A 51839-nucleotide genomic window follows, 5' to 3' on the forward strand; every position below is an offset into this window, starting at 1 on the left:
GGGAAGGAAGAAACAAAGTAACAAAGAAAGGGAAAGGAGGGAAGGAAGAAACAAAGTAACAAAGAAAGGAAAGGAGAGAGAGAAACCTGATTTCATTCTGAGCCATCTGCTTTCTGCTTTCCAGGTGGGAGGAAACGCCTCCCAGGTCCCTTGAGGACAATTGTCCTTCTGGCACCTCATCCTCCAGGTTCCACCACCCCTCCCTGCCTGTCTCCTGTGATGGAGCAGTGATCCAGATGGGGGAGGCAGTTAAAGCACACCGAGTAAGCAGAAAGCCCAGGGTTCCCTCCATGACACTGCCGGTGGCTCCAGCTTTCAGCACTATAAACCAGTGAAAGGCTCCAGAAAGCAAGACTGGGCAGTAGCCCAAGCCTAGGGTGCCCTGCAGGCCTCCGGGCTGGGCAGGCAGTGTTCACTCATCCAGGCCATGGTACAGGGCAGGTGCTCATTTACTCTGCTAGGAGTCTCTCTCTGAGCAGAGGTGGTATTGTCAATTTTATCACACTGACAGAGATGTGGAGATGGGTGAACACCGGACAGCAAAGGAACTGGTCAGGCACTGAGCTATCAGGCGGCAGAGAGAAGGCTGGAACACACACCGACCTCTGGGCTGGGTTATTTGGGAGGGGGTTATGTGTCTGTTCTTAGAACAAGGCCCCAAGCTCCCTGGGTGGCTCTCCTAACACTACTGACCATTCCAGCCTTGGCTCAGCACATGTGGGAGAAACCTGTACTTGTCTAGCCTCTGGTATGACCCATCTGGGGTGATCTGACAGGATCCTTGCTCTCTCTGTGTGTCAGAAGGGCCACCCTGCCCGAGTGCACCAAGGCATAGCTGTCTACAGAGTTGTGCCTCAGACCACAGTGCACTAGGATGAGAATATTCATCGGTAGGTAATATAAGCAGGTGACACAATTACTCCGTGAGCTGCCACCATAGAGAACGTTGACAGAGCTGGCACAGTTGACAGGGGTTGCTCTGTGCACTATAGATGCCCACCAGATGCCAGGAGTGCCAGACACTCACAAATGCATCCAGACCTCTGGTTCACTTTGTTATTATTGCATGCATATGTGATGCTTGGGTGCGGTGTGGATCTCCCAGGATGTGCACTGAGGTCAGAGGATAACTTTGTGGATTCAGTTCTCTCCTTCCACCTTTATGTGGCTTCCAGGGGTCAAGCTTGGGTCACCAGGCTCACCAGGCACCTTTACCTAATGAACCATCTCACCAGCAGGTTATCACTATGTAGCCCAAGCTAACACGTAAACCGCCATCTTCCTGCCTCGGTTTCCCAAGTGTTGGGGTCGGTCACGGGCATGTGCTACCACATTAGCTGCCGGTCACTTTCTATGACAAGCAAAGAGAGATTGAGACAAGAGGGAATGGCAGACACAGAGCTATGACCTTACACTCCACAAGTTTTGTTTTGTTTTGTTTTGTTTGTTTGTTTTTTGAGACAGGGTTTCTCTGTGTAGCCCTGGCTGTCCTGGAACTCACTTTATAGACCAGGCTGGCCTCGAACTCAGAAATCCGCCTGCCTCTGCCTCCCGAGTGCTGGGATTAAAGGCGTGTGCCACCACGCCCGGCCACTCCACAAGTTTTAATGGAGTTCTCGCCCCATGCCTGAGTTATCCTCAATGCCAGCGACAGGGTCCTTGACATGAAACCCAGTCTCAAAATAATAAACAACTGGGTGCCGAATCTGCAGTAGGGCACAGGTGATGTTCTAGAAGAGAGTCTGGAAAACTCTTAGTGATGAGGAGATGTGACATGGCAGAGACCTGTGTGGACGAAAGTATCAACTTGATTCAGGCAGTGGGAGGGAGATGTGAAGGAGCCCAGAGCAGGCTGATGCTCCTGTCTCTACTTCCCAGGTTTCCCTGTGCAAGTCGGAACCTGTTGAGGAGGCTCGTGTCTGTAACAAGGTGACTGGGGTGGAACTGTGAGAGCAGAGATCACCACTCTGGCCCTGAGCAGTGGCAACTTTTTTCTATATTGTAGACCTGGGCAGAGAAAGCAGGGAATCTGACACGGCAGAGAGCAAGCGCCTCGCTCTGGAGAGTGACCTGAGCATCTCCACCTGTCGAGCTGAAACAGCTGGGGAATGTTCTGGAATGTTCCTTAACGGACGGTTGCAGAGATCACAGGAGGAGGAGAAGGAGGGAGGGGTGGGGAGGAGAAATGGACCAGAACACTTGCTGATCCAGCAGATCCATGTTTAAACCCCACACCCAGCTCTCCGTGCCTCAGGCTCCTCCTCTTCTGTAGTATGCTTCCCCTCTGCCACTAAACAGTGATTTGGGGTGTCGCGCGTGACACCCCAAATCAAGCGGAAGTCCCGCCTCTTCACGTTGCCAGGCAGCCATGACAGGGGAGGCTCTTGCTGTCCTCATCCAATGGAGATCTGACTCCTCAGCTTCAACTCAGAGGCACAGAGGACCCCTCAGGCAGCTGGGGGCAGGCACCTGCAGGCTGTCAGTGAAGGTAGGGGCTGAAGTTCACATGGCTGCCAACTTTTGGGCTTTGATGGCATTGTCAAGTTGACTCTGGGCACAGCATCCACAGGCCAGGTCTGAAACCCCCAGAGTTAGGGAAGTTAGGGAGTTAGGGTGAGCTCTACCCTCCACCTGAGGCCCCTGGCACTGTGGCTGCCCTGACATCTGGCTCACCGACCTGCTCCCAGCAGGAATTTCATTTCCCTCTCAGCGGCACTCAGCCCCCCACACTCTCAGCCCAGCTCCCAGGCAGGGGCTGTCAGGACCCTCCTGCAGCATCTGCTCAGGATCTCATAAAAGCAGGAGAGCAATCCCAGGCTCTCCAAGTCAGACAGGATGGGGGCGGGGCTAAGGGGGCGGGGCTCCAGACACCCCAAAGAAAACAACATCCAGGCTAGCTAGGCTTTCATGCAGTGCCATGGAAACGGGCCCAGGGAATCAGGCAGCTGAAGAGAATGTTCTAGAATCTGTGAAAGGCCTGGCAGGATTATGTGGGACCCAGAGACAAAGCTGGGTATATCTGTCTCGAGCTTTATAGGGCTCCGGCAACCTGGAGCCCCACTGTCCCCTCACCCCTTGTTCTGGCTAAATGGAACAGTGTGGGAACACTGGCTGCCTGATCCCCACACCCTCCCCACTGGTCTAAACAATTCAGGGGTGTTTGGGAGAAATGCCAATCACTTAAATATCCCAGGTTGGGGTTATCTTGAAAGTTAGGAGAGACCAGGTGGTGGTGGTGCACGCCTTTAATTCCAGCACTGACAAAGCAGAGGCAGATGGATCTCTGGGTTGGAGACCAGCCTGTGAGGCCAGGCTACAGAGTGAATGCTGGAACAGCCAGAGTTGTACAGAGAAATCCTGGGGTGTGTGTGTGTGTGTGTGTGTGTGTGTGAGAGAGAGAGAGAGAGAGAGAGAGAGACTGAGAGAGAGAGAAACACGGGGAGGGGAGGAAAGAAGGAAAAGAGAAGGAGAGAGGGAAAAACACGGGAGGGAGAGCAGGAGGGAAGGAGGAAAGACAGACAGGAGACCTAGGTACACACAGTCACAGGAGCGTGCAATGGGGAGGAGGGATAGCCACCTGTCTTAGGGTTTTGCTTTTGTGAACAGACACCATGACCAAGGCAACTCTTATAAGGACAACATTTAATTGGGGCTGACTTACAGTTTTTGTGGTTCAGTTCCTTATCATCAAGGTGGGAGCATGGCAGCTTCCAGGCAAGCATAGTGCAGGAGGAGCTGAGGGTTCTACATCTTCATGTAAAGGCTGCTAGCAAAGTACTTAAGCTTCCAGGCAGCTAGGACTAGGGTCTTAAAGCCACACCCACAGTGACACACCTACTCCAACAAGGCCACACCTCATAATAGTACCACTCCCTGGGCCAAGTGTATACAAGCCATCACACCATCCCAACGAAACACAGTCATTTCTCTCATCTGCATCTTCTCAGACCAACTGCTCTTCATTAGTGTAAACACTTGTTCCCACACTGAGCCCCTCCCCCATGGTGCTCAGGTGCTCGCCAAGGACCCTTTGAAGGGGAAGAGAAAGAAGAAAATACCTCATTCCCCGTGCAAGTATCTCAAGCATGGAACAGTTTGATTCTGGTATTGGTAGGTGGAAGAAATAAAGGACTGCTTGGGGAGCCCGCTCCAGGCTCAGCTGTGAAATGATCCCTCACCCTGGACTCCAGGGAGCATAGAACAGAGGAATGGAGATTGATGGAGCAGCCTCAGGCACTGACGGGGGTCCAGGGGTTGATGCCACACCCTGATACTGCACCCTTTTACAACACCTAGACCCGGGCAAAGCTGAGACACCACACAGCATCCTGACAGACAGTGGTGAGGGCTTCTGCCTCCCTCTTGGCTTCCGGGCTCACGAGAAGGCAGGGACCTGGACCAACCAAATCTGCACCCAGATCCGAGAGCAGTTGTGTGATTCCATTTTGACAGTGATGGTGGTTCTGCTTAGGTTTTGTGGTTGTTGGAGGTGAACCCAGAGCTTTGCAGACACCAAGCAAGCGTTCTCCCACTGAGCTACATCCCAGCCCAGGACGATCCTCAGCACCCAAGGAGCCACAAGGAGTAAAGAGCAGAAGGTGGAAAACAAAGTTAGGAATTGCAAAGACCTCTGGGAGACGTGGACAGCTGGGGGATGGGCAAGAGCCACCAGATCCCAGGACACCTTCTTAGTCCCTGTAACAAGGAAGGCCTAACACCCCACATCCAGGTTCCTTAGGTAACCTCTGCTGTTCCTTACACAGCCCATGGTGAGGGTAAGCTTTTCTATTTTGACCTCATCATAGTTAGATAACTGCAGGTACTTTGTACCACAGGCTGGTCGTGAACCCCCTGATCCTTCTACCTCAGCCTCCCAAGGGAGAATGCAGAGGTCAGCCACTGAACCCAGTTTGCAAATCACAACCTTAATAGCTGTCCTGCAGTGAGTGACCACAATTTGCCGTGCACTGAGCTGAATCCCCCATTTGTGACCCACCAACCACGTGCTGTGTGTTCCTTAGCAATCTTTACGATGAAGACTGTCAGTATATTATTTTTTAAAGTCATAAGGACCAAGCGTGGTGTTACACACCTTTAATCCCAGCACCAGAGAGGCAGAGGCAGATGTATCTCTGTGAGTTGGAGGCTAGCCTGGTGTACATGGAGAGTGTACTGGCTGGTTTTGTGTGTCAACTTGACACAGCTGGAGTTATCACAGAGAAAGGAGCTTCAGTTGAGGAAATGCCTCCATGAGATCCAACTGTAAGGCATTTTCTCAATTAGTGATCAAGGGGGAAAGGCCCCTTGTGGGTGGGACCATCCCTGGGCTGGTAGTCTTGGGTTCTATAAGAGAGTTGGCTGAGCAAGCCAGGGGAGGCAAGCCAGTAAAGAACATCCCTCCATAGCCTCTGTATCAGCTCCTGCTCCCTGACCTGTCTGAGTTCCAGTCCTGACTTCCTTTGGTGATGAACAGTAGCATGGAAGTATAAGCCGAATAAACCCTTTCCTCCCCAACTTGCTTCTTGGTCATGATGTTTGTGCAGGAATAGAAACCCTGACTAAGACAGAGAGTCCCAGGCTAGCCTGGGCTGTACAGTAAGAGGCTATCTCAAAAGGAAGGGGAGGGGGAGTGAAACTGAGGCCCAAAGAGGTTTGTGATTGAAGGTGGCTGTACAATGTGGGGTTCACAAAGAGGAAATTAAGACAGCCTAAGAGGATGGTGGCCCCAGTGCCAGCTGAATCTGGGCTGTGCCAGGGGTGGGGGTGGGGTGCTGCTCCCTGGAGGATGCTTTGCCTTCATCCCTGAAGCTGTCTAAGAGATAGTCCCGGGGTTGTCATGGCAACCCTCATCTGGGCTGTTTACAACAAGTGTGACTAACTGGTTCTGACTCTATAAACTGTTGTGGCTTGAGAAAGTAAATTCCATCAGTTATTCAACAATGCCACGGCCAGCCAGAGGCGAAGGCAAAAGGAGCTGAAGAAAGGATGCCAGGGAGATGGGGTGGGGGAGGGGAGCACACCCATCCCCTCACAGGCAGCCTACCCATCCCCTCACAGACAACCTACCCATCCCCTCACAGACAGCCTACCCATCCCCTCACAGGCAGCCTACCCATCCCCTCACAGGCAGCCTATCTTTTTTTTTTTTAAAGATTTTATTTTATTTATTATATGTAAGTACACTGTAGCTGTTTTCAGACACCCCGGTAGAGGGCATCAGATCTCATTACGGATGGTTGTGAGCTACCATGTGGTTGCTGGGATTTGAACTCAAGACCTTCAGAAGAGCAGTCAGTGCTCTTAACCGCTGAGCCATCTCTCCAGCCCAGGCAGCCTGTCTTAGTTCCAGTTCTTATTTCTATGATAAACACCATGACCAAAAGCAATTCGGGGGGTGGGGAAGGGACTGCAGATTACAGCCGGTAGCCCATCATCTACAGAACTCGTCGGAACCCAGAGGCAGGAGCTGATGCAGAGGCCCTAGAGGAGTGCTGCTTCCTGGCTTGCTCCTCATAGATGGCTCAGCCTGCTGTTTTGTATTGCTCAGAACCACCTGGCTAGACATGGCACTGTCTACAGTGAGCTGGGCCCTCCCACGTCAAGCATCAGGGAAAATGCCCCCTCAGACTTACCTACAGATCAACCCTACAGAAACAACTTCTCAACGATTCCTTTTAGCTGTGTGTGGTGGAGCATGCCTTTGATCTCAGCACTTGAGAGACAAAGGCAGGTAGATCTCTGTAAGTTCGAGGCCAGCCTGGTCTACAGAGTAAGTCCAGGACAGCCAGGCACAGCTGTTACTCAGAGAAACCCTCTCTAGAAAAAAAAAAAATGCATCTTCCCAGATGGTCCTAGCTGTGTCAAGGTAACATAAAAGCTAGGCAGCATACAGCCTTGACTGGGTTTTAGCCCTAGACACACTGCAGTGATGTAAGCCCAGGGTGATTGATCTTCAGGTGTGCTAAAAGCTGAGAACTAATCGGAGAAGTCTCTCTGATTCAAATTTTGAAGAGGGAGTTTCTGGGTACTGTTATACAAACTGTACACTACACAATCTGGGGATTTGGTTGTGTTAAGAGCACTGGTTGCTCTTGCAGAGGACCCAGGTTCAATTCCCAGCGCCCACATGGTATCTCACAGCTGTCTGTAGCTCCAGAGGAATCTGACACCCTCTACTGGCCTCCATGAGTATTACATGCACAGGTGCATGCATGGGGGGAGGGTTGGGGTCTGCATGACTAGTGGTCAAAAGACAACCTACAGGAGTGGGTTTGGTGCCTTCCTTCTACCCTGTGAGTCCCGGGGATCGAACTCTGGTTGCCAGGCTAGAGAGCAAGTACCTTTACCTGGGGTCATCTCCCCAGCCCTCCAAACAACTACAAGTAAGATAAAATATGGGTGGGAGTGATCAAGGAAACACATCTCAATATTGATTTCCAGAGTCTACACACACACACACACACACACGCATACGCACACATACACATAATTGTAATTGTAATTGTAAGCATGTACACACACAGGCGCACACACACAAGCATACAGGTACATGCACACACACATGACCAAACATGGTCACAATTTGAAGACATGAGAGTTCACAGTGTATTAAAGAGTCTAGAGGGCTATACCCCTAAATGTGATGATAATGGTGTCCCTTGGAAGGCAGCATATGAATGTTTTGTCGTCTTTGTTTTTGTGGGACTTTTATTGTACTTATAGTTTTTCCTTCATTTGTTGCTTTGTTTTGCTTTGCTTTGCTTTGCTGAGACAAGGTCTCACTATTCAGTCCTGGCTGTCCTGGAACCCATTATGTAGACCAGGCTGACCCCAAACTCTAAAGAAATCCACCTGCCTCTGCCACCTCAACACTAGGATTAAAGGTATGTGCCAGCCAAGCCTGGCCACCTCCATGCTTTTAGCGTGCCAAGCTAAAAACATTTTAAAGAAAAATTAAGTCCATTTAAAAAATGTCTCTAGCCGGGCGTGGTGGCGCACGCCTTTAATCCCAGCACTCTGGAGGCAGAGGCAGGCGGATTTCTGAGTTTGAGGCCAGCCTGGTCTACAAAGTGAGTTCCAGGACAGCCAGGGCTATACAGAGAAACCCTGTCTCGGGAAAAAAACAAAAAAAAACAAAAAACAAAAAAACCCAAAACAAACAAACAAAAAAAAGTCTCTAAAATGGACCCCAAGTTTCTTTTCCAGCCTGAAGTGGGATAGGCTGGCTATGAGCCAAGGCTGGACTTCACACTGGGTCAGTGGGGCCTTGGGGCTGCATTGGGAATTGTAGGCTACCCTAGCCCCATGCCCCCTCCCCCACCCGCAGTGGGCAGATTCGGTAGTAGGATGGAGCATGGAGTCTGCCTTACAATTCTGTCTCCAGGTGTGGCTCTTTCTGCTCTTACTAAGCAAATGACCATTAAAGGACCCAAGACTCACCTTGCAGGGGTGGGGGTGGGGCTACAGGGCTGGCTGGCGTCTGTCCCCACAGGTCCAAGACCCTTCTCAAGAGATCCACTCTGAAAGTAAAGCCGAATTGCAAGCCACCTGCCTCTGTGTGCTCCCCCACCTAGGTAGCACCCACTCCAAGCTGTGAACAAAAGTCTCAGAAAGACTTTGCACATTCAGTGGAACCTTCCACAAAGCCGGATAACTGCTGTGCCCTTCAGCGGCTGCAGAGAGGTTGAAAGGTTGGAAGTCCAGAGCCTAATTTCAATTTATCTTGGACTCTCTTTAGCCTCCTAAACAGCTATTCCCTCCCTCTCTGTCGGAGGTACCATCCTGTGACTAACAGATAAAATCTTTCGGAATCTGTTAATAAAGCCATGTTCCCACTAACTAAATGGCTAAGCGTCTCGGCCAGCACCGAGACCTCCCTTTGCTGTAACTGTCTTGCCTGGTTAATTTCCTTTGCCCTCTGGCTGTGGAATCTTCGTGAAACTGATTCCAGGTTCCAATATGGAATTTGGAGTAACCAAAACCTGTGTTTCCTCGGCCATGGTCACTCCAGACTAAACATCTCCTATCTCCTTGGAGGTGAGAGCTGGATTTTCTCATTGAGAGGACTGAGTGGTTATCGGTGGTCACCAGGCTCTGACTTGCTGGAGGCTGGAGGAAGCAGAGGCATGGAGAAGCGTTCAGTTTGGCAGCCAGCACCCAGGCCAAAGCAGGCTGCTGGGGACAGCAGGATGTGCAGGGCTCTGGAGGAGGCACCAGGCCTGGAGGCCATCAGGACAGTTCAGGAAGCTCCTGTGTACAGACTTACCATCTCCATCAGTGGTTCTTAACCTTCCGGATGCTGCAGCCCTTTAATGCAGTTCCTCACGCCGTGGTGACCCTCCAACCAGAAAATTATTTTGTTGCTACTTTGTAACTGTAATTCCCCCCACCCCCACCCCAAGACAGGGTTTCTCTGTGTAGTCCTCGCTGTCCTAGAACTCACCCTGTAGACCAGGCTGGCCTCAAACTCAGAACTCCACCTGCTTCTGCCTCCCAAGTGCTGGGATTAAAAGCGTGCACCACCACTGCCCAGCCCAAACTGCCATTTTTGCTACTGTCATGAATTGTAAGGTAGAGATCTGATGCGCAACCCCGAGGAGTTGCGACTCACAACTAAAAGCTGAGCACAACTTTTTAGATCTTGTAGACCAACAAAGCCAGCCTCGTGGGAATGGCAGGAGGCTTCAGACTCAAGTTGGAACAATTTCTTTCAGTCTGTTTTTGTTTTTGAACAGTCCTGGGTTTCAAACTCTCGGTGCACACCAGGCAACAGCTCTGTCACCAACCTCACCTTCAGCCCAAGCCAGTCCCCCTGTTGTCCCCACTGTACCCCTGCCAGTTGCCCGCACCCATGCAAGTCACCCTGTTCTCCAGCTCCCTGCTGGCTTTTCCTCCAGGTGGACTTTGAACCAAGTCACCTGTTGAAGGCACTGTGGATCCTGCAGGCTGCTGGGGGCCCCCGGGGTAACATTTGTTTGGAAAAGCACAATTAGAGACTGGAGAGATGGCTCAGCTCATTAAGCGCTGGTTGTACTGGCTGCCTGGGCCTGAGCGCAGATCCCCAGTACCTGCACCCATAGTGTAAAAACTCCAGCAGGGTACATGTCTAAATCCTAGTGTTCGGGAGGCACAGAGGGTGGATTTGCAGGCCGCTCTGGACAGCACAAGGTTCGGTGAGAGAGCCTGTCACAGAGAGTCAGGAGGGGAGCCAGGGAGATAGCTCAGAGGCAAAGGTGCTGGTTCTACGAGCCTGGTGACTTGAGGGGTAGCCACAGAAGAGAGCACACTCCACAGCGATGTCCTCTGACCTCCATGTAAGTGCCTCAGCATCGGTGTCTGCACGCCCATCACCCCCTCGATCCACGCAGACACAAGAGAACTAGATTTAATTTCATGTCATTTAAAATAATGTGGCGATTAGCTAAGGAAGATACTCAGCATTGTCCTTTGGTCTGTACACACACGTGTATATGCTACACACTCACCCTCTTAGACATACACACAGATCTACACACACATGCACAGACACACACACACACACACACACACACGTGTATATGCTACACACTCACCCTCTTAGACATACACACAGATATACACACACACATGCACAGATACACACATGCACAGATACACACACACGTGTATATGCTACACACTCACCCTCTTAGACATACACACAGATATACACACACACATGCACAGATACACACATGCAGATACACACACACACTCGTGTATATGCTACATACTCACCCTCTTAAACATACACACAGATATGCACACACACATGCACAGATACACACATGCACAGATACACACACACACACGTGTATATACTACACACTCACCCTCTTAAACATACACACAGATATACACACACACATGCACAGATACACACATGCACAGATACACACACACACGTGTATACACTACACACTCACCCCCTTTAGACATACACACACAGGTACACACACAGATACACACACAGACACACACAGACACACACAGACACACACAGACACAGACACACACAGACACACACACACACTCGGTGCATACACACCTAGATCTTGTTACTACTACTGTGCCTGAATGGTACTGACTCTCTTGGGGTGCCCACCTTTGTGTAGGAGGACTTCTGGGAAGATTCACTGTGTGCCTCCCCCGTGTGTGCCACCATGGCTTGGCACGTCACCAAGGGTGACATCAGCCATGGGAACTTCTGGGGATGAGCCAAGGAGCAAAGAAACACATTAGCATCTGCTTGCGTGGGTTTGCCAGAACCCTTTCCCCTCTTTCCCAGGGACCTCCTTCCTCTCTTGATCACCAACCCCTGCCTGCAGGCGACACCCCCAGCCAGTCCCGACACAGGGCAGGAAGGGCTCCTCGGGCTCTGCAGGCCCAGTGCTCTGTCCTCAGACCCTCTGTGAACTTCACTTCTCAAGTCCCACACCGAGCAGCCACTATCTGCCACCTGCGAGCTGAGCACAGCCACCTCAGCTGCAGGGCTCCCTCACATTACCTCAGCTCCCTGGGGACCACTGAGAAGGAATCAGGGGGCTTGGCTTAGACCCCTGGTGAAGAGGGGCAGGCTTGGTGGTCGGTGGACAAGACAGCTGCCTTCCTGAGGTGGGGCTGGGGGTAGAGGCAGCCAGAAAACAACCAGGAAGTTCCCGGCTCTACCTGGCACAGCGCTGCCCTGGTCTGAGAGCTGGTGTCTGTGTGGCCTGGTAGTGCAGCAGGACCAGACCTGGCCTCTCCCCAGACTCCTGCTTGTGCAAGGACAGTCCGGGCACAGGGACACAGTCCCAACCTGGAGAGGCTGGGGTGGGCAATGGGAAGGAAGGTTTAAACTGAAGGTTCACCACAGCAGCAGAGTGTGTACTGTCTCCTGAGGCCCCAGGGTCTCCTTAGCCTGTGGCTGACTCCTCTTCACTCTTTTCTTTCTTCTCTCTTGTCTGGGCCCAAATCTCCCTTTGACACTACCATGTTCCTTAATCCATCTTATATTCAATTACATCCCTAAAGACGCTTTTTCCAATGGAAGTCCACCATCTGGGTTTGGAACATATCTTATGGGACCTACTGTCCAGGCCCCTTCTTAGCCCACTTCACAGGGTCCGGGTAATATTCTAGAATTGTGGCCCATCCGTGGGCTTAGGGAAGTAGCTCAGTTGGTAGAAAGCTGGGTGTGGTGGTGTGTCGTAGCACTCAAGAAGTTGAGGCAGGAGAATAAGGAATGTAGGGTCAGCTATGTGTTGACTTCAAGGCCAGCCTGGGCTACCTAAGACTTTTGTTTAGTTCAGATATTCTACTTAGCACCTCCTCTTCCTTAACTGGTCACCGGAGCTAACCTTGCTCTGCCTCCATTTTAATCTTTTCTGCGGTTCTCTAGGAATGGGGAACAAGGAGATTAAGTCAGGCTAAATCCAGGACATCTACCCTCAGGGAAGAGGCCTTTTCCCCAGTCTGGATGGCGCCCTGGGACCTAGGGTGGAACTCCCCACCCCCCATCTAGCCCCAGATAACCCCTGGAGTATAAGCAATGCCAGGAGGGCTGGGTGTAGTTGTGAAACAGATAAGTCCCCCAGAGACCAATCAACAGTAGAACAAATATACACACCATAGTCACAGAGGAGCTTCCTCTCTCGGCTCTCCTTCCTTCCCCACCCCATCCCAACCCACCCTTCATAAGGCCTCCAGCAAGGGCAGGATAGAGTGGAGGGCAGGGAAGGCTTGCAGAGGTAACCAGGTCTCCCCCCTTTTTTTGAGGCATGTGGGGGTGTGGGGGTGTCTCATGTAGCCCAGGCTAGCCTTGTGAACTCACTATGTAACAAAGGATGACTCTGACCTTCTGACCCGACCCCCATCTCCTCTCAGGTGCTGGGATTTCCATCATGCCCAGTTTGTGCTGCCCATTCTGCGGAGAGGGAGTCAACACTCAGAGAGACTAACCTGCCTGAAGACACACAGCTATAAACAGAAGAGCGGGCAGTACCAGCCACAACTGAGTTTGTTGTGTAGGAGTCACCTCTGGTTTTGTGCCACCCAGCAGCACAGTCATGGCCTTGTGACAGGGGAGGAGGGATCAGTCTCTGATTTTGTTTTTTATAAAATGAAGATAAATGTCTACTTCTGTGTTTAAGACTTAAAATCTAAGCCAGGGGTGGTAGCACATACCTGTAATCCCAATATGGTCAGGAGGCTGTGCGGGGGTGGGGGGTGCAACAAATTTGAGGCCAGTCTAGGCTACAGCGAGGCCCTGTCTCACTAGAAACAAAACAAAAGGCTGTGCATCTCAGACCTGTGAGCCTAGCTGCTTGGGAGGAGGCAGGAGGAGGACAACTTCAAGGCTTCCCTGGGCCATAGAGAGAGTTCAGGGTTAACCTGGATCATCTGGGCTAGAGTTACAAGCAATTGTGAGCTGCCCAGTGTGGGTACTGTAAACTGAACCTGGATCCCCTGGAAGAGTAGGGGCAGTGAATTAAAAGGCTACTGAGAGCCAGGCAGTGATGGCACATGCCTTTAATCCCAGCACTTGGGAGGCAGAGAGGCAGACGGAGTTCTGAGTTCGAGGCCAGCCTGATCTACAGAGTGGGTTCCAGGACAGCCAGGGTTATATAGAGAAACCCTGTCTTGAAAAACCAGAAAGGGCTACTGAGATAGGACAAGGTGGTACACATCTGTAACTTCACCATTTGAAAGATGGCCATATGAGAATTAGGAACTCAAGGCCAAAGCCATTCTCCTATATCAAATGTTTGAGGATAGCCTGAGCTACCCGAGGCTTCTGAAGAAGCCCTGACCTCACACACCCAGGGTCCAGAAGCACCTTCACTGAGCGCGGACAAGCACACACGAAGCAGACAACCCAACTCATTTTTCTTGAAAAACACATTTACTTCTGTAAACTGTCGGAATGCCAGAGATGGTCCTCACAGCCCAGCCCGGTGCAGCATTCTTCCCCAGAGTAATAAGAGCGAGGAGGGAGGGAAAGAACCATCTTCGTGTGCTCTCGAGGAGCCAAGCCCGCCTCAGCTGTCTTCAAAAGCAAACAAAGCCATCTTTGGAATTTGCAGACTAAGACTCCAACCGTCGCTGCCTTCCAGGCGCCCTGAGGCCTGTGCCAGCCTCCCTGTCTGCAGGGGACCTTTCCATCCTTGTCACCCTGGAGGCCCTGAGGTTGACCCTGAACTCCCCCCCACAGCCAGACTCAGACCTCTCTGGCTTCAGAAAGGCTTCGCCAAAAGGGTAGTTTAGACCACGTGGCAGAGCCACACTGCCAGGCAAGATTTAAGGCAAATTTGTCACTTCACACTCGGTCCACGCCAGACCTAAACCTGTTACTGCCAAGCAGTGTCTACCAGAGGGACACCTCAGGCCACTCTGAACAGGACAGGGGTGAGGCCTGGGGCCACATCTATGGGCTCTGAGGAGCATGCGTGCGCGTGGGAGCTCATGAAGGCTGTAGGGTGTGCACAGCTCCTGGCATTGGTGGCCCGCGTAGGGCTAGCAGGAAACAGCCAGGTCAAGCTGGGGTGGCACCTGGCCAGGCCTCAGCAACTCAAGGCCAGGGTAGCTTAGACCAGGCAGGCCACGGTGATGGCAGGGATAAATGCCAGGTCAAGGGCCAGCGACAGAGAGGCTTCTGGGATCGGATGGTATGCATGACCCTGGCACCAAAATGACTTTTCTTTAAAACAAAAAGGGGGGGCGGGTCTCAAAGAATGATGCTTGGTGAGCTTGAGAGGGGCCACAGGGGGGAGAGGGAGGGAGAGGATTGGACACACTGGTGGCGCTGGTGCCTCTCATGGCTTCTCCTCCCTGGTGGGCTGGTGACGTGAGGCGGCAGTCTCCTCCTTGGCGGAGCAGGCAGATGGCTCTGGGCTGTGGGGCTGCAGCTACTCTGACTGAGCGTCGTAATTGGCCCCCCCAGCCTTCTTCAGCTCGCTCCTGATGAAGTCTTCCTCTAGCTCCTTCCGGTCGCTGATCACAAACTCCTTTGCAAAATTCTGCAAGAACAAAGAAGAGCTCAGAGTCTCTGTGGGGGGGTGGGGTGGTCCAGGGTTGCCCAGGCAACGCAGCAGGAAGCCCTGGCACCCCAGACACTCCTAGTAGATTGCAATGGAAAAAATGCCAATAGAGCCTGTGCCAAAAGCCCGGATCGCAGGGTAGAGATGCCACGGCCTCCAGTCCACGGGCTGGACTGGAGCGCGACCCCTGGACTGTCTTCCCTTGGCTGTGTTACCTTGGGCAAGTCCCTTTCCACTGTCAAATTCAACTGGGAAAACCTGCGGGTGAAGGTGTGAGGCAGGAAAGCAGATGGGAGTTGGCCAGCGTTAACCCCAGAAGAGGGGCAGAGTGGAGGAGGAGCTACACCTGCTAGCACAGACCTGCAATCCCAGCACACAGGAGGCTAAGGCAGTGGGAGAAAACTACCGTGATCCGAAGACCACCTTGAACTGCACAGTAAGACCCTATCTCGTAAGATTACAGGAGGGAGCACACAGAAGGAAGGAGGCTCTGGCTGGTGGCTACACTTTTCACCCCTGTTACTGCCATACCTGGGGTTGGGAGAAGCTGGCTCTCACAGGCCGGCTCAGCCATTATTAGGCCAGAGTTACCAGTCGGTGCCCTAGCCTTCCCAACCTGGTTGAGTTTTAGGCAGCTGTGCAGGGAATTAGTGGCATTCATTCCACAAACTCGCCCAGCTATAGTTGGGAAACACACCACTACTGTAGTCACTTCTTAGGACTGAGGCTTTGATCAGATGACCCCAGGGCCTGGCCCACGTGAGAATTTGAAGCAGGAGGCATCTTATCAGGCAACACTGAACCGTGAGAATTACGTCATTTTATATGCGGATTATGAGGCACAATAAAAACCAAGAAAATCTCAAGGGAAGACAAAGAAAGCTGCAGGAAGCACATGAGTCCAAAGGTTGGGAAATTATCCACATAAAAGAGCCGAGGGTGGCATACCTACCTGTAAAGCCAGCACTGCGGAGGTGGAGGCAGGAGGCGTGGGAGTTCATAGCCAGCCTCAGATAATAGAAGTTCAAGGCCAACAAAAGCCTGTATGGTAAGAGGTACACACACACACACACACACCACAGGCATGCTCCTCAACACTGCACATCATACTCCCACACGTGCATCAGTACTAGGGGAAGGAGCTCAGGTCCTAGCCTTAGGCAAACATCTACCACTGAGCAACATCCCCAGGCCTATGACACCATAATCGCTACACACACACACACACACACACACACACACACACACACACACTGCGCTGTGGTACCCAGGCCAAGCTACAGCATCAAAATATGCAAAACTGCAACTATGACCCTAGGGCCGGACACTGAAAGCTCTGCCTGAGAGAAATGAAATCACCCGGGCACAGACACACATGCCCAGACTTCACAGCTGCGTGATTCACCCCAAACAGCCGAGCACCCCAGGTAGCTAGCCACCAGATGAGATGAGGCGGTAAAGCGTACCCTCGACGCATGGACGTTCCAAATGGTGACGCATTAATTAGTCATCAGTGAAATTCTAATGCCCGGTGCAACATGGGCGAACGGATCCCTGAACATGGGCAAAAACAGACAGACATGAAGAGCCACCCACTGTCTGGTTCCTCTGACAGGAAATGTCCAAAAAAGGCAAATCCACAGAGAAAGCAGACCAGAGGTGACCAGGGGTGGGAGACAAAACAGGAAACGACAGATGTCATCTAAAACTCATCGTGGTAAAACTGCACAGTTCTTGGAGGTGACTGCAAGCCAGCAAGGGTCAGAAGGGCAGCTCTCTCTGCCCCACACCAGCCCAATGGCAGCTTTTCAGATTCCAAAAGACACCAGGAACTGGTGGCATATGCCTTTAGGCCCAGCACTCAGGAGGCAAAGGCAGGTGGCTCTCTGGGATTCGAGGCCAGCCTGGTCTACAGAGCGAGTTCCAGGACAGCCAGGGCTACACAAGAAACCCTGACTTGAAAAACCAAAAAATAAAAATCCTCAAAGACAATCAAGAATATTTTTCTTTTACAAACAAGACAGAGTCTGAAGACCACAATGCCTGCCCAAGGTCACAGACCTGGGACTACAGCCTCAGCCCAGGAGTGTGGTTCAGTTCAGTGCTTACCTTAGCAGGCAGGAGGATCCGGGTTCAAGCCCCAGCACTGTCCTCACCCCCAACTACTATATGCAGATATCAAGAAAGGGGAGCAAAATGCTTTGGAACTAGGGAGGGGTGGTTAAAGTGCTTAATTTTACATTAAATGGATTTTACATCAATAAAAACCAAAATCAGCAAAGTCGCCATAGCACCAGAAAGATCAAGTTCTTGGCTTCCTAGATACCACGAGCAAGGCCACCAAGACATGGCAGGATATGGAGGAGGGGTTAATATTTGCCAAGAGAGGCAAGCCTCACACAATCTGACTGAATCCACCCTCGATACATTAGCCTTTTACCAGGTTAAGATAAGGCCCTGGGGGCAGAGCTGAGACAGCCTTATGCAGCCCCAAATTCAAAGACCCTTCCCAGCAGCCCCAGGGCCAGCACTGCTAAGTTTATGCATGTGACCCAGACCATGGAAGGCAGTGGACCCCAGGTCTGGAAAGAGAATAGAGAGCAGACTTGTGTCTCAACTCCCAGGCCAGCGGCATGGGGGAGGGGCGCGGGTGCCCCAGCAAGGAAGTCAATGGGGCAAGAAGCCTAAGAGGAAGTTCAAAGTCCTCTGCTTGTTTGACAGCCTTATATGGCAATGTAAAGAAGAAACTGAAGTCTGGGTCAGGAACAAGAGTTTAGGAAGACAAGATAAGGACGAAGAAATCTAAAGGGAAGTTCTAAGGGCTGGGTGCAGCTATAGCTAAAACCACAAGAGCTGTGCCGTGGTCACACTACAACCAGGCAGTGTGGGATGCAAGCCCAGACTGACTGCTCACGAGTCTGAAGCCAGTTTGTGTTACATAGCAAAACTCTGTCTCAACAAACAAACAGGGGCTGTGCACGTGGCTCAGCTGGCGGAGGGCATGCCTAGAGTGCACAGAGCCCTGGGTTCAAGCCCCAGCACTTCATAAACCAGGCATGTTGGCGCAGGCCTGTAATCCCAGAGAGAAGAGGATCAGAAATTCGAGACTGGGTGGGGAGATGGCTCAGAAGGTAAAGGCACTCATCTCGAAGCCTGATGATCTCAGATCCCCGCCCCGCCCCGTCCCCCCATGAAAGGAGAGGCCAGCCCCTGCACGCTGTCCAGACTCCACATGCTGCTGTGGTGTGCACAAATCCCCACACAAAGTTAGTACATGTGACTCCGTCTCAAATAGGAGCTCAGACTAGTGAATGGTACAGAGCAAGAAATGTAAATAGGCAAAATCGTCTATACTCTACCAGAGATACACCACGTACGTGCACACATTCACTGTCCCAAACTATAAAAAAAAATACCTCGAACCTTGAGGCACATTTAAAATCAAATCGCCATGAAGCGAATGCTTCCAAGTCTCCAAAGTTGACAGAACAGCCACGTGGGGTCAGCCACACTGAACATTCTCTCTCTGCTGCCACAGAAGACAACTTTGTCTGCAGATACGTTTTTATGGTTGCTGCCTGCAGAGGCCAGAGATGGGTCCTCCGGGACTATTACTGTGGGAGAGCAGTGTGGGGATGCGGATCACATGTTCCCCCCCCCCCCCCACACACACACACAAGTCATGATCTTCCACTCCTGCTGTTCTGGGGAACCTCAAAGTTAGAAGGCAGAATCAAGAGTCCCTCATTTTGGGTTGAATGGTTTTCCCTCCAAGTGACCAAGGCAGGCAGCTAGCATTTCTGAGGCCACTGGAGCCCAAGCCATACTGTGGTACCGAGACAGAGCCTGGGTCTTCGCTACGGGCTGATGTCTCTCATCAACAATCAGTCAGACTGCGGCCTTGCTCGCCACGAGCCTGGCTCGGGGCTGATGAACCTGGCTCTGTTCTCCTCACCCCACAAGAGACCACACTGCCCAGCTGAAGTCAGGGGTGTGTGCAGACTCACATCCCCCCAGCAGGAATCTGGTAAACCCTAAGAAATCACTCCTACCCCTTGGACCACAGTGAGGAAGGACTCTGACACTTCACGTGGTTGGACCAACAGCAGTCACTCCCAGTCTTTAGCTAACAGCCATCCCCACACCCTACCCGACTCCAGGAACCTTCTGGATCTCTCCATACCTATGATTCAGCCCTTCCCCATACATCTTTCTAAAAGAGTTTACCAGTTTCCATCCAAGCTCATTGATGGTCTCAAGTGACCTATGGACAGCCCTGGAGACAACGGTGAGGGTCCTCTTTCCTGCTATTCCAAGGGCAGTCCCTTCCCATCTGGGGAATTGGAAGAGGCAGCTCTGGCAGTCAAACAGGCCACCGCCCCAACAAGAAGCCTGACACAAGTGGTATGCGCTTCCCATCTAGGGTGTGAATTCTACTAACCGTCCCAAAATGCATGGCTTGGGCAAGCACTATGCTGGCTAATTTTATGTCAACTTGACACAAGCTAGAGTCGTCTGAGAGGAGGGAACCTCAATTGAGAAAGTTAAGATCGGACTATAGGGACACCCAGAGGACATTTCCTTAGTGTTTGACAGGAGAGGGCTCAACCCATCGTGTATGATACAAGCCCCTGGGTTCTATAAGAAACGAGCTGAGCAAGCCACGAGGAACATGCCAAACAGCAGCACCCCTCCATGGGCTCAATACCTGCTCCCGCCTCCAGGTTCCTGTCCAGTTTGACTTCCTGTCCTGTCTTCCTTCAGTGATGAGCTACAATGTGGAAGAGTAAGACAAACAAACCCACTCCTCCTCAACTTGATTTTTTAAAAAATAATTATTTATTTTATGTGAGTACACTGTAGCTGTCTTCAGACACACCAGAAGAGGGCATCAGATCTCATTACAGATGGTTGTGAGCCACCATGTGCTTGCTGGGAATTGAACTCGGAACCTCTGGAAGAGCAGTCAGTGTGCTTAACCGCTGAGCCATCTCTCCAGCCTTCAACTTGACTTTTTTGTTGTTGTTTTTTGGTTTTTCGAGACAGGGTTTCCCTGTATAGCCCTGGCTGTCCTGGAACTCACTTTGTAGACCAGACTGGCCTCGAACTCAGAAATCTGCCTGCCTCTGCCTCCCAAGAGCTGGGATTAAAGGCGTGGGACACCACCGCCGGCTTCAACTTGACTTTAGATCATGGTGTTCCATCACAGTAATGGAAACCCCAAGGCAAGTACCAACCTCGAGACTTATTTGAAGCGATCCCTTGCCCTCCACCTCCACTTCTACTGAGCAGTCAGCTTCAGACCTAAGGGCACCACTGGAGAGTTCCCAGCACCACAGGGGAGATGCCTTCCAGGTAGGTAAGTAAAAGGGGCAGAAACCAAGCAACATTGGCGGCCTGACCCAGGAGCAACAACAAGATCAGAAAGAGCAAGGAGCTTTTCATCTGTATCCCTGTGCCAACAGGCCACCTCCCGTCACACTCACCCCTACATGCACATGAGCACGCATGCATGTGTGAGTGTGTGTGTGTGTGTGTGCGTGTGTGTGTGCACGCACATACCCCCACACCCCCTCACGTGCACACAGAAGCACAGACACATCATGCAGGCATGCATACGCATGTGCACGCACGCACGCACACACCTACCCATACACACATGAGCCTGTTTGCAGGGCTAGATTAAGATACGTATAAATATTCTCTTATCCTTGACTTTAAATTGTTTCTTCCCCTTTTCAGACAGGTCCTCATAAAACCCAGGCTGGCTTTAAACCTGCTGGTAGCCAAGGATGACCCTAAACTTCTGATCTTCCACTTCTCTGGTGCTGTGATTAGGTGTCCGCTACAAAGCCTGGCTTACATGGTGCTGGGAGCCCCCTGAGATCTATCCCCAAACCCGAGCTCTCTTCTGAAGGCTCCCCGAATGCATGGCTTAAACCCAGTTTTCTTGCTAAAACTGGCTGGGAATGGGGTTTAGTCTAAGTTGCCCCATGCTCTCCAGCAGCCTGGCCCTCCAGAGCTTCTGTTCCTCCTCTGCAAACAGGAACAGAAACAGCCCCACATGCTGAGGCTGTAATGAGGGCTTTGGAGCATGCAAAGAGCCTGCACACTTGCTGGGTGTGCCCAGCACTGGGCAAGTGTTGACTGGTCCTCAGCTGATTTGTAAGTGATGGGAGCTTTCCCTTCAGCCTCAAGACTGCAGGGAAGCTTAGGGTTCAATGTCCGGGGCCCTTTCCTCATCCCCAGTGTTCATTTGCAAAGAGGGGCAGCCCCAGGGCTCCCTGGGTAAACATGGAAGATGCTGGCTATATCCACGTACACAGCGGCAACATCCAAAGCTGGGCTGGAGGAGAACCAGAGAGGAGAAAACCTTTCAGAGAAGAGAGGTGGCTTCCTCTACACCAGAGACAAGAGGAGCAACGCCCCTCACTGCGCCCCCAAACCTGCACTGGCTTAACACTCACTATGTCAATCACTAGCCTATACTCTACACCAAGAGGCCAAATTCAGTGCTGTGGCTCTCTCTAAGAGACAAGGAGCAGAGACCCTGAAAGCAGCATTCACCAGCTCTCCAGTCCTGCTCCCCAGTCCTATGAAAGAGGAGAGGGAGGGATAAGGGTCCTCTAGACAGATCCACATCAGTCATCCAAGGGTCCTGCCTAAGTTCCACCATGGGCACCAGAATCCATGGGCAACCAACACAGGATCACAGCATGGTTCCATGTTAAGGCTCCGTGCTTGCTTTGGGCTCATCTGGCACCCAGGAAACTGTCCTCCGTGCTGGGTGTAGACTCTCTCCCACACACATGAGCTAAGGCACAGTGGACAAGACACCCGCTGGTAACAATCAAATGCCTTTCCCCAAGTGGAATTCCCCACGAATTCTAAGCCAAAGACCTCTGAGTGCTGAATAAAAGCAATCAGCACCCAGCAGCCGTTCTTGCCAGGAAAAAGGGCAGCTTTGCAGGAGGCTGAGCAGAAAGAAACAGACGTGCCTGGCTAGCCCTCCCACCCCCTCTGTGACCTCCTACACCTATTCAGTGTATGAAAACCCGACCAGCAAGGTATAATTTACTCAAAAAGACCAGGTTCTTAAAGCAGGCATGACTCATCGAACTAGGATGAAGGAAACAAACGGATAGGCAGGCCAAGTGGTTGATACATTCGGATACAAAGGTGCAAGTCACCTTCCTACTCGGGGAGAAAACCAAGGGCACACACAGGCTGGCACATCGTGACGTACCAGGAACAGAATGCAAGCAGACAGATGTCCCAAGAACCTGCTGCGAGCCAGCCCTGAGCAGCTGATCCCATACTGTTCCTTTTCACATAGGGGAAAGTGCTTGGGACCGGCTCTTCCACCTCCTAAACATTCGCCAAAGCCTTGACCCCGCCTGACCTGACCTGACCTGACCCGACCTGACCTCTGACTCTATCTAGTTCTGCGCCACTCTCTGCGCTGATGTCCATGGCAGACATCACAAATCAATCATCGCACCTCTGTCAAGATTCAACCTTAGAATCCTTAACCCAGAGCTCCAAGCAGCCCCTACCTATGGGTCAGCTGACAGGTCAGAGGTCAAATCCAGGCTGGATCCTTAACTCCTGCCTAATCAAAGCTGCCTGTGGCTGGGGAACTAGCCACACAAGGGAACGCCCACCCTTCGTGTAGGAGACCTTAGGTTTAATCTCCAGAAAGAGAAAGAGAAAAAAAAATAGGCATAGAATTTCTTGTTCCTAGCCACATGCATGTTTGGGAGTTCCCTCCAAAGAATCAGTAAACAGAATTGTTTTAAAATGACAACATTTAGCCTCAAAGATGTTCCCTCTCAGCAAATACCAGGATGTGTCCATAATTCAACAAAAAATCGAATACGTAAGTAAACAGGGGCTTGCTTAATTGGTAGAGTGCTTGCCTAGTATACACAAAGTCCTGGGTTCCACCCCAGCACTGCATAAACAGGGCTCAGCGGTGCACACCTATCATCTGGACACTTAGGGGTTTTAGGCAGGGATTTCAGGGGTTCAAGGTCACCTCAGCTACATATGATAAGTTCGAGACACACCTGGGCAACATGAGACCCTCTCAAAAGGAAGGAACTAGGTATCTACAGGAGCACACTCACCCTATACGGCATCTCATTTCTCATTTCTCTGCTTCCGTGTGTTAGACTGGCATCCCATTGCTCAGGTGAGGAAACAGAGTGAGGGACCCAAGACATGATGATCTGTGTGAGCTCCTAACCAATGGGAGGCTGAGGTCTACACGAGAAAGACTGCACACGACCAGCATTAGACTCATGTCTGTGGTGGGCTCTCACCAAATAGTGCCCAGCTGCTGTGACCATGGGCCACACAAACTGTGTGTGGTGTAGGTTTGCTCTGAAAGGGACTGATTAGAGACAAATCATCAGAAGACAGAAGAATGGAGAGGTGCCAGAAAAGGGCAAAGCCCCCCAGAACATGCCCGGGGTACCTGGGCCATCATAAGGAGGTCTCACACCTTCAGTCTGGCACAGAGCGGGTGTTCCACGGTTCTGTGCTGGGCCTGGCTGCTAGGTACCTCGAAAGCATCACACCCAGACAGGCAGGCTGGCCATGGGCTGCGAGTGGGTCTGGAGTCTGGTGAGGGACAACAAGCCACAGCTAGCCACAGAATAGCCAGATGGTTGAAGCAGCTTGGTTTATGTGGGGCCTCTCCCCGAGCAAAGCCAGCCTCTCTCCCTGGCTTAAAGCCTTCCCAGGCTCCCCTCTATGTTCTAGATGAAACCCCATCTTCAAAACAGTCTCCCTTGGGCAAGTAAGATGGCTCAGCAGGCACAGGAGCTTGCTGCTACCTGTAACTGGATTTTGACCCCAAACCCCAGTAAAGAATGAGACCCCATGACATTGTTCTCTGACCTCCACATGCACGTCCCCCACACACATTGTTCATATGTACATAATATTTTTAACTCAATAATAAATAAACACACACACATATATATGCATATATATGTGTGTATATATGTATGTATATATATATATGTGTGAGTGTAAATATATGTGTGTATGTGTGTATATATATATATATATATATATATATATATATATATAGGCATGTGAGTTAGAGCATTTTGCAAGGCCTGCCTGATCTGCTCTGACACGAGGCAGCTTGCCATGGCACCGGGTAGTCTCCCCTGCTGTTCACCACATTGTCCTCAGAAGCCTGCAGAGGCACCAGAACAAAGAGCGGGTGTGCTCTCTCGGGCACAACAGTGTGGCAGGGCAACCTCGGCCAGGAGAGCTGTCTGCTCAGCACATTCCCCAACTTGGGGAAGTGTCCTTAGAACAGCTCACCTCCCTGCAGCTCTGTGGTTGGTTGGTGGAGAAGGGGGCATCTGTCTGGTTTTCCCAGCCGTGGACAGGGCTCAGCTCTGAACACAGACCTTTCTGACTCCCAGTTCCAGGCGGGCCTCAATCCCTAATCCTCCTACCTCCACACTCAAGTGTTAGGGTTACAGGCATGTACCCCACCTGCCCAGGAATCCCAGCTCCTCATTTGAGCGACCCCCAGCACACCTCACCTCTCAGGAGGGCTCTGAACTGGAACCTCATTGTAGCCGCAAATCATAACACCCACTCCTGCCCCAAAATGGTGGTTGGTGGTCTTTTACGGAACTGGCTACCACAGAGATGGCAGGCCTTTCTCTTCTGGGGTCCTGGCCTTGATGGATCACCAAAGCCTGGAGATTCCTTCTGCTGGGCAGAGGGTGGCCAAATCCAGAGAGAAACAGAGCCAGGAGAGGACAGGAAGCAGACCGGAGCCTGGACCCAGCCATGAGTCCCTCGTGTCCTCACCGTGCTCTGGAGCCTGCAAATCCACAGCCAGGAACTAGAATTCCCACCGTGAAGGCTGCACCAGAGAACGCAGTCCCTGAGTCACCCCTACTCATGGATCTGCTTGGCCACCACAGCCAGTGCTAGGCTCACAGAAAGCCCTGACCGGGGACTGCAGTTTGGTGGCAGAGTGCATGCCTGAGGCCCTGGGTTGGAGCCTCAGCAAAGCAAAATCACAAGCGTGTAATAAGCAACTAGATGAATGGTCTAGCCAAGGCTGGTGGCTCACTTGATAGCGCTCAAAAAATAGAGGCAGGAGAAGCACCCTAAGTTTTAAGGTCGGGCTGGGCTACCCTATCTCAACAAAGTTATATTAGAGTAAAATAATGGGGGAGGAGGGGACGACAGCCAATGGCTCAGTGGGCAAAGGTGCTGATGGTGCAAGCCTGGTGACTTGAATTTGTCCCTGGAAGCCAAAGAAAAATGGAAGGAGAGAAGTGGCTTTATAATGTTATCCATGTGTTCTCGGTGATGTACACACACACACACACACACACACACCCCACAATACACATGCACACGAGACAGAATTAAATAAAAACCTACTTTAAATCCAATTAAGCTGACTACCGGGCTCGTAAGCCCTGGAACTCCTCCTAGGGTTTCTACAGAGGCCACCAGATAGGGTGGAGTCCAGAAGAGGACATCAGATCCCCTGGAGCTGCAGCTGCAGAGGGCTGCGAACTGCCATGTGGGTGCCGGGAAGCGCACAAGGCTCTCTGGAGATGTAGCCAATGCTCCTGACCACTGAACCATCTCTCCTGCCCCATCTTTTCTCTTTGCCCATGTCACTTGCCCCTGGGCAACAGCCAGACTGAAAAGGGCTGGCCACACCTACCCTGGTCACCTGAACAGCCATTTGGATAAGCTAAAGAGAAGGGCTCTGGCTTCTAGACTTTGGGAACTCCTGCACACTCACCTTGCTGACTGCAATGAATTCAGATTTTCCTTTTTTTTTTTTTTTTTTTTTTTTTGGTTTTTCAAGACAGGGTTTCTCTGTGTAGCCCTGGCTGTCCTGGAACTCACTTTGTAGACCAGGCTGGNGCTGTCCTGGAACTCACTTTGTAGACCAGGCTGGCCTCGAACTCAGAAATCCGCCTGCCTCTGCCTCCCGAGTGCTGGGATTAAAGGCGTGTGCCTTTCTTGAGGTGGCCCCTCACCCAAACCAGCAAACCAACAACCTCACTGTCTGTGGTGCTGTCTGTTGGCGTTACTACTATCGTGCTTAAGTTACCAAACTGTGACAGGACACCCCTGATGTGTACCCTACCACAGGAACTGGGAAAGGTCACATCCTCTCCCCTACATCCCCGTGGCCACTTGTGGGACCCCTCCACAATGGGACAGGCAGTAGGCTCCATTCTGGTCACCTTGTCTGTGAGCTGCTGGCTGTGCAAAGCCGACGTCCAGCTGCTATGTTCTGTGGTGTAACAGTCAAGATGGCAGAGCTCTGGCCCTGGCCAGCTCCCTGAACAGTGTTAAGATTCTCCAAAGTCCACCCCACAGCCCCCCACACACGCCCACTGCAACTGGATGGTGACCCTTGGTGACACGCAGCAGCGCACATTACCTGGACCACCTCCTTCACCAGCGTCTTGTCGGTCCCCGTCTTGGCACGCTGCAGTCCGCTCACGTCCTCCCCGATCCATGTGATGAGGGCAAACTTGGATCTTTTGCTCATGGCATCGCCGGTGGTGAAGCGCACAAAGGCGAACAGCCGGACATCATCTGTGGCCAAGACAGGGAGAACATGGCACTCGATAAGGACTCCCTGACACCATGTCCCTGGGAGAGCCCATGAGCCACAGGTGTGCCCAGAAAGAAGGCAGATACAAGTGTGTCCCCGGTATACAATGAAATACAGGGTGTTGTACGATACCTCTGGCCACCACTAGACACCACTTAGAGCATCCTCAAGGTCTGACGAGCCAACTCTACATACTTTCGGCTGTCCCCCAGGGGCAGAACTACCCATCCCCTGGGCAGCCAGTGGCAGTGGGACATTCATGAAGGCCATGGTACATGTTCAGAGGTCAGAGGACAGTTTTGCAAAGTCTATTCTCTTTTTTCACCATGTTGGTACCAGGGATTGAACTCTGGTTGTTGGGCCTGGTGGCAAGCCCCCTTCCCCACTGAACTCTCTTGCCAGCCCAAGCGCTTTGTACTCGCACAACAGGATTGTAGAGATATTCTACATTTTAAAATTTTTTTTCTTCAAAATCTAAATGTTATGACAGTTAGGAACTTATAAAAATGTCACTGGTTAAAAAAAAAAAAAAAAAGCACACTCGGGCATGCGCGCACACATATCGTTTTAAAGGACACAACTGCGCAACCATCGCCATAGCCTAATTCTAGAACATTCTCATCATCCAAAAAGGAAACACGGACCCAAGAGCAGCTGCTTCCAGGATCAGGCAGCCCCCGGCAACCGGCAGCCTGCCTCTGTCTCTGGATTCACCGAGATCCCTGATTTAGATAGTTACATGGGTAATATGACATGATGTCACATGTGCCCTGTGGGGACGGAGTTCGTAAGTCACTGTGTTCTCAGGGGTCATCTGTGTACTGTACACCTGTGTGTGGGTAAAAGTGCACACGCATGTGTGTAGTGGCCTGCGGACAACCCCGAGTGCTATCTACTTTGTTTTTTTGAGACAGGGTCTCTCACTGGCCTGAAACCCACCAGGTATGCTAGGCTGGCCAGTCAGGAAGCCCTAAGTATTTTCCTGTCTCTGTCTCCCCAGGGCTTCCAAAATGGTAGCTCCATACTTCTATCGTTATCCGTGAGGAGGAGACATTCAAGCCTTGGTGGCCTACCAGATAGAAACGTCTATCTGAAATTACTGTCCTAGCTCAGGGTTACCAGGTGCTGCTATGTGGCCTGGGCCTAACTTGAACTCTTGAAGATGAAGGTTTCTAGGTTGTGTGGTCATGGGCCTTGTAGCTGGCGCAGATGCACACCAGGGGCCACCAGTATCTGAGTGTATCTCTCAGCATGAATGGGGTGGGGCTGTGGACAGTGTCTTATGCACTGTGTCCAATACCCAGCACTGAAATGTTTGACAGAATTTCATCCTTGACCTGCAGGGGAGGCAGGCACCCATCCCAGCCACTTCCCTACCAGCCTTCACACAAAACACCACCAGTCTCCGTTCCCATGGCGACGATGTCCCAGCTCTGCTGTGTCAGCATGGAGTCTTGGGCCCAGCAACTATGGGCCCTTGCCAAAGACTTTGTGTGGGACAGTGGCTGGAGCCCCTGACCTCACCCTTCATCCAGCCAAGTGCAGAGCCTGCCAGGGGCGTCAGCTCTCCCTCCCTGACTGCTGGTCACAGCTTTCCTGTGCCACAAGGGACTTTCAAAATATGGCCTTCTCAAAGTCTGCCCCTCATCCATTTCAAACACTCACCCCAGACAGCACTGAAATGTTTTAGTGTATACTCCAATATGGTTTGGGTTAAACATAAAAGAACAGGGTCCTTTTAAAATTTTTTATTTAGTTGTATTTCTTATTTTGAGAGCATATAAGTGATGCAGGGTGTGTATACGGAGGTCAGAGGAGAAATGGGGTCCATCCCCTTTTTCTACCTTTATGCAGGTTCCAGGGACTGAACTTAGGTCGTCAAACTTGGGTGGCAATCACCTTTACCCACTGAGCCATCTTGTCAGCCCCTAGATTTCCTTTGAAGAGTCTCTAGCAGTCACCCAGTAAAACTTGTATCCTAAGGCCTAGTTGGTGCACAGAAAGTAAGTCACACACACACACACACCCCTAAAGGCTTTGGGAACCTTCCAGAACCTCATGCTGACTTCTTCATTTAAACAACCATGGGGGAGGGAAGCAGGCAAACCACATGTGGAGTGACTGACTGGCTGGGTGCTTAGCTAGCTAGCAGCAGTTTGTTCAAGAAGATCGCTGACAGACACATTTTCAGAAATCTGGAGCGATAGCATTTACAAATGCTGGACGCTGGAGACCTGGCTGGACAGGATGTCAGCTGAGGGTGGACACAAGGCCTGTGCGGCATTTCTACCGCTGCATTGAAGCTGGAGGCGGTCGCAGCCATCCTGACAGCACGGGTGAGCGGGCAGCCCTTTTGGGAAGTCCACTCCCACTGCTTTCTCCAAAAATGAGGGCGCAAAGCTGTCTGAGCACACGCCCTAAGCCGCCCTCTTCTCAGACAGAACAGGAGTGCGGGAGCAGCCGATGAGCAGAGGGGACTTCTCCACGTGTGCACACGTGTGCTAAGGTGGAACACTCATCAGAAGGTTGGCACCTGGGTCTGCTGCCATCCTCCTCAGTGACACCCTGTCCCCAGTGGGACTTGGGTAGCAAGGAAGTAGAAAGGCGCATCCCAAACTTTCTAACGTTGCAACCCCCTCATGTTGTGGTGACCCTTAACCATAAAATTATTGTTGTTGCTACTTTATGACTGTAACTTTGCCACTATGAACTGTAATACAAATATCTGGTTTTCGATGGTCTTAGGCCACCTCTGTGAAAGGGTCATTTGGCCCACAAAAGGGTCCTGACCTATGGGTTGAGAGTTATGGGAGTGAGTTAGAAGCTGCTTTCTTGGGGGCTGATAGAGATGGCTCAGCAGTTAAAAGCACTGACTACTCTTCCAGAGGTCCTGAGTTCAATTCCCAGCAACCACATGGCTCACAACCATCTGTAATGGAATCAGATGCCCTCTTCTGGTGTGTCTGAAGACAGCTACAGTGTACTCAAAAGAAGTTGCTTTCTTGCTGAAGTCTAGTTCTCAATAAGTGCACAGTCCTGGCTTGCCTTTCAACACACAGGACCCAGAAGGGCATGCACTCTGCTTGTCTGGAAACTCCAGGAGGCAGCGCAGGAGGGGAGCTTGAACAAGCCTTCGGGGTGACTCGAATGAGCCAAAGCTACAGAAAGAATAAGGCAAGGTGGGGATGTAGGGGATCCAGTGTAGGGATGGGACACGCAGCTAGTCGGGACAACGGATGGGACAAGAGGGCTCCAGCACAGAAAAGCAGAAGTCCTCAAAGTCCGGTCCCAGCCCTTCCTCCTGCCATTTCATTTTAAGGAAGTGATCAGGCCAAGTTTCCTGAAGGGTCTGGTCTGGTCCACCTTTTCCACATGACCCGCTGCAGGTCTTCTACATGACCCTCTGCAGGACCAGAGGCATAACCATCAAGGTGACAGACAAGGCTATCCCTCAGACTCACCCTCCCCCCCAAACTCCTCGAAAGCCACAGCAATAAAGGAGGCCCCTTGAGCAGTGTCAGGACATCCAGACTTGCTTGTCTAACTCCCTGCTCACCTAACACATCATCGTTGGGAAGCCTTATCCCAAGGACTGGGGCACGGATTACAAATCTATTTGAGTCCCCATGGAGGGATGTCACCAAGGTTGACACAATTCTGTGCCTTCCCTGTGCGTGCCAGGTCTGGGGTGACTACACAGGACTCTTCACCTCCAATTTAGGAACTTTAACAGCCTTCCCCTCAATATGGTGAGCCATGGGGTTACTACAACCCCCACCCCCACCCCTTCCCGGTCCTATCTACTGCCTCTTTGAAGGCTGATCTCTATGGAAGCTGTGAGAGCAGGGAGATGTCCACCACAGGCTGCTGCTTGCAAAGCTCCAGGCCTCCATCGACTGAGCACCCCATAAACAATAGCAGGGAGCCGATGGGAGTGCTCAGGCCACTGCCTAAGTGGTGCCCCACCAAGGCCCTTCCGCCTCTGCCTGGGTTCCTCTCACGTCCCCTCTCTTCACGACGGCCTATACCACCACTCCTCAGCTTTATCCCCAAATATGCCCTCTCCCCACCTGCACCCACCTTCGGCTTCCCTTCTAATCTAGGAAGAGGGTTTAGGAGATGAAGCATGGAGGGAGTCCCTAGCAGGAGGAAAGAGGAGAGCCAGCTGGGGTCCGGGCAGGGGATGCCGGGCAAGGACAGCAATAGGGAACTGAGAGGCAGAGTGTGAACTAAGGAAAGAGTAACCATAAGCGGGGGATGGGAAGACAGACAGATAACAGAAAAGGAAGTCAGAATTGTCTGCAATCTACAAAGCCACTAGGTCAGGCTGCTTTGGTGGTGTCCCCCAAAGAAATACTAGCAGAGAGTCCCTGCTATGCTGACTGTGTGTACCCACCCAAATTTAAAACCTTAGTGGACCCTTAAGTTGGGGCTCATCTCCCTCCTCCCCCTCCCACCACGATGCTGCCCCCACCTCCCAACACTGCATCCACACTGATGCTTCAGGGCAGGCCCAGGGACCAAAGAGCTGCCATGTAGCACCTTAACACTGAGTGAGCTTTCAGTGACTTCCTTATCACACGTGACACACACTGGGTGTGGAGTAAGCAGAAACTTGAATGAGCGAAAATAAAGGCACTGACGGAAGGGGCTCTGGGAACGTTTTGATCAGAGCCTAGCTCGTTCTTTAGCCAGGGCTAGCTAGCCTGGAACTTACTACATAGCCCAAACTGGCCTTAAACTTATGCAACTCGATGCTCCTGCCTCAGTCTTCCGGGTGCTGTCACTGCAGGGGTGACCTACCTACCACAAATCAAATCTTTTAAGCAATTCGCCCATCTGTCCAGTTCTCATGTCTCTGTGCCAGGGACACCACAGGCAATGGATAAATAAACCATGAGCCAACAGAAAGTAGAGAAAAAGAGAATGATTTTTTTTATTATTATTTCTGCCCTGAAGCTGAACTTCAGAGTACAACGAAAGGAGAAAGGAAAAGCAGGGCACACGCCCAGAGCCCGGGATCAGCTCACACAGCTCCTGACCTTCCTCACAGCTTCAGAGAAGTTGTGCAAACAAAGCTCTGAAAGGAGAAACACTCCCACACCAAAGAAAGAGCTGAGTAGCCATCTTCCCAAGGGGAGGGGGTTGCAGGCGGGGAGTGGGAGGGAGGACATGGGGTACAACAAGGACAGGATAGGACAGGCTGGGGGACAGGGCTGAAGGGGGGGTACAGGCTGGAGGGGAGGGCTGCAGCGGGAAGAGAGGCTAGAAAGAAGGAGTTACAGGCTGGAGGTGCGGGAGGAGGGGGGGGGTGGCTACATCTCCAGGAAGCTGGGAGGAAGAAAAAAACAAAAAACAAAAAAACCACCACTTTGACACTCTGTCAAAGCCCAGAGGCAGCTGGACACAGTCACTGCATCCTGGCTCCTGTAGGACCAGGCAGAGGGCCCCAGAGGGGACGAGGCTCTCCTTCCAATACAGAGGAAGGAGGCTGGTACACCCACGTTCATGACAGCATCTGTAGGCACTACTGATGCCACACACCCTCCTCCCTTGGCTCTCGCTATAGTCTGCAGACTCCATCCCTAGCACAAGAAAAATGAATGAATGAATGGATAGATGGATGGATGGATGAATGAATGAGGCCAGAAGGTGGGAGCCTCAGGCTGATTGGAAATTGCAAGAAAAAGGTTAGGTAACAAATGGTCTCTCTTCATTACACAGCCCCTGGCTATCCAGGGCATGCGCCAGCACCCTCTTGTCCCAAACATCTGTCTCACTTCCTTAACACAGGGTTTCATGTTGGCTTCAAACTTACGTGCAGCCTGGTATGATCCTGAACCTCTGATCCTCCTGCCTCTGACTCTTGCATCCCAGGATTACGACATGTACCTACCTGGTTTACTATATGCATGCTGGGAAATTATTCTACCAATGGAGCTTCAACCCTAGCTACTTCAGGGACAGGAGGATGGCCCATGTGGTCGATCTAATGGGACTTACTGAAAAACAGAAAAGTAATACCAGAGGTGGGATGTATGTAGCTCAGAATCATGCCTGAGGGTGAGCAGAGCCCTAAATCCAATCCCAGAACCACTGAATAGTAACAGCAATACTTCTGAACTACATAAAGAAAGCCCGCAGGCCCAGAACTGAAGACTCGTCCACAGTGACTTATTTTCTCAGGGGCTAGGAGGCTGAATCTCCAGGGTTATCTCAGCACACGGGCATCTGCGTGCAGTTTCGCGTCTGTGATCACATTGCATATAATGTGCTAGCTCCTCCCCCACCCCAGCATCAGCCCAAACCATTCCGGCTGAGTTATCATCAACCACTGGCGACCCAGCTTTCCTAGTCAGAGAACATGAGAAAAATGCAGTAGAGTAAGCGGGAGATGATTTTGGCAGGCTCTGGAGCCGGAGCTCCAGGGAACGGGCGGACCAGGAGACCCAAATTACAGAGAGCCCCAGGCTTCCCCGACATAGCACAGGTGTTTGCGCTAATCAGTTATCTCAGTTGATGATCTGCTGAAACAGCACTAGGCCAGATACCCTCAGGCCAGTGTGGCGTATGGGGTGGGACTGCTGGATCACACGGCAGCCAGGCAAGCACCGATTTGCCCTTCACAGTTCTGCTAAGTCAATCACCGGACAAACGCACAGTCAACCTGTGATTCAGAGATTACTAAATACGACCGACCGACGTCCCTACCCGATCACTACCCTCCAACTGTTGAGCACAATGACACCAATCACCCAAAGGGCTGTTACTCAGGTGTGACTAGAACATCAAAGAAGGAAGGAAGTTAGCTTTTTCTGGAGGCTGTGATCAAGGAAGGCTTCATGGATGAGATCCCGTTGAATCCGAGTCTTAAAGGCTAAGTTGGTTCAGAGGGTTCACGTAGCCCAGGCAGGCCTCGGAACCACTCAGCCAAGGATGACCTTGAACTCTGGATTCTCCTTCCTCCACCTCCCAAGCGACTGGGTGATCAGTTTACAACCCGCCCCACAAGTCTGGTTTGTACATCGATGAGGACTGAACCCAAGCTTCCCTGGGAGTTACGTAAGCAGTCTTCCATCGGGGCCAGAGACACAGCCTGGAAGACTACATCTTGTTCCTATCAATCCTAGTGCCCAGATGGTGCTGGCACATGGCACACTCTCAGAAAGAGCCTTGAGCAGTCACCTCTGTGGTCTCGGGAGCGCGCAGTCTTCGGTGTCAGCAGCTCAGTACTGTGGGAGGCACCATTCCCCCTGGGCACTGTCAGTGTGACTTACACCGCCCCCCCCACACCCCCAGAGAGCGAGCAGGAGATGCAGAGAAAGCTCGCTCAGGGGCCACCTAGCAGCTGACCGCATTTGCACACTGACCTTTTAACCAAAGGGCACGGAGAGAAGAAAGCATCCATACACAGCTGCTGGCCTGGATGAGGCCATGAGGTGGGGGCTGTGCCTCCTTCCTAGGTCTCACGGAGCAACAGCACACAGGAGGGGCTGGCTGCTCTACCAAGGGGATGGAGAGAAATCCCCTCTCATTCTCCAGAGAGTTAACCCAGTCTGCTGTCCTCGGTGGATTCAGGTGACAAAAACAAGCCCTTGGTTTGGCCTGACACCTAGCAAGTTTTGAAAGAGGCTGGAGAAGCTCATTGGAACAGCTCATACCTGTCAATCACAACGCTCTGGTGGCTGAGGCAGGAGGATTGTGGCCTTAAGGCCAGCCTATGCTACACAGACAGATTATGCAGATAAAAAAGGAAGGAAAAGAGCTGGTAAGATGACGGTAATGAAGACAAGAACACCGACAAGACCGCTGGTGGTAACCGTGGCAACCAAGGAGCAAACAGAGACCGCAGAGCAACAGGCAGGAAGGTGAGGTAGGCTGGGTGCTGAAGGGCCCACCTAACGCCACAGAGCAGCCAGTCCTCAGGACAAGGTCTCTGGACACGCAGAACCCACCCTGGGAACCCATGATGATAAGTAGACCACAGGGAAATCTTAAATGTACGCAGACTGGGGGACCCCCGTCACCCCGTCATGACCTGCCTGCTTGAGCTGAGTACCTTTAGCTTGGCTAAACGCCACTACAAATTCCTACACGGAGAAATAGGAAGTAGGAGAATGAGGACCAGGAGCTGCCGTGAGAAAGGACTACGCAGACACTGCTGGCCTTGACGAGGCAAGAAGACGACAAAAGCCCAGGCCACAGGAGGACCACCATTAACCACTGTTCTTATTAATACGATCAACCTGCTCATTCTTGGCAAGGACGAGCAGACACGCCAGAATCAAACGCCAGTAAGTACACGAGGACAGATGCAGAGACCAGCAAAGATGGAGACATCCGAGCCTGGCAAGTGATACAGGAGCAGTGAGTCCCAGGCCAGCCAGGGCTGCCCAGACCCTGCCTCAATAAAAATAAATAAGAAACAATCGGGACCCACTATAGCAGGCCTGTCAATCCAGTTACCAGGGAGGCTGAGGCGGGAGGAGTCAAAGTTCAAAACCCTCCTGGGCAACTTGGCAAAATGAAAGGAGGAAGAAGACGGTTGGCTCCAGGGTAGTGCGTCCCTGCATGCAAGAGTGCCTGGGTTCAAGCCTTAGTATCGCCCCTCCCCCGCCACCGCCAGATCTACTGCAAGTTAATTCCGAAGTGCATCCATGACATAAATATTAAAAGGCAATATAAAAATCCGCTCTCGGAAACAGGCCTCTGGGGACGGATGCTCTGAGGCCGCTGGCCACCTCTGAGAATCGAGTACACACAAGTCTGTAGGAGAGGCACTCTGGGACACGGGATTGCAGGAAGAGGCCTGGCACAAGGCCAAAGCAGCCATGTGGTCAGGGCTATTGACAGGGGCCATTTGCTCTGCACTGATTGCGGAGTTACTGCTTCAGAGGGGACAGTGGGACTTCCTGTGCAGGCTCAGCCTTCAGGCATGGCTGGGGAACACCTAGATAATAGTGGGCTGTGTTTATACACTCCCAAGTGCTCCCAGTACAGCATCATGAAATACAGCAGCTCTAAAGGCAGGCTCAGATCCAAGTAGGGAAAAAAACGGCATGTGTGGGCGTGGCTTTAGGTGTGGGTGTAGCTTTGGGTTTTGCCGCCAGCTCCAAGGAGTACTGGTCCCCAAACCACCTGGCCTCTGCTCATGGCCTATCTATGAAATCTCTGACTGCTTGATTCACCAGAGATGCAGCCCTGGAGTCTGGTGACACCTCTTAACCAATGAACTGGAGACATAAACTGGTAGCCCCAGCCTCCTACCAGATCCTCGAGGGTCCCAGCAGAATGGCATCTGGTTGGCATGAATTCCCTGTACTGCTTCTCCGCCCTCCTGCCTCACCCAACCCACACCCTCATTCCTGCTTCCTGGGTCTACCCCCTCCCCAACCCCCTGGCCTGCACCCAGGCCCGGGGCCCAGGGTCAGCTTGAGCTAAGCTAAAACAGTGCCCAGGAGAAAACAGGATGGGTGGACAGAAGGTGTGTGAGCCTGCTGGTTTAGACCTGCCTGAGCAAAGGCTAGCTCTTCCAGTGAGCACAATGGGGCACAGAGGAGCTAGGTGACTTGCCAGAGTCACACAGCTCACATAGAACAGAGTTCAGATTGGAGGCCAGACAGCATGGATTCCTTCTTGAAATGGAAACAGAAGGCCAGAGAGCCAGCACTTACAGAAGACATGAGTCAAGTCAGTCAAGGGAGTGGTGTACTCATGGGGGTTGGGGGGAGGTGTGCTTAGGCCTAGCTACCAAGATCATACCAAAACCATGAAGTCTCTTCAGGACCTTGCCATAGGATTCTCTCTCTCTCTCTTTCTCTCTCTCTCTCTCTCTCTCTCTCATTCTGTGTGTGTGTGTGTGTGTGTGTCTCTTTTCTCTCTCTCTCACAGTCTCTCTCTCACACATGTGTGCAACACCCACATATACATGTACACGTATTACACATGGCCAACTCCCCGAGGACAAGGGTGACATCAGAGTAGAAGGGACGTTTACCCTGGGCCTTAACTAGAGCAGAGAAGCCTTCCTAGAAAGCAAAACGGAGGAAGACTGCCCACAAGATCTGAGGAAAAGAGGGTGGGGGAGGGCAGCAGGGAGTGGTCCAGGTCATTCCCAGCACAGGGGCCTTCTGGACAAAAGCCATGAAAATACTGTTAGGAGTTGGGGGGTGGGGATCCCAAAGTGAACCCAGACAGTCACCCCTGGCTGGAGGACCAGGTCATGGGGTCAAGAACAGGGCCCCAGTCAGCCCAAAGGCCTTATTCAGTAGATTTAGTAAATGAACGACAAGGCCAGCAGGAAGGGCGGAGCCCTGAGGCCTTTCAGACTGACAGGCAGGAAAAAGGGCAGAAGAAAGAGACAGAAGTGAAGGAGCCCCAGCAAGAGGAGGGAGGGGAGAGTGGAGGGGGGGGCAGGGGCAGAGGGGAAGGGGACAAGGGGAGAGGGGGAGGGGTAAGGAAATAGAGGCAGTAGGGGGTGGGGGCAGTATGGGGGGGGGCAGTGTGAAGGGAGGGGGCAGAGAGGTTTTCTGAAGACCAAAGTCTCTAGAAACAACAGAAGAGGTAAGTTAAATAGAAAGAAAGAAAAAGAAAAGAGCTAACAAGGCTGGGCACAGTGGCAGCTCAAGCCTTTATTCCCCAGCAGACACAGGCAGGTGGACTGCTATGACTTTAAGGCCAGCCTGGTCTATATAGCAAGTTCCAGGCCATCCAGGACTCAACAGTGAGAATGTCTTTAAAAGAAAAAAAGAAAAAGAAAAAGCAAAGAGGAAAATTAAAGTGCAAAGGGAGAGGCTGGGTGTGTGTCTGTGTGTGCGTGTGTGTATGCATGTGTGTGTACATGTGTGTATGCATGTGTGTCTGTGTGTGTATATGCATGTGTGTGTCTCTGTGTGTGTATGTATATATGTGTGTCTGTCTGTGTGTATGCATGTGTGTGTGTCTGTGTGTGTACATGTATGTGTGTGTGCATGTGTGTATGCATGTGTGAGTGTCTGTGTGTACATGTGTGTGTGTCTGTCTGTGTTTGGTGAGGGAGGTGGCGGGGGGGGGGGTTTATAACACCCAGAAAACTCAGAGGGAAGGCTGCCAAGGCTGCATCAGCTCCTGAGGGTGGAGATTAAAGAAGCTGCTCTAAGGGGAGGGGCACTGGCTACTCATGCGAAAAATAGACACCGCAAAAGTGATCACAAACTCAAAGGCAAGAAAAAACTTCACCAAGCTATAAATCCAAAGGGCTGACACAAAGCCAAATGCACTCAGCAACAGAATGTAAGGAAAGCATTAGTGGAGACCAAACAGTATCCAAGCTACTCCACACCCTTGAAGGTAAAGTCAGAATCCAGCAGGTGTGGTGGCTCATACCTTAATCATGGCACTCGGGGATTAGCTTAAACTACAAGGCCAGCCTGAGCTAAACAGTGAGTTCCAGGCCATTCTGGGCTATAGTTTCAAGACCCTGTCTCCAAAGGAAAGACAAAGAAATCAAATAGCTCAGGGAAGTCAACAAGGACAGAGACAGCTTCAGGCATGGCTGGATCAAGAGTCTAAGCCTTGCCAGCTGGTCTCTAACCCTGACCTTTGCCTGCGCTGCCTACAGGCTCTGTCAGAGGCAGAAGGGTCCTGTGACTCCAAGCCTTCGTTCACTCTGGGTTTAATCCCAGAGAAAGATTAAAGGACTCTTTCCCAACCGCCCTGTCCAAAGTCCCAGTCCCAGAAGCAAGCCTGATCAGGTTGAGGGATCATGTGAGGCTCCTACCTTGGGCTAATCATCATGATGGGGAGGCTCGCTCGAATTAGCCACGTCTGGGTCACGTGCCATCTAGAGAGCCATTCACCCCCAACCCTCACAAAAGATGGGATATAGATCAATGTCCTAAGTCAAAACGGCTTCAGGCTACTCTGCTGTGGGCTGACCAGAGCATCATAGGAGTATCACATTCACCCAGCACCTCTGTCAACCAATCATTGCTGACAGTCTCTTGGCATGCCCTTCTCCAGGGACTACCCCACACATCCAGTTTACTTCAGCCTGCCTGGGCCAGGTACCTCCCAAGACAGCTATGGTGGTGCTGTAAACACAGAGAACATCTATTTTATGCCAGGTGGCATTTCTGTATCCTGTCACTTTATCATCCACAACCATCCTCATCTCACACACACAGAAACAGAGACTCTGGCAGACCTGCCCAAGGTCACACAGCACAGCCAGGCTTCGGTTAGAGCAAAGATTGGATCCTTCATCTGTGCTTTTCCCCACAGACTCTAAAATCGACACCAGAACACTGGATGCATTCCCAGAAGCCTGGGTTCTTTCCAAAAGAAAACTGCATCCAGCAAAGCCTTTGGGTCTATCAGCAGCGGACCTGGTTAGACAATGTTGCAGTTGACAAGAGGATATTGTATAGCCCTTTAAAGGAGCCACAAGAAAAAGAAACAAAACAAAAGATAGTAAAGCTGGAACTTGGTGCCAGAAGGGAAGGTGGGTGGCCCAACAGCCATAGGATGGCCCTACTTTGGACCAGAAAATTCATATAGAGAAATGTTTCAAGAACACAGACAAAAATTAGGTCCATGGTCATGTGGCCAATCCTCCTGGGAGGTCATGAAATATATGCTGTGTAGGGTGTCTTTGCTGTGACATTTCACCTGAGTTCTCAGAGTAAAGTCTACAAAGTAGCCAGAGGTGCACAGAATGAATGGCTATGACCAAGGACAGAACAAGGGTGGACACAGTGAAGGGCGGACACATTTCTGAATGGTTTTCACCTCCTCTTTGTCCTGAGTCTCCGACTATCCTAGAAGAACCCTTTGCAGTTGGGTGGCTCAGTTGATAAAGGGGTTGTGGCACAAGCACGAGGACCCATGTCTGGATCACCGGCACTCTCAGAAAAGCTGGACACAGTTACATGCTAGTGAGCCCTGTCTCAAAAGGTGGCAAGCTGGCAAAGCTGGGGTCCAGGGGGCGGGTAACAGTGCCTATTCCCAAGATTGACCGCCTGCATTTGATCCCTGGAACCCAGATGGCAGGAGAGAACTAACTCCCCAAAACTGTCCACTGACCCCCACATGTGCACCATGGCACGTGCATGCATGGGAAAACACACACACACATCAACATTGACTTCTGCACTCTACACACATAAGTGTGCATATACATGCTCCCACACACACATGCACATAACACATGTTCCCACACACACATGCACATAACACATGCTCCCACACATACATGTACATACACATGCTCCCACACACACATGCACATAACACATGTTCCCACACACACATGCTCCCACACATACATGCACATACACATGCTCCCATACACACATGCATATAACACATGTTCCCACAAACACACATGCACATAACACATGCTCCCACTCATACATGCACATACACATGCTCCCACACATACATGTGCACACACACAAAGACGCTTGAGCTGCCTGCCCAGAACAAAAACAAAATGTGACTCCAGACAGCTGGAGTCTCTGCCTTGTCACCCATGCCAGACCTATGAGCCCCGAGTCTACAGCTGTCATGTGGATGGGTGCATCCCCTCTGGTTGGCAAATGGCCCCTCAACCTCTGTGGGCTGAGCAGTGATGCTTCCCGACTCTGTGTGGCTCTCTGGGGTCCCTGTAGCCCCCAGCTCAGGTGCTTCCCCTAACTTCCCCTACCTTTCTGCCATTCTCAGCATGTACACTGCTTCCCCAGGACCTCTGTCCCCAAATAAAATGCTAGTCCTACTCAGGGACATTTGAGGAACATACTATGCCCTAAGCATACACTCCTGCTGTCTTCACTGTGGCAGAAGGGTCAACAGATGGGCAGCTTGTCTGCTTCGGGAACATGAATCTGAACTCAGAACATTGGCACAGCCTGCACCCCTCAGTACCATGGCAACCAGTTCTCCCCACGGACCAAGCAGCTCCTGCAAATAGACCCAGGCTAAGGTTTAGTGCCACAGGAGGCCATCGCAGGCTGGATGTAGGCTGGCCCACTGTGTGCTAGGGCTAAGCACCCACTGAGAGTCTCAGGATGAAAACTACAGGAATTAAAAGTAACTTGGTTAACTAATATTTATATACTCATTCTGTTATTAATTTTGTAATTATTGAAAAGAGATAATTCCACAGGAAAGGCAGGGTGGAACCCTATACATCGCTGAGGTGTTTGGGAGTAAGGGGGAAAGCCTTTCTTCTGGGGCCTGCCAAGGCAGCTGACAGGGAATTAGGGCTCTCCCTGCCCCACAATAAGCAAATCTTCCAGTCTGCAAACCGTCTCATAAAGAAGAAGCCTCTAAACCACTTCCTTGGGGACAAGAACAATGGGCCCCAGAGTCCAGACCTGGCGCTGTTCTCCCTAGGTGTCAGGTAAGTCACTTAACCTCTCTGGGCCTTGGTTTGCAATCTTCAGAATGAGCCAGCCCACCGGAAGCAGGGCTGACACCCAGGTCAGGTACAGTGGGAGTAGGTAAGATTACAAATAGGAAGGCTGAGGGTGGGGTCCCTGGCTCAGGAGGCCTCATGGGGGAGGGACAGAGAGCAGACGTGGCAAGCAGATCCATCTGTACAATGTCCACCAGATGGCTGGGAAGAGAGAGCAGACTGCAGCTGCAGCCTCGATCCCACAGTCCATTCACAGGGACCAACAAGCAGCCTGCAGAACATTTTTAGCTCAGACGCCAGACGACTGCCATCCCATCCCAGTAGAGGGTTAGCCATGGGAGATCTGAGCAGAAAACCACAGCCCACCAGAGGAAGGAAGTGTCCCCCAAGCAGCATCCAGGCCGGATGTGCAGCAACAGGAGCATCAGCTGGGAATCTACAGCCGGATGCTTGGCCTCCAGCTCTGTCACCTTCTCCAGCTTAGTGGTGTAAATAAATAGTCACAGAGGCAGGAGGGCTGGGGGTGGGCTCCCGGTGAGGAGAGAAGCAGACCTGTGGCACCCAGCCCCAGAGACTCTGGGGACAATCCTACTGATGGTGCGCCAACTTTGGGAAAGTTGAGTCTGCAACTTGTCCCAGGTTGGAAGCATTTGCTGCAGTCGGAGCGGCTGAGATCCTGCGCACTGACTCCGCGATATCGCCCTTTACAGCGATGTTGTTTTAAGTGAATTATTTACAAAAGCAATGAATATAGAATCTAGCAGCAACTCCCAGGAGACATTTTAGCCAGGAGAATGCTTACACGCGGACACACAATCTCACACTAACTAATCTTAGTACCACACTGCACAAAGTGAATGCCCTTTGAGACGAACTAAATGCAAAAGATGATTCAATTAAGAACGTTATGCCACCGGGCAAGGTGATGCAAGCCTATCATCCTAGCATTCTGGAGGCAGAGGCAGGAGGATCGGGGAGTTTCCGGCCAGGCTTAGCTACACAGCCAAGTTTGAGGCCAGAAAGCAATTAAAGAAAACAGGAAGCAGAAGCAGGAAGATCGCAAGTTCAAGGACTGCCTGTGCTACTGAGTGTGAACTTGTCTCAAATTAAAATGGTTTCAATTTTTTAAGAAAGCTGAGATGTACCTCAGTGGTAGAGCATGTGGCCAGCCTATTCAATGCCCTGTGTTCGTACCCTGTATTGGGGGGAAAAAAGGAAAGAAAGAAAAGAGGAAAGAAAAAAAGAAGAAGAAAGAAAGCAGTTAAGAAGTCACATGACCCTGACTTTTAAAATTTTTTTTTGTCTGCTTGTCACCAATGACTCTGACCAGCACTGTCCTGAACTCTTACACACACTTGGGATCAATCAATCTCACAGCAGCACTACAAGAGATCAGGTGACCCCCACCCCCACCCCCAGGGACCTGGCCCCAACCCACCCAACTGGAAAGCAGCCCAAGAGGGATTCTAATCCACAGCCATCCCCAGGAGTCCACACCCTAGCTCCTAGGTGGCCTGCTTTTGTTTGACATTAGTTCCAAAGCTAAAGACAACAGGAGACACAACAGGAGAGCCCCGGGGTCTCTTACTTCCAATCTCTTTAAAGGCTCTTTTTCCGGAAGGCACGGGGATGCCCAGCCTAGGCTGGCCTCCAATTCTCCATCCCCCTGCCTCTGTTTCCAGAATATGCTGAGCTGCTCTGCACACCAGCTCCTTTAGAGATCTCTTTACCAATGGTGTTGAGCTGTTCTACGGGGGCTGTGGCCATTCAGGCCCTGTGTTCTTTCATGGTCCACACTTCCCAAGGAAGCTTAACACACACAAACCTTAGGGTTCCCTGGGATGCTTTTAGTAAGTCACACATCTGCGTGATTCCTCCACACAAAACCATGGAGCAATCTCAGCTCTCCATGCCCCACCCCAGCCAGTGGCCATTCGCTCCAAAGGAAACTGGCCGCTGGGACCTCACAAGTCACCTTCTCTTTATCCAGGCCTGGTATAGCAACATCAGATACACGTTCTTGGTGCGTGTCTCTGTACTCTTCAAATTAAAGGCTTGTATAGAAGCAGATACGGACAAAGATGGAAGGGAGAAAGGAGGGTGGGGCCCTGGGTTCTGCCTTTAGCTTGCAGCCCCCAGGGGCTTCGGCGTTTATTGTTCACTGACCAATCAGAGAGGGTGGAGTTTGAACTGCCCCTTCTGACCTGGAAACCCAGTGAACCACAGGGAGCGGGAGCGGAAGAAGCCGTCTGACACTACCGGGGGAGGAATCTCTTCGGGTCACTTGATGGTGATGTCCACAGGGGTTGGGGGCAGGGTGGGGTTGGGATACACTCGGGACTTTGGAAAGCTCAGATCAGAGCTTTGCATGGCTGTGCACGCCCACCCTACCAGAACTAGACGCTTGGGGCAAGAGGATGGCCAGTTGGAGGTCACCCTGGATATATAGTGAGCCCCTATCTCCAAAAACACAAAGACAAAAACAAAACAAACATACAAACAAAGCCCCAGCCCAGATCTGCTGCTGCTTGGACGCCCAGCAGCTCGCTGCCCAGGGTGCCCACCCTTTTTCAAAAGGTCTCATGAGGGTCGCCCTACCTGTGCACTGCTGGATGAAGTGCTGGTAATCTGCTCCCTGATCGCCGGGGACAATGGTGGCGCCGTCGTATCTGAAAGTCACCCTTTGGGTTGGAGGAAGAAAAGAAACATAGGTGAGCGGCGGCGGCGAGCGGCACGAAGCAGGTCACTACTGGCTTCCCCGGCCCCGCGGCGTTGCTCACCAGATGACCGCCGAGCCGTCGTCCCGCACTAAGTTATACGCCGCGCGACACGCCTCCTTGTCGATCTTCGTGGCCATGGCCGCCGCGAGGACACTGCCGGAACCAGTGAACGCGTCCCTGATCCGCTACGAGGGTCGAGCGGGCTCCGAGAGTGAGCAGGGGAGGTGGCCGCTCGCAACAGCAAGCTAAGGTCCTCGGAGAGAGGCCCGCGGTTACTGCAGAGCCAGAGCGCGCGCGGGGACTCTACTCCCGTGAAGGCCACGCCCCTCCGCTCCCATTGGTCAGGCGGGGCGGGGGCGGAGCGTCTCGCACATCCGGCGGCCAATCCCAGTCTGTGCGGATTGCGCAACTCCGCGGAGGGCTGGAGGGGGGCCCTTCCTCCTCGTCTTCCCTTCCTCCGCCTTCTTCCCTCCCCACTCCGTGGGCCCCAGCCCCTCGCTCCTTCCACCACCTTCTGTGTTCTCCGATCTCGCTCTTCTTCCTCCTTCCCTCTCTCCTCCATTCCTCTCCTTCCCTTACGCCGTTGTTCTCCTCTTCTTTCAGCCTCTACCTTGTTTGCCTTCTCATCTCTCCTATTTATCCCACCCCAAGCCCCTTTTCCCTCCGTCCTAAGGCCTCCTTCCTCCTTCTCCTCTTCTTCCCCTGCATCTTCCCTCGAATCTTCTTATTCTCTCTTCCTCCCTCGTTCCCTCTACCAGTGAGCTGGGCTGCAGAGCTCTCCACCCCTCCCCCTCCTTCAGAAGAATAAGTTAAGTCAGCACTCAGATGAGCCAGGCTGGCCAAGGCTGGCGCCCCTAACCCAGTGTTTGTTTGCTCTTTGGATTTGGAAAGGGAAGAAGTGGAAAGAAGGAAGCATTTCATTTGGAAAGAGAATCACTGTTGACTCTGTAGCCTGGCTATCTGCAGTCACATGGGGTGCTGGGGCGGGATGGGGGTGGCATCCTTAACTCCCTTACTGGGTCATTCATTCACTACTCCACCACCATCTGTCCTACCGGCAGGTGAAAGGCTGGCCCTGGAGGCCCAGCTCTAGAACTGCTTGTAATTCTCAGCCCCGAGCCATAGGGCAAGCCCTGAAACATTATCAAGAGGACTGCTCTCTCCCCGTGGTAAGATGAGCCTCAGGGAGCCTCAGCAGGTGCCTTCAGCCTTAACTGAAATGATGTACAGAAACCGGGGCGGGCATCAAAAGAGGTCACTGTTGGTTTGCTATTGACTAAAACGGATCATAGACAGAAACTGAAAAGATCTGGAACACGTATAAGGGATAGGAAAACCCTTAGGCCTGAAGGTGTGGCCCCGAGAGCCAGCATCTGTGAGGTCCCAGGTTCTCTCTCTCAGCACCTCACCTAAAAAGAAGAAAAAAGAAAAAGTCTTGACACAGTACCTCACCAGGCAGCTCAGAACTCAAGAGGCTAAGAAAGAAGGGTTATACATTGACAACCAGGCTGGGCTACAAAATAAGACCCTGTCTCAGATTAGGAGAGACGGTTTATCCTCTGCTAGAGGAATTTAGATTCTTTCTCAGTACCCATGTCTGTAATTACAGCTCCAGGGGAATCCGATGTCCTCCTCTAACCTCTGTAGGCATCTGCACACACACACACACACACACATGCACACACACACATGCATACACACACACTACAATCTTTTATACACACATATACACCACACTCTTTTATACATGCACACACACACATGGGTACACATACACATGCATACACACACACCCCACATACATACATTCGAATAAATAAAAAGCATAGTGATAGACACCTATTATCCTAGTACTTGGGAGCTGTCTGCAAGAGAATCAAGAAATTCAGGGTCATCCTCAGATGCATAGATAATTGAAGCCAGCCTGTGCTACATGAAATTATCTCAATACAAACTACACACACACACACACACACGGGATTGGGGCAGAGCTGCCAAGAAAAAAATACTACTTTCCTCAAAATGAAAAAAAAAAAAAGCAAAAAAAAAAAAAAAACAAAAACAAAACCCCACGAAAACTATTTACCACTCAAATCGCAAAGACATGTGTGACCGGCCAGGTCCAGTGGCTATTTGTGTGTGTCTGTATATCTGTGTGTGTCCCTCCCTTATGACCATGTGAAGCAGAGGACCTCAGGTGCCTTTCACCTTGTCGTGTCAGTCAGGGTCTCTCACTGGCCTGGAGCTTACCAAGTCTGGCAGGCCATTCAACCCCAGGGTTGCAACTGCTCTCTAACCTCCCCAGTGCAGGGATTATAATAAGCAGAGCCACTGTGTGGCTTTATTCCTTAAATGTGAGTTCAGGGGGTCAAATCAGGGCCTCCTGCTTCCCTGGCAAACACCTTGCTGATTATATTATTTTCCCCTTCATGTGTGTGTGTGTGTGTGTTTTGTCTGTTTGTTTGTTTGTTTTTTGAGAAAGGGTCTCATGTAGCCCAAGCAGGCTATGTAATTTACTATGTAGCAGAGAATAACCCTGAACTGTTGGTCCAGCCTCCACCTCCCAGATGCAGGGAGTACAGGTGTGTGCCACCAGGCCAGGCCTTCAGATGACCTTAGAGACATGAGAAGATTCCAGAGAAGGGCGACAAACCCCCTGGAACTGAAGTTGCAGGGGACTGTGAGCTGCCTGACCTGGGTACCGAGAACTGAACTTGGGTCCTCTTGAAAAGCAACAAGCAAACTGAACCATCTCTCCAGCTCCTGTTGCTTGTTTCCTTGATTAGTTGGTTTGGTTTGGTTTTGGGGTGGTTTTTTTTTTCAAGATAGGGTTTCTCTGTGTAGCCCTGGCTGTCCTAGAACTCACTCTGTAGACCAGGCTGGCCTCAAACTCAGAAATCCACCTGCCTCTGCCTCCCAAGCGCTGGAATTAAAGGCATGTGCCACCACTGTCTAGCGAATATATTGTTTATTCGTATGACATTACTACCAAAGACCCAAGAATGGTGGTACATGGACTTTAATCCCAAGACAGAGAAGGCAGACTGATCTCTGAATTGTAGACCAGCCAAGGCTACACAGTTTTTTCTAGGTTGGGTAAAACTAAATAGAAAAATCTTCTCTACTTCAAAAATAAAGGAAAGGAAGGAACAAAAAAAGGAAAAAAGGAAGAAAAAAAAGGAAGGAAGGAAGGAAGGAAGGAAGGAAGGAAGGAAGGAAGGAAGGAAGGAAGGAAGGAAGGAATTATTATCAATAAAGTGAAGTCAACCTTACAGCTTCTAGCTCTACCTTCTAGGCACTATGATATCAATCACCTAAGTGGGTAAACGGAATTAACTCCCTGGGGCAGCAACTGTTCTTTCTGCTCCTTGCTGAGGGCGCCCTCTACTGGGATGAACATGTAAACGGTTGAATTCTGATTAGTACAAACCCCATCTGTCTGCTCAGCTAAGGAAACGTCAATAAAACAACTACATACAAGATGTGCAGGGCTGTAATCCTTGACCTCAGTTGGAATCCATAGAATTTCACAACACAGAAAGTAATCTGGCTGGGTGTGGTCGCCTGCACCTGTAACCACAGGACCCCAGAAAAAGAGGCAGGAGGAGAGACTTATATTTCAGGTCAGCTGAATCTACAGAATAAGTTCCAGGACAGCCAGAGCTACGGAGTAAGATCTTCTGACAAAAATCAGGCTCAAAAAATCTAGTCCCCAAGAGGCAGAGAATGGAGGATCAGGAGTCCAGGGTCATCCTTGGCTACACAGCCAGCTTAAGGCCAGCCTGGGCTACCTGAGACTCTGTCTCGAGACAAAAACAAGAACCAAGGGCTGGAGAGATGGCTCGGTGGTTAAGAGCACTGGTTGATCTTTCAGAGGATCCCTGTACAATTCCCAGCACCCATTTTACGGTAAGCAATCCTTTGTAACTCCAGTGTTAGGGTTTCCGGCCCCCCTCTGGCGTCTAGAGACATTTGCACACATGGTATTCACAAACTCATGCAGACACACACACTCATACATAAATAAAACAAACAAATAAAAAAAAAAACCTTTAAAAACAAACCAGCAACACCCATCGTAATCCACTGCTGTATTTCCACCCCTGCAGAAACCTGACAGACTCATTTTCCTTGAAGCTAAAAATTGAAAGAAAAAAGTTTCTCTTCAGCTGAACTGCCAGGTCACATAGCACACACCCGACTTCCCCAACACCCCCTCCCCCCTGCATAGCAAATATCCAATTCTCCCTCCCTCGGCATAGCATACACCCGACTTCCTCCCACCCACACCCACCTTGGCATAGCATACACCCGACTCTCCCTCCCCAGGCAAATGCTGCACCTGGAGACAGGTGCCTCCCTGGGAAGAGATATTTATAGGCAGGGCTATTTATAACCTGAGCTGATCTCACCAATTGTCAACGCTTTACAAAGAGGTTCTCAGGAATGTTGGAAGGATTAAGCTGCCTAAGTGGGAACTGAAAGTACAGTCTTGGGGCTCTTGACTGTTGGCAATGTTACTTATGATCCACTCCGACGAAGCCCAGGGTGGAAGCCCAATGGTTGCACAAAGGTTAAGGTTGCATATTGGTAAGGGCTGGGCAGGCATCAGCCCCAAGCCTACTTCAGAGTCTTTTCATGACATTTAACATGTTTGTTTTATAGGTGTATGGGTGGAAAGCACGTGGGCATGCTCCAGTGTGCATATGTGGAGGTCAGAAGACAACCTGTGGCAGTCAGATCTCTTCTTCCACCGTGTGGGTCCTGGGGATCAAACTCAGGTCTTCAGGCTTGGCAGCAAGCCCCCTTACTGACTGAGCCATCTGGCAGGCCCATTTCAGATAACTTTGAAATAAAATAAATAGTGTTCTCCCTGAAGTGTGCCCCTCCTCCCACACACACATAAATTTTTTTAAAGTGTAATTTTTTTTTGAGAGGAAACCATATGTCCATTTATTGGCATCACCAACCATGAACAAGACAGGTGTTTTGTTTTTGTTTTTCTTTTGAAATGAGGTTGATTTCAACCCCTGTAGCAGGTGCCCACATGGCTTCACTTTGAAGATACAGTTCTCTACACTTCAGACAAGGACCATATTCCTTTTTCGCAGATTTTATGCAGCTGTGGGAAGTCTTCTTGCCATTTGCTTTGAAGCCTGTCTTTGAGGTATCCTTCACACAGATCTAGTAGAATCCGATGTGGCAGAGTCCCACCTGCTGCCGGCTCATTAGCATAATATCTAAAGAGGGGCATGGTGAGACGATTCCTAGGAGGCTATAATATTGGGGGCTCAGCCAGCTGCAGGATGGTCAGACCTGAGCAGAAGATATGGGGGTATTTTTGGTTTGGTTTGGTTTTAGAAAATAATAGGAACTTTGAAAGCAGCACAAACATTTGGCTGCACCAAGAACAGAACATGAGTAAATATATTAGAAAATTGTGCTTAACTTTCGAGGAATGTGCTCTTAAAAGCTTTACTCTTTTCTCTGTGGAGCCTGGCAAGTCAAACTGCCCCACGGAACTGGGGATTTGTCTTTTGCTTGGTTGCTTTTCTGTTCTAAGGATCATAACTTGTTAGTTTAAAAAACAACTAGGGATTGGAAAGATGGCTCAATGATTAAGAGCTCTTCAGAGAACCAGAGTTCAGTCACCATCCAAAGGTTAAAAAGTTCCTAACAAAGCCGGGCATGGTGGTGCACGCCTTTAATCCCAGCACTTGGGATGCAGAGGCAGGCAGATTTCTGAGTTCGAGGCCAGCCTGGTCTACAAAGTGAGTTCCAGGTCAGCCAGGACTATACAGAAAATACCCTGTCTCAAAAAACCAAAAAAAAAAAAAAAAAAAAAAAAAAAAAAAAAAGTTCCTAACAGGGCTGGAGAGAGGGCTCAGTGGTTAAGAGCTCTGACTGCTCTTCCAGAAGTCCTGAGTTCAATTCCTAGCAACCACATGGTGAATCACAACCATCTGTAATGAGATCTGATGTTCTTTTCTGGTGTGTCTGAAGACAGCTACAGTGTACTCACATATAATGAATAAAGAAATTTTAAAAAGAAAAGAAAAAAGTTCCTAACAGCCTGTAATTTCAGCTCCCAGGAATCTGATGCCTCCTCTGGCCTCTGTGAGCATTGTTATATTGTTGTAGCTAAAACTAGTCAAGGAATTCTACCCCACCTTTGATTACATAGTTCCCAAATAAAAGACTCAAAACCTTTATATTTGTAATAAGCCTTAATAACACCAGAGCTGGGCAGCTATCTACCTTCTGAGCTATTTTGTCTACTTCCCTCAATAACCCTGAGATATAACTTCCCATGTTCTGTTCAGGCAGTTCATACTCTGACTGGCCAGCCCTTGTGGCCAATTCTCACGATCATTTATCCATGGAGTCTTTCTCTCTTCCCTCCTTGTGCTTCTCCTCAGACCTAAAAGCCTGGCAAACCGAAGCCCCGCCTCCTTTCCTTCTGCCCAGCTATAAGCTGTAGCATCTTTATTCAACCAATAGTTTTAAATTAAGGAGCAAGGTTACATAGCATCACTCGGTGTACATGAGGATTTCCTCATCTCTAAGGCAACCAGACCTTGGGGGCCTCATGGTTATGAGCCACCATGTGGTTGCTGGGAATTGAACTCAGGACCTCTGGAAGAGCAGTCAGTGCTCTTACCCACTGAGCCATCTTTCCAACTCATCAATTATTTTATTTTATTTTATTTGCTTTTTCAAGACAGGGTTTCTTTGTGTATCTCTAGTTGTCCTGGAACTCACTCTGTAGACCAGGCTAGCCTCGAACACAGAGATCCACCTGCCTCTGCTTCCCAAGTGCAGATGATTAAAGGGGTGTACCACCACCACCGCCGCCGCCGCCTGTCTATTCAAATCATATATAAAATAACAAGCTAAACTATCAATGCAAATGAACAGTTGCTAAATCCAAAGGTGAGCCTTTCAGAAATAGACACAGATCCTGACAGTATAGAAAATAAAAAAGGCGCAGTGGGAAATGAGCTCCCAACACCACCGCACCTGCTCACCCCCACACCCAGCCCACCCTGCTAAACCCCACACAGCAGCAGCCTCACAAAGCGAAGCCCCAGTTTGCACCAGGACTGTGTGTTCTGTGAGCAAACACTTGACCGATTTGCTTGCCCTGATTTCCTTCCCTCCCTCCCTACATGCCAGTCTATACCAGAATCCCCCAGCGGGGTGGCCCTAGAAGGCAGCCACAGAGAGAGCCCTGGGTTCCCCCTGTCTCTCAGTCCCATCCACTGCAGCCAGGTCAGAATGGGTAAGCCAAGATGCAGGGACAGACCTGTCAGCTTCTGGAATTCTCACCCAGAACTGGGGAAGAACTCTATAGTGCTCTAGCTCACGCCTACTGTGGGTGCCGCTCAGGAGCAAGGGGTGGCGTAAGGCCCTGGATCCATGTGAGTGCATGTCTCAAAGTCAGACATGGTGGCTCATACCTACAATCTCAGAACTCAGGAGGCTCAGGTAAGAGGGTCGCAAGTTCAAGGCAAGTGCCAGCTACGCGGTGTGTCATAGTCCAGCCTGGGCTAAAGTGAGATCCTACCTCAAGAGTCTGCTCCACCATGGGAACTGAAGACTACGTGCTGGCTGAAGAGAAAGCCTTCCCCCAACTCTCTCCCATTTCCATGTCCTGTGGCAGCTGATAATTTTTAAGTGGCCTCTGTGGTAGAATTAGGCTGGTGGGGGGCAAATGGACTCCTCCATGAGGTAGTGATTCCCTGAAACAGGAAGAGCCAGGGTAAATTCTTTCTTGACCCAGCGGTTGTTCCTCTAGTAGCTTTCACTTTAAAATTTTTGTTTAAAGCCGGGCATGGTGGCACGAGTCTTTAATCCCAGCACTCGGGAGGCAGAGGCAAGCAGATTTCTGAGTTCGAGGCCAGCCTAGTCTACAAAGTGAGTTCCAGGACAGCCGGGCTACACAGAGAAACCCTGTCTCAAAAAACAAAACAAAACAAAAATTTTTTTTTGTTTAACTTTATTTTATATGTACTGGTGTGGGGGTGTCAGATCTCCTGTAACTGAAGTTGCAGACATTT

The 51839-nt window shown here is 51.0% G+C and overlaps 1 protein-coding gene across 1 annotated transcript; it reads right to left on the reverse strand.

Moving 5' to 3' along the window:
* Positions 1-13878: 13878 nt before the first annotated feature.
* Positions 13879-44090, reverse strand: Cotl1 (coactosin like F-actin binding protein 1). The gene is made up of 4 exons (XM_021169751.2): positions 43840-44090; positions 43658-43740; positions 26488-26645; positions 13879-15014 (listed from the first exon to the last, which is right to left on the reverse strand). The coding sequence occupies exons 1-4, from the start codon at positions 43914-43916 to the stop codon at positions 14904-14906; spliced, it is 429 nt and encodes a 142-aa protein (XP_021025410.1). The 5' UTR covers positions 43917-44090; the 3' UTR covers positions 13879-14903.
* Positions 44091-51839: the final 7749 nt, after the last annotated feature.

Source organism: Mus caroli, chromosome 8 (assembly GCF_900094665.2).
Source record: "Mus caroli chromosome 8, CAROLI_EIJ_v1.1, whole genome shotgun sequence".
NCBI classification, from domain to species: domain Eukaryota; kingdom Metazoa; phylum Chordata; class Mammalia; order Rodentia; family Muridae; genus Mus; species Mus caroli.

Excerpts from the sequence above, each read along its gene's own strand:
- Cotl1 (XM_021169751.2), bottom strand. The coding sequence starts at position 43,916 with ATGGCCACGAAGATCGACAAGGAGGCGTGTCGCGCGGCGTATAACTTA. Across the intron at positions 26,646-43,657 it reads CTTCATCCAGCAGTGCACAG|ATGATGTCCGGCTGTTCGCC; the intron begins GTAGGGCGACCC and ends TCTTGGCCACAG. Across the intron at positions 15,015-26,487 it reads TGGTGAAGGAGGTGGTCCAG|AATTTTGCAAAGGAGTTTGT; the intron begins GTAATGTGCGCT and ends TTGTTCTTGCAG.